This window comes from Macaca nemestrina, chromosome 6 (genome assembly GCF_043159975.1).
Source record: "Macaca nemestrina isolate mMacNem1 chromosome 6, mMacNem.hap1, whole genome shotgun sequence".
Taxonomy (NCBI): Eukaryota; Metazoa; Chordata; class Mammalia; order Primates; family Cercopithecidae; genus Macaca; species Macaca nemestrina.
Window position 1 is genome coordinate 134,569,049 of NC_092130.1, and position 72,089 is coordinate 134,641,137.

The following is a 72,089-nucleotide window of genomic DNA, read 5'->3' on the forward strand; positions in this document are numbered from 1 at the left end:
GAAAGCTGTAACTCTGTGAGATGAATTGACAGATCACATAGAAGGTTCTCAGAAATCTTCTTTCCAGTTTTTATTTGAGGATATTTTCTTTTTCACCATAGCCCTCTATGGGCTTCCAAATATCTCTTTGCAAATTCTACAAGAACAGTCTTAGCGAAGAGCTTCTTGTGGGGAAAGCTGTAACTCTATGATATGAATTCACAGATCACAAAGAAGTTTCTCCAAAAGCTTCATTCTCATTTTTCTCTTAGGATATTTCCTTTTTCACTATAGTCTTCAAAGTGATCTGAAATATTAGTTCTCAGATTCCACAGAATTAAGTCTAGCAAACAACTCCACGAAATACAGCTGTAACTCAGTGAGTGGGAGTCACAGATCACAAAAAAGTTTCTCAGAAAGCTTCTTTTCTGTTTTTATCTGAGGATATTTTCTTTTTCACCATAGCCCTCCATGGGTTTCCTAATATCACCTTGCAAATTCCACAAGAACAGTCTTATCGAATGGCTTCTTGAAAGGAAAGCTGGAACACTGTGAATTGAATTCACAGAACACAAAGCAGTTTTTGTGAGATGAATTCACAGTACACAATGCAGTTTCTCAGAAAGTTTCTTTCCAGTTTTTCTCGGAGGATATTTTCTTTTTCACCGTAGCCCTCCATAGGCTTTCAAATATCACTTTGCAAATTCCACAAGAAAAGTTTGATGAAAGGCTTTTTGAGGGGAGACCTGTAACTCTATGATATGAATTCACAGATCACAAAGAAGTTTCTCCAAAATCTTCTTTCTCATTTTTCTCTTAGGATATTTCCTTTGGCCGTATAGTCTTCAAAGGGATCTGAAATATTAGTTCTCAGATTCCACAGAAATAAGGCTAGTAAACAGCTCCACGAAACACTGCTGTAACTCAGTGAGTGTAAGTCACCCATCACAAAGCATTTTCTCAGAATGCTTCTTTCCAGTTTTTATTTGAGGATATTTTCTTTTTCACCATAGCCCTCTATGGGCTTCCAAATATCTCTTTGCAAATTCTACAAGAACAGTCTTAGCGAAGAGCTTCTTGTGGGGAAAGCTGTAACTCTATGATATGAATTCACAGATCACAAAGAAGTTTCTCCAAAAGCTTCATTCTCATTTTTCTCTTAGGATATTTCCTTTTTCACTATAGTCTTCAAAGTGATCTGAAATATTAGTTCTCAGATTCCACAGAATTAAGTCTAGCAAACAACTCCACGAAATACAGCTGTAACTCAGTGAGTGGGAGTCACAGATCACAAAAAAGTTTCTCAGAAAGCTTCTTTTCTGTTTTTATCTGAGGATATTTTCTTTTTCACCATAGCCCTCCATGGGTTTCCTAATATCACCTTGCAAATTCCACAAGAACAGTCTTATCGAATGGCTTCTTGAAAGGAAAGCTGGAACACTGTGAATTGAATTCACAGAACACAAAGCAGTTTTTGTGAGATGAATTCACAGTACACAATGCAGTTTCTCAGAAAGTTTCTTTCCAGTTTTTCTCGGAGGATATTTTCTTTTTCACCGTAGCCCTCCATAGGCTTTCAAATATCACTTTGCAAATTCCACAAGAAAAGTTTGATGAAAGGCTTTTTGAGGGGAGACCTGTAACTCTATGATATGAATTCACAGATCACAAAGAAGTTTCTCCAAAATCTTCTTTCTCATTTTTCTCTTAGGATATTTCCTTTGGCCGTATAGTCTTCAAAGGGATCTGAAATATTAGTTCTCAGATTCCACAGAAATAAGGCTAGTAAACAGCTCCACGAAACACTGCTGTAACTCAGTGAGTGTAAGTCACCCATCACAAAGCATTTTCTCAGAATGCTTCTTTCCAGTTTTTATCTGAGGTTATTTTCTTTTTCACCATAGCCATCCATGGGCTTCCAAATATCTCTTTGCAAATTCTACAAGAACAGTCTTAGCGAAGAGCTTCTTGTGGGGAAAGCTGTAACTCTATGATATGAATTCACAGATCACAAAGAAGTTTCTCCAAAAGCTTCATTCTCATTTTTCTCTTAGGATATTTCCTTTTTCACTATAGTCTTCAAAGTGATCTGAAATATTAGTTCTCAGATTCCACAGAATTAAGTCTAGCAAACAACTCCACGAAATACAGCTGTAACTCAGTGAGTGGGAGTCACAGATCACAAAAAAGTTTCTCAGAAAGCTTCTTTTCTGTTTTTATCTGAGGATATTTTCTTTTTCACCATAGCCCTCCATGGGTTTCCTAATATCACCTTGCAAATTCCACAAGAACAGTCTTATCGAATGGCTTCTTGAAAGGAAAGCTGGAACACTGTGAATTGAATTCACAGAACACAAAGCAGTTTTTGTGAGATGAATTCACAGTACACAATGCAGTTTCTCAGAAAGTTTCTTTCCAGTTTTTCTCGGAGGATATTTTCTTTTTCACCGTAGCCCTCCATAGGCTTTCAAATATCACTTTGCAAATTCCACAAGAAAAGTTTGATGAAAGGCTTTTTGAGGGGAGACCTGTAACTCTATGATATGAATTCACAGATCACAAAGAAGTTTCTCCAAAATCTTCTTTCTCATTTTTCTCTTAGGATATTTCCTTTGGCCGTATAGTCTTCAAAGGGATCTGAAATATTAGTTCTCAGATTCCACAGAAATAAGGCTAGTAAACAGCTCCACGAAACACTGCTGTAACTCAGTGAGTGTAAGTCACCCATCACAAAGCATTTTCTCAGAATGCTTCTTTCCAGTTTTTATCTGAGGTTATTTTCTTTTTCACCATAGCCATCCATGGGCTTCCAAATATCACTTTTTAAATTCCACAAGAACCGTCTTAGCGATCGGCTTCTGGAGGGGAAAGCTGTAAATCTGGGAAATGAATTCATAAATCACAAAGAAGTTTCTCAGAAAGCTTCTTTTTTCTCTGAGGATATTTTCTTTTTCACCATAGACCTCCATGTGATTCCAAATATCACTTTGCAAATTCCACAAGAACAGTCTTAGCGAACGGCTTCTTGAAGGGAAAGGTGTAACTCTGTGTGATGTATTCACAGAACAGAAAGAAGTTTTTCTGAAAGCTTGTTTCCAGTTTTTATCTGAGGGTAATTTCTTTTTCAGCATAGCCCTCCTTGGCCTCCCAAATATCACTTTGCAAATTCCACAAGAACGGTATTAGTGAAAGGCTTCTGGAGGAGAAAGCTGTAACTCTGTGAGATAAATTCACAGATCACAAAGGAGTTTCTCAGAAAGCTTCTATGTCATTTTTCTCGGAGGATATATCCTTTGGACCTATAGTCTTCAAAGGGATACGAAATATCAGTTCTCAGATTCCACAGAAATAAGGCTAGCAAAGAGATCCACGAAATACAGATGTAACTCTGTGAGTGGAAGTCACACATCACAAAGCAGTTTCTCAGAAAGCTTCTTTCCAGTTTTTCTCTGAGGATATTTTCTTTTTCACCATAGCCCTCTATGGGCTTCCAAATATCACTATGCGAATTCCACAAGAACAGGCTTAGCCAGCGGCTTTCTGAGGGGAAAGCTGTAACTCTGTGAGATGAATTCACAGATCACAAAGAAGTTTCTCAGAAAGCTTCTTTCTCATTTTGATCGGAGGGTATTTCCATTGGCCCTATACCCTTCAAAGGGATCCAAAATATCATTTCTCGAATTCCACAGAAATAAGGCTAGCAAACAGCTCCACAAAATTCAGCTGTAACTCACTGAGTGGACGTCACAGATCACAAAACATTTTCTCAGGAAGCTTCTTTCCAGTTTTTATCTGAGTATATTTTCTTTTTCACAATAGCCCTCTATGGGCTTCCAAATATCACCTTACTAATTCCACCAGAACAGGCTTAGCGAACGGCTTCTTGAATGGAAAGCTGTAACTCTGTGAGACGAATTAACAGAATACAAAGCAGTTTCTTGGAAAGCTTCTTTCCAGTTTTTGTCTGAGGATATTTTGTTTTTCACCATAGCCTTCCAAGGGCTTCCAAATATCACTTTGCAAATTCCACAAGAACAGTCTTAGCGAAAGACTTCTTGAGGGGAAAGCTTAAATCTTTGAGATGAATTCACAGATCACAAAGAAGTTTCTCAGAAAGCTTCTTTCTCATTTTTATCGGGGGATATTTCCTTTGACCCTGTAATCTTCAAAGGGATCCGAAACATCAGTTCTCTGATTCCACAGAAATAAAGCTAGCAAACAGCTCCAAGAAATACAGCTGTAACTCAGTGAGTGGAAATCGCACACCACAAAACAGTTTCTCAGAAAGCTTCTTTACAGTTTTTATCTGAGGATAATTTCTTTTTTTTAATTTATTTTTTATTATTATTATACTTTAAGTTCTAAGGTACACGTGCATAACATGCAGGTTTGTTACATATGTATACTTGTGCCATGTTGCTGTGCTGCACCCATCAACTCGTCAGCACCCATCCACTCATCATTTACATCAGGTATAACTCCCAATGCAATCCCTCCCCCCTCCCCCCTCCCCACGATAGGCCCCGGTGTGTGATGACCCCCTTCCTGAGTCCAAGTGATCTCGTTTTTCAGTGCCCACCTGTGAGTGAAAATATGCAGTGTTTTTGTTTTTCTCTTCTTGTGATAGTTTGCTAAAAATGATGGTTTCCCGCTGCATCCACGTCCCTACAATGGACACAGACCCATCCTTTTTTATGGTTGCATAGTATTCCATGGTGTATACGTGCCACATTTTCTTAATCCAGTCTGTCACTGATGGACATTTGGGTTGGTTCCAAGTCTTTGCTATTGTGAATAGTGCCGCAATATACATACATGTGCATGTATCTTTATAGCAGCATGATTTATAATCCTTTGGGTATATACCCAGTAATGGGATGGCTGGGTCATATGGTGCGTCTAGTTCTAGATCCTTGAGGAATCGCCATACTGTTTTCCATAATGGTTGAACTAGTTTACAATCCCAACAACAGTGTAAAAGTGTTCCTATTTCTCCACATCCTCTCCAGCACCTGCTGTTTCCTGACTTTTTGATGATCGCCATTCTAACTGTTGTGAGATGGTATCTCATTGTGGTTTTGATTTTCATTTCTCTGATGGCCAGTGATGATGGGCATTTTTTCATGTGTCAGTTGGCTGAATGAATGTCTTCTTTTGAGAACTGTCTGTTCATATCCTTTGCCCACTTTTTGATGGGGTTGTTTGTTTTTTTCTTGTAAATTTGTTTGAGTTCTTTGTAGGTTCTGGATATTAGCCCTTTGTCAGATGAGTAGTCTCTGCACCACATCGCACTTATTCAAAAATTGACCACATAATTGGAAGTAAAGCACTCCTCAGCAAATGTACAAGAACAGAAATTGTAACAAACTGTCTCTCAGACCACAGTGCAATCAAACTAGAACTCAGGCCTAAGAAACTCAATCAAAACCGCTCAACTACATGGAAACTGAACATCCTGCTCCTGAATGACTACTGGGTACATAATGAAATGAAGGCAGAAATAAAGATGTTCTTTGAAACCAATGAGAACAAAGATACAACATACCAGAATCTCTGGGACACATTTAAAGCAGTGTGTAAGGGAAATTTATAGCAATATTTTCTTTTTCACCATAGCCCTCTATGGGCTTCCAAATATCACTTTGCTAATACCACAAGAACAGGCTTAGCGAACGGCTTCTTGAAGGGAAAGCTGTAACTGGGTGAGATGAATTAACAGAACACTAAGCAGTTTCTCAGAAAGCTTCTTTCCGGTTTTTACCTGAGGATATTTCCTTTTTCACCATAGCCCTCCATGGACTTCCAAATATCACTTTGCAAATTGCACAAGAACAGTCATAGTGAAAGGCTTCTTGAAGAGAAAGCTATAACTCTGTGAGATAAATTCACAGATCACAAAGAAGATTCTCAGAAGGCTTCTTTCTCAATTTTTTCGGAGGATGTTTCCTTTCGCCTTATAGTCTTCAAAGGGATCCGAAATATTAGTTCTCAGATTCTAGAGAAATAAGGCTAGCAAACAGCTCGACAAAATACAGCTGTATCTCTGTGAGTGGAAGTCGCCTATCACAAAGCAGTTTCTCAGAAAGCTTCTTTCCAGTTTTTATCTGAGGATATTTTCCTTTTCACCATAGTCCTCTAGGGGCTTCCATATATCACTTTGTAAATTCCACAAGAACAGTCTCAGTGAACTACTTCTTAAGGGGAAAGCTGAAACTCTGTGAGATGAATTAAAGGAACACAAAGTAGTTTCTCAGAAAGCTTCTTTCCTGTATTTACTGAGGATATTTTCTTTTTCACCTTAGCCCTCCATGGGCTTCCAAATATCAATTTGCACATTCCACAAGAACAGTCTTAGCGAAAGGCTTCTTGAGGGGAAAGCTGTAACTCTGTGAGATGAATTCACAGATCACAAAGAAGTTTCTCAGAAAGCTTCATACTCATTTTTCTCAGAGGATACTTCCTTTGGCCCTATAGTCTTCAAAGGCATCAGAAATAACAGTTCTCAGATTGCACAGAAATAAAGCCAGCAAAGAGCTTTATGAAATACAGCAGTAACTCAGTGAGTGGAAGTCACACATCACAAAGCAGTTTCTCAGAATGCTTCTTTCCAGTTTTTATCTGAGGATACTTTCTTTTTCACCATAGCCCTCTATGGGCTTCCAAATATCACTTTGCAAATTCCACAAGAACAGTATTAGCGAATGATTTCTTAAGGAGAAAGCTGTAACTCGTGTCAGATGAATTAACAGAACAGAAAGCAGTTTCTCAGAAACCTGCTTTCCAGTTTTTATCTGAGAATACCTTCTTATTCAGCATAGCCCTCCGTGGGATTCCAAATATCACTTTGCAAATTCCACAAAAACAGTCTTAGTGAAAGGCTTCTTGAGAGGAAAACTGTAACTCTGTGAGATGAATTCACAGATCACAAAGAAGTTTCTCAGAATGTTTCTTTCTCATTTTAATCAGAGGATATTTCCATTGGCCCTATAGTCTTCAAAGGGATCCGAGTTATCAGTTCTCAGATTCCACAGAAATAAGGCTGGCAAACAGATCCAGGAAAATGTAGCTGTAAGTCTGTGAGTGGAAGTCACACATCACAAAGCAGTTTCTCAGAAAGCTTCTTTCCATTTTTTATGTGAGAATATTTTCTTTTTCACCATAGCCCTCTATGGGCTTCCTAATATCACCTTGTAAATTCCACAAGAACAGTCTTAGCAAATAGCTTCTTTAGGGGAAAGCTGTAACTCTGTGAGATTAATTCACAGAACACTAAGCAGTTTCTCAGAAAGCTTCCTTCCAGTTTTTATGTGAGGATATCTTCTTTTTCACCATAGCCTTCTATGGGCTAAAAAATATCACTTTGTATATTCCATAAGAACAGTCTTAGCGAACGGCTTCTAGAGGGGAAAGCTATAACTCAGTGAGATGAATTAACAGAAGACAAAGCAGTTCTCCAAAAGTTTGTTTCCAGTTATAATCTGAGGATATTTTTTTTTTCACCATAGCCCTCCTTGGGCTTCTAAATATCACTTTGAAAATTCCACAAGAACAGTCTTAGCGAAAGGCTTCTTGAGGGGAAAGCTGTAACTCTGTGGGATGAATTCACACATCACAAAGAAGTTTCTCAGAAAGCTTCTTTCTCATTTTTCTCGGGGAATATTTCCATTTGCCCTATAGTCTTCAAAGGGATCCGAATTATCAGTTCTCAGATTCCACAGAAAGAAGGCTAGCAAACAGCTCCTCGAAATACAGCTGTAACTCAGTGAGTGGTAGTCACACATCACAAAGCAGTTTCTCAGAAAACTTCTTTCCAGGTTTTATCTGAGGATATTTTCTTTTTCACCATTGCCCTCTATGGGTGTCCAAATATCACTTTGCAAATTCCACAAGAAATGCCTTAGCGAACGACTTCTTGAGGGGAAAGTTGTAATTCTGTGACATGAATTAACAGAACACAAAGCAGCTTCTCAGAAAGCTTCCTTCCAGTATTTATCTGAGGATATTTTCTTTTTCACCATAGCCCTCCATGGAATTCCAAATATCACTTTCCAAATTCCACAAGAACAGACTTAGCGAAAGGATCCTTGAGAGGAAAGCTGTAACTCTGTGAGATGAATTCACAGATCACAAAGAAGTTTCTCAGAAAGCTTCTTTCTCTTTGGTATCCGAGGATATTTCCTTTGGCCCTATAGTCTTCAAAGGGATCCGAAATATCTGTTCTCAGATTCCACAGAAATAAGGCTAGAAAACAGCTCCAAGAAATAATGCTGTAATTAAGTGAGTGGAAGTCCCACATCACACAGCAGTTTCTCAGGAAGCTTCTTTCCAGTTTTTATCTGAGGATATTTTCTTTTTCACCATAGCCCTCTATGGGCTTCCAAATATCACTTTGCAAATGACACAAGAACAGTCTTAGCGAACGGCATCTTGAGGGGAAAGCTGTAACTCTGGAAGATGAATTAACAGAACACAAAGCTGTTTGTCAGAAATGTTCCTTCCACTTTTTATCTGAGGATATTTTCTTTTTCACCATAGCCCACCATGGACTTCCAAATATCATTTGCAATTTCCATAAAGTGGAATCAGTGAAAGACTTCTTGAGGGGAAAACTGTAACTCTTTGAGATGAATTAACACATCACAAAGAAGTTTCTCAGAAAGCTTCTTTCTCTTTTTTCTCTGAGGCTATTCCCTTTGGCCCTAAAAATTTCAAAGGGATCCGAAATATCAGTTGTCTGATTCCACAGAAATAATGTTAGCAAACAGCTTCATGAAATACAGCTGTAACTCAGTGAGTGGAACTCACACATCACAAAGCAGTTTCTCAAAAAGCCTCTTTCCAGTTTTTATCTGAGGATATATTCTTTTTCAACATAGCCTTCCATGGGCTTCCAAATATCACTTTGCAAATTCCACAAGAACAGTCTTAGTGAAAGGCTTCTTGAAGGGAAAGCTGTAACACTGTGCGAAGAATTCTCAGATCACAAAGAAGTTTCTCAGATAGCTTCTTTCTCATTTTTATCGAAGTATGTTTCCTTTGGCCCTATGGTATTCAAAGGGATCCGAAATATCAGTTCTCAGATTCCGCAGAAACAAGGCTAGCAAACAGATCCATGAAATACAGCTGTAACTCAGTGAGTGGAAGTCACAAATAACAAAGTATTTTCTCAGAAAGCTTCTTTAAAATTTTAATCTGAGGATATTTTCTTTTTCACCATAGCCCTCTATGGGCATCCAAGTATCACTTTGCAAATTCCACAAGAACAGTCTTAGCGAACGGCTTCTTGAGGGGAAAACTGGAAATCCATGAGGTGAATTAAGAGAACACAAAGCAGTTTCTCAGAAAGTTTCTTTCCAGTTTTTATCTGAGTATATTTTCTTTTTCTCCATAGCCCAACATGGGCTTCTAAATATCACTTTGCAAATTCCACAAGAACAGTCTTAGCAAACGGCTTCTTGAAGGGAAAGCTGTAACTCTGTGAGATGAATTCACAGATCACAAAGAAGTTTCTCAGAAAACGCCTTTCTCTTTTTTATCAGAGGATATTTCCTTATTCAATATAGTCTTCATTGGTATCCGAATTATCTGTTCTCAGATTCCACAGGAATAAGGCTAGCAAACAGCTCCACGAAATTCAGCTGTAACTCAGTGAGTGGAAGTCACACATCACGAAGTAGTTTTTCAGAAAGCTTCTTTCCAGTTTTTCTCTGGGGATATTTTCTTTTTCACCATAGCCCTCTATGGCTTCCAAATATCACTTTGCAAATTGCACAAGAACAGTCTTAGCCAACGACTTCTTGAGGGGAAAGCTGTAACTCTGTGAGATGAATTAACGGAATACAAAGCAGTTCCTTAGAAAGCTTCTTTCAACTTTTTATCTGAGGATATTTTCTTTTTCGCCATAGCCCTCTTTGGGCTTCCAAATATCACATTGAAAATTGCACAACAACAGTCTTAGCGAACGATTTCTTGAGGGGAAAGATGAAACTCTGTGAGACTAATTAACAGAACACAAAGTAGTTTCTCAGAAATCTTCTTTCCAGTTTTTATCTGAGGATATTATCTTTTTCACCATAGCGCTCCATGGGCTTCCAAATGCCACTTTCCGAATTCCACAAGAACAATCTCAGCGAAAGGCTTCTTGAGGGGAAAGCTGGAACTCTGTGAGATGAATTCACAGATCACAAGGAAGTGTCTCAAAAGGCTTCTTTCTCATTTTTATCGGAAGGTATTTCCTTTGGCCCTATAGTCTTTAAATGGAACCGAAATATCAGTTCTCAGATTGCACAGAAATAAGGCTAGCAAACAGTTCCACGAAATAAAGCTGTAACTCAATGTGTGGAAGTCATACATCACAAAGCAGTTTCTCATAAATCTTCTTTCCAGTTTTTTTCTGAGGATATTTTCTTTTTCACCAAAGCCCTCTATGGGCTTCCTAGTATCACTGTGAAATTCCACAAGAACAGTCTTAGTGAAAGACTTCTTGAGGGGAAAGCTGTCACTCTGTGTGATGAATTCACAGATCACATGGAAGTTTCTCAGGAAGCTTCTTTCTCATTTTTAGCGGAGGATGTTTCCTATGCCCCTGTAGTCTTCAAAGGGATCCGAAATATCAGTTCTCAGATTCCACAGAAATAAGGCTAGCAAACAGCCCCACGAAATTAAACTGTAACTCAGTGAGTGGAAGTCACACATTACAAAGCAGTTTCTCAGAAAGCTTCTTTCCAGTTTTTATCTGAGTACATTTTCTTTTTCACGATAGCCCTCTGTTAGCTTCCAAATTTCACTTTTCAAATTCCACAAGAACCGCCTTAGTGAACGGCTTCTTGAGGGGAAAGCAGTAACACTGTGAGATGAATTAACATAACACAAACTAGTTTCTCAGAAAACTTCTTTCCAGTTTTTATCTGAGGATATTTTGTTTTTCACCATAGCCCTCCATGGGCTTCTAAATATCACTTTGCAAATTCCACAGGAAGAGTTTTAGCGAAAGGCTTCTTGAGGTGAAAGCTGTAACTCTGTGAAAAGCTTCTTTCTCATTTTTATTGGAGCATATTTCCTTTGGCCCTATACTCTTCAATGGGATCCGAAATATCAGTTCTTAGATTCCACAAAATAAGGCTAGCCAACAGCTGCACGAAATACTCTTGTAATCAGTGAGTGGAAGTCATACATCACAAAGCAGTTTTTGGGAAAACTTCTTTCCAGTTTTTACCAGAGGATATTTTCTTTTTCAACATAGCCCACCATGGGCTTCCAAATATCTCTTTGCAAATTCCAGAAGAACAGTCTTAGCAAAAGGCTTTTTGAGGGGTAAGCTGTAATTCTGGGAGATGAATTCACAGATCACAGACAAGTTTCTCAGAATGCTTATTTCCAGTTATTATCTGAGGATATTTTCTTTTTTACCACAGCCCTCGATGGGCTTCCAAATATCACTTTGCAAATTCCACAAAGTGAAATTAGCGAAAGCCTTCTTGAGGGGGAAACTGTCACTATTTGAGATGAATTCACACATCACAAAGAAGTTTCTCAGAGAGCTTCTTTCTCTTTTTTATCGGAGGATATCTCCTTTGTCCCTAAAAATTTCAAAGAGATCGGAAATATCAGTTCCCAGATTCCACAGAAATAATATAGCAAACAGCACCACGAAATACAGCTGTAACTCAGTGAGTGGAATTCACACATCACAAAGCAGTTTCTCAAAAAGCGTCTTTCCAGTTTTTATCAGAGTATATATTTTTTTTCACCATAGCCTTCTATGGGCTTCCAAATATCACTTTGCAAATTCCTCAAGAACAGTCTTAGCGCAACACTTCATGAGGGGAAATCTGTAACTCTGTGAGATGAATTAACAGACACAAAGATGTTTCTCAGTAAATTTCTTTCTCATTTTTAGCAGAGGATGTTTCCTTTGGCCCTATAGTCTTCAAAGGTATCCGAAATATCAGTTCTTAGATTGCACAGAAACAATGCTAGCAAACAGCTCCACGAAATACAGCTGTAAATCAGTGAGTGGAAGCCACATATCACAAAGCAGTTTCTCAGAAATCTTCTTTCCATTTTATATCTGAGGATAATTTCTTTTTCACAGTAGTCCTCTATTGGCTTCTAAATATCACTTTGTAAATTCCACAAGAACATTCTTAGCGAACGGCTTCTTGAGTGGAAAGCTGTAACTCTGTGAGACGAATTAATAGAGCACAAAGTAGTTTCTCAGAAAACTTGTTTCCAGTTTTTATCTGATGATATTTTCTGTTTCACCATAGCCCTCCATGGGCTTCCAAATATCACTTTGCAAATTCCACAAGAACATTCTTAGCGAACGGCTTCTTGGGAGGAAAGCTGTAAATCTGTGAGACGAATTAATAGATCTCAAAGTAGTTTCTCAGAAAACTTGTTTCCAGTTTTTATCTGATGATATTTTCTTTTTCAAAATTGCCCACCTTGGCCTTCCAAGTATCACTAGGAAAATTCTACAAGAACAGTCTTACCGAACGGCTTCTTGAGGGGAAAACTGTAACTCCATGAGATCAATTTATGGAACACAAAGCAGTTTCTCAGAAAGCTTCTTTCCAATTTTAATCTGAGGATTTTTTCTTTTTCACCCTAGCTCTCCATGAGCTTCGAAGTCTCACTTTGCAAATGCCACAAGAACAGTCTTAGTGAAAGGCTTCCTGAATGGAAAGCTGTAACTCTGTGAGATGAATTAACAGAAAACAAAACAGTTTATTAGAAAGCTTCTTTCCAGTTTTTATCCAAGGATATTTTCTTTTTCAACGTAGCCCACCATGGATTTCCAAATATCATTTGCAATTTCCATAAAGTGGAATCAGTGAAAGGCTTCTTGAGGGGAAAACTGTAACTCTTTGAGATGAATTAACACAACACAAAGAAGTTTCTCAGAAAGCTTCTTTCTCTTTTTTCTCTGAGGCTAATCCCTTTGGTCCTAAAAATTTCAAAGGGATCCGAAATATCAGTTCTCTGATTCCACAGAAATAATGTTGGCAAACAGCTCCATGAAATACAGCTGTAACTCAGTGAGTGGAACTCACACATCACAAAGCAGTTTCTCAAGAATCCTCTTTCCAGTTTTTATCTGAGGATACATTCTTTTTCTCCATAGCCTTCTATGGGCTTCCAAATATCACTTTGCAAATTCCACAAGAACAGTCTTAGTGAAAGGCTTCTTGAGGGGAAAGCTGTAACTCTGTGTGATGAATTCTCAGATCACAAAGAAGTTTCTCAGGTAACTACTTTCTCATTTTTATCGAAGGATATTTCCTTTGGCCATATAGTGTTCAAAAGGATCCGAAATATCAGTTCTCAGATTCCGCAGAAATAAGGCTAGCAAACAGCTCCATGAAATACAGCTGTAACTCAGTGAGTGGAAGTTACAAATAACAAAGTATTTTCTCAGAAAGCTTCTTTAAAGTTTTAATCTGATGATATTTTCTTTTTCACCATAGCCCTCTATGGGCATCCAAGTATCACTTTGCAAATTCCACAAGAACAGTCTTAGCGAACGATTTCTTGAGGGGAAAGCTGGAACTCCGTGAGGTGAATTAACAGAACACAAAGCAGTTTCTCAGAAAGCTTCTTTCCAGTTTTTATCTGAGCATATTTTCTTTTTCTCCATAGCCCAACATGGGCTTCTAAATATCACTTAGCAAATTCCACAAGAACAGTCTTAGTGAACGGCTTCTTGAAGGGAAAGCTGTAACTCTGTGAGATGAATTCACAGATCACAAAGAAGTTTCTCAGAAAGCGCCTTTCTCTTTTTTATTGGAGGTTATTTCCTTTGGCCCTATAGTCTTCAAAGGGATCCGAAATATCTGTTCTCAGATTCCACAGAAATAAGGCTAGCAAACAGCTCCACGAAATACAGCTGTAACTCAGTGAGTGGAAGTCACACATCAGTAAGTAGTTTTTCAGAAAGCTTCTTTCCAGTTTTTATCCGAGGATATTTTCTTTTTCACCATAGCCCTCTATGGGCTTCCAAATATCACTTTGCAAATTGCACAAGAACAGTCTTAGCCAACGACTTCTTGAGGGGAAAGCTGTAACTCTGTGAGATGAATTAACAGAATACAAAGCAGTTCCTTAGAAAGCTTCTTTCAACTTTTTATCTGAGGATATTTTCTTTTTCGCCATAGCCCTCTTTGGGCTTCCAAATATCATATTGCAAATTCCACAAGAACAGTCTTAGCGAACGACTTCTTGAGGGGAAAGATGCAACTCTGTGAGATGAATTAACAGAACACAAAGCAGTTTCTCAGATAGCTTCTTTCCAGTTTTTATCTGAGGATATTATCTTTTTCACCATAGCGCTCCATGGGCTTCCAAATACCACTTTCCAAATTCCACAAGAACAGTCTCATCGAAAGGCTTCTTGAGGGGAAAGCTGTAACTCTCTGTGATGTATTCACAGATCACAAGGAAGTTTCTCAAAAGGCTTCTTTCTCATTTTTATCAGAGGGTATTTCCTTTGGCACTATAGTCTTCAAATGGAACCGAAATATCAGTTCTCAGATTCCACAGAAATAAGGCTAGCAAACAGGTCTATGAAATACAGCTGTTACTCAGTGAGTGGAAGTCACACATCACAAAGCAGTTTCTCAGAAAGCTTCTTTCTAGTTTTTCTCTGAGAATATTTTCTTTTCCACCATCGCCCTCAATGGGCTTCCATGTATCACTTTGCAAATTCCTCAAGAGCAGTCTTAGCGAACGGCTTCTTAAGGGGAAGCTGTAACTCTGAGATGAATTCACAGATCACAAAGAAGTTTCTCTGAAAGCTTCTTTCTCATTTTTTTTCGAAGATATTTCCCTTGGCCCTGTAGTCTTCAAGGGATCTGAAATATTAGCTCTCAGATTTCACAGATGTAAGGCTAGCAAACAGATGCAAGAAATACATCTGTAATTCAGTGAGAAGCAGTAACACATCAGATAGCAGTTTCTCAGAAAGCTTCCTTCCAGTTTTCATCTGAGGATATATTTTTTTTCACCATAACCCTCCATGGGCTTCGAAATATCACTTTGCACATTCTACTAGAACAGTCTTAAAGATCGGCTTCTAGGGTGAAAGCTGTATCTCTGTGAGATGAATTCACAGATCACAAAGAAGTTTCTCAGTAACCTTCTTTCTCATTTTTATCGAAGGATATTTCCTTTGGCCCTATAGTCTTCTAAGGAATTCTTAATATCAGTTCCCATATTCCAAGGTAATAAGGCTAGCAAACAGCTCCACGAAATATATCTGTAACTCAGTGTGTGGACGTCACACATGACAAAGCAGTTTCTCAAGAAAGTTCTTTCCAGTTTTTCTCTGAGGATATTTTCTTTTTCACCATAGCCGTCCATGGGCTTCCAAATATCATTATGAAAATTCAACAAGAACAATCTTAGCGAACGGCTTCCTGAGGGGAAAACTGTAACTCTGCGTTATGAATTCACCAATCACAAAGAAGTTTCTCAGAAAGCTTCTTTCTCATTTTTATCGGAGGATATTTCCTTTGGCCTTATAGTATTCAAGAATGCGAAATATCAGTTTTTAGACACCTCAGAAACAGAGCTAGCAAACATATCCACGAAATACACGTGTAACTCAGTGAGTGGAAGCCACACATCACAAAGCAGTTTCTCAGAAAGCTTCTTTCCAGTTTTTATCTGAAGATATTTTCTTTTTCACCATAGCCATCCATGGGCTTCCAAATATCACTTTGCAAATTCCACAAGAACAGTCTTAGCCAAAGGCTTCTTGAGGGGAAAGCTATAACTCTGTGAGATGTTTTCACAGAATACAAAGAACTTTCTCAGAAAGCTTCTTTCTCTTTGTTATCGGAGGATATTTCCTTTGGCGCTGTAGCCTTCAAAGGGTTCCAAAATATCTGTTCTCAGTTTCCACAGAGATAAGGCTAGCAAAGAGATCCACGAAATACAGATGTAACTCTGTGAGTGGAAGTGACACATCACAAAGCAGTGTTTCAGAAAGCTTCTTTTCAGTTTTTCTCTAGGGATATTTCCTTTTTCACCATAGCCCTCTAAGGCTTGCAAATATCACTTTGCGAATTCCATAAGAACATTCTTATAAAACGGCTTCTTGAGGGGAAAGCTGTAACTCTGTGTGATGAATTCATAGATCACAAAGAAGTTTCTCATAAAGTTTCTTTCTCATTTCATCGGAGGATATTTTCTTTGTACCTATACTCTTCAAGGGATCCAAAATATCAGTTCTCAGAATCTACAGAAACAGGGCTAGCAAACGGCTCTAGGAAATACAGCAGTAACTCAGTGAGTGGAAGTCACACATCACAAAGCAGTTTCTCAGAAAGCTTTTTTCCAGTTTTTCTCCGAGGATATTTTCTTTTTCACCATAACCCTCCATGGGCTTCCAAATATCATATTGCAAATTGAACAAGAACAGGCTTAGCGAAAAGCTTCTTGAGGGGAAAGCTGCAACTCTGTGAGATGAATTCTCATATCACAAACATATTTCTCAGAAAGGTTCCTTCACTTTTTATTGGAAGATATTTCCTTTGGTCCTGTACTATACAAAGGAATCCGAAATTTTAGTTCTGAGATTCCACAGAAACAGGGCTAGCAAACGGGTCCACGAAATACAGCTGTAACTCAGTGAGTGGAAGTCATACACTGGAGAATGGTTTCTCAGACAGCTTCCTTCCAGTTTTTATCTGAGGATATTTTCTTTTTCACCAAAGCCCTACATGGGCTTCTAAATATCACTTTGCAAATTCCACAAGAACAGTCTTAGCAATCGGTTCTTTAGGGGAAAGCTGTAACTCTGTGTGATGAATTCACATATCACAAAGAAGTTTCTTAGAAAACTTGTTTCTCATTTCTATCGGAAGATATGTGCTATGGCCCTATAGTCTTCCAAGGGATCCGAAATATCAGTTCTCAGATTCCACAGAAACAGGGCTAGCAACAGTTTCCATGAAATACAGCTGTAACTCAGTGAGTGGAAGTCACACATCACAAAGCAGTTTGAAAATTCCAGAAGAACACTCTTAGCAAACGGCTTCTTGAGGGGAAAGCTGTAACTCTGTGTGATGAATTCATGGATCACAAAGAAGTTTCTCAGAAACGTTTTTTCTCGTTTTCATTGGAGGATATTTCCTTTGTCCCTATGCTCTTCAAGGGATCCGAAATATCAGTTCTCAGATTCTACAGAAACAGCGCTAGCAAACATCTCCACGATATTCAGCTGTAACTAGGTGAGTGGAAATCACACATCACAAAGCAGTTTCTCAGAAAACTTCTTTCCAATTTTTATCTGAGGATATTTTCTTTTTCACCCTAGGCCTCCATGGACTTCTAAATATCACTTTGCAAATTCCACAGGAAAAGTCTTAGCGAACGCCTTCTTGAGAGGAAAGCGGTAACTCTGTGTGATGAATTCACAGTTCTCAAAGAAGTTTCTCAGAAAGCTTCCTTCACTTTTTTATCGGAGGATATTTCCATTGCTCCTATGCTCTTCAATGGAATCCGAAATATCAGTTCTGAGCTTTCATAGAAACAGGACTCTTCTTGAAGAGAAAGCTGTAACTCTGTGAGATGAATTCACAGACCACAAAGAAGATTCTCAGAAGGCTTCTTTCTCTTTTTTATCGGAGAATATTTCCTTTGGCCCTATAGTCTTCCAAGGGATCTGAAATATCAGTTCTCAGATTCCAGAGAAATAAGGCTAGCAAACAGCTCCACGAAATACAGCTGGAACTCAGTGAGTGGAAGTCAAATATCGCAAAGCAATTTCCATTTTTTATCTGAGGATATTTTCTTTTTCACCATAGCCTTCCATGGGCTTAAAAATACCACTTTGCAAATTCCACATGAACTGACTTAGGGAACAGCTTCTTGAGGGGAAAGCTGTAACTCTGTGTGATGAATTCACAGATCACAAAGAAGTTTCTCAGAAAACTTCCTTCTCTTTTTTTCGGAGGATATTTCTTTTGGCCCTATAGTCTTCAAAGGGATCCGGAATATCAGTTCTCATATTCCACAGAAACAGGGCTAGCAAACAGCTCTATGAAATATCGCTGTAACTCAGTGAGTGGAAGTCACACATCACAAAGCAGTTTCTCAGAAAGCTTCATTCCAGTTTTTATCTGACGATTTTTTCTTTTTCACGATATCCCTCCATGGGCTTCCAAACATCACTTTGGAAATTCCACAGGAACAGTCTTAGTGCACGGCTGCTTGAGAGGAAAGCTGTATCTCTGTGAGATGAATTCACATTTTACAGAGATGTTTCTCAGAAAGCTTCTTTCTCATTTTTATCAGAGGATATTTCTTTGACCCTATAGACTTCAAAGGAAACCAAAATATCAGTTCTCAGATTCCACAGCAGCAGGGCTAGCAAATGGCTCCATGAAATACAGTGTAACGCAGTGAGTGGAAGTCATATTCACAAAACTGTTTCTCCGAAAGCTTCTTTCCAGTTTTTATCGATTTATTTTCTTATTCACCAATGCCCTCCATTGTCTTCCAAATATCACTTTGAAAATTCCACAAGAACAGTCTTAGCAAACTGCTCCTTGAGCAGAATGCTGAATTCCACAAGAACAGTCTTACCAAAAGACTTCTTTAGGGGAAAGATGTAACTCTGTGAGATGAATTCATAGATCACAAAGAAGTATCTCAGAAGGCTTCTTTACATTTTTATCAGAGGATATTTCCTATGGCCCTGTAGTCTTCAAAGGGATCCGAAATATCAGTTCTGAGATTCCACAGAAACATGTCTAGGAAACGGCTCCATGAAATACAGCTGTAACTCAGTGAGTGGAAGTCACACATCCCAAAGCAGGTTCTCACAAATCTTCTTCACCGTTTTTATCTGAGTATATTTAGTTTTTCACTATAGCCCTCAATGAGCTCCCAAATATCACTTTTCATAATCCCCAAATCACTGTTAGCAAACTGCTTCAAGAAGACAAAGTTGTAACTCGGTGAGATGAATTCACATATCACAAAGATGTTTCTCACAAAGCTCTTTCTTGTTTTTATTTGAGGATATTTCCTTTGTCACCGTAAGCTTCATTGCGCTATGAAATATCCGAATGCAGATTTCATGAACACAGTGTTAGCTAACGGATCAATGAAAAGGAAAGTGTAACTCTATGAGTTGCAATCACAGGTCACAATATAGTTTCTCAGAACGCTTCTTTCAAGTTTTTATCTGAGGATATTTTCCTTTTCACCATAGCCCTCCATGGGCTTCCAAATATCACTTTGCAAATTCCACAAAAACAGTCTTAGCGAACGGCTTCTTGAGTGGAAAGCTGTAACTCTGCAAGATGAATTCACAGATCACAAAGAAGTTTCTAAGAAAGCTTCTTTCTCATATTGATTGGAGGATATTTCCTTGGACCCTATAGTTTTCAAAGGGATCCTAAATATCAGTTCTCAGATTCCACAGAAACAGGGCTAGCAAAAGGCTCCAGAAAAACATCTGTAAATCTGTGAGTGGAAGTCACACGTCACAAAGCAGTTTCTTCGAAAGCTTCTTTCCCGTTTTTATCTGAGTATATTTTCTTTTTCACCATAGGCCTCGTTGGGCTTCCACATATCACTTTGCAAATTCCACAAAAACAGTATTAGCAATTGGCTTCCTGAAGGGAAAGATGTATCTCAGTGAGATGAATTCACAGATCACAAAGAAGTTTCTCAGAAAGATTTTTTCTCATTTTTATTCAGAGGATATTTCCTTTCACCCTATGGTCTTCAAAGGGATCTGAAATATCAGTTCTCAGATTCCACAGAAACAGGGCTAGCAAACGACTCCATGAAATACAGTTGTAAATCTGTGAGTGGAAGTCACACATCTCAAAGCAGTTTCTCAGAAATCTTCCTTCCAGTTTTTATGTGAGGATATTTTCTTTTTCATCATAGCCCTCCATGGGCTTCCAAATATCACTTTGCAAATTCCATAAAAACAGTCGTAGCGCATGGCTTCTTGAGGGGAAAGCTGTATCTCTGTGAGATGAGTTCACAGATCACAAAGATGTTTCTCAGAAAGCTTCTTTCTCATTTATATTGGAGGATATTTCCTTTGGCCTTATAGACTTCAAAGGGATCTGAACTATCAGTTTTCAGATTCCACAGAAACAGGGCTAGCAAACAGCTCCAGGAAATACAGCTGTAACTCAGTGAGTAGAAGTCACACATCACGAAGCAGTTTCTCAGAAAGCCTATTTCCAGTTTTTATCTGAGGATAATTTCTTTTTCAGAATAGCCCTTTATTGGCTCCCAAATATCGCTTTGCAAAGTCTACAAGAACAATCTTAGCGAAAGGCTTCTTGAGGGGAAATATGTAACTCTCTGAGATGAATTCACAGATCACAAAGAAGTTTCTCAGAAAACTTCTTTCTCATATTTATCAGAGGATATTTCCTTTGGCCCTATAGTCTTCAAAGAGATCTGAAATATCAGTTCTCAGATTCCCCAGAAACAGGACTAGCAAACAACTCCACGAAATACAGCTGTAACTCAGGGAGTTGAATTCACACATCGCAAAGCAGTTTCTCAGAAAGCTTTTTTCTACTTTTTACCTGAAGATATTTTCCTTGTCACCGAAAGCTTTTTTGGGCAAGGAAATATCACAGTACAGATTTGAAGATAACTGTGTTAGCAAACTGATGAATGAACAGAAAAGTGTAACTCTGTGGGTTGCATTCACCCCTTACAATGTAGTTTCTCAGAATGCCTCTTTTCAGTTTTTATCTGAAGATATTTCCTTTTTCACTGTAGCCATCAAAGGACATCCAATAGCTGATTCCACGAGAAGTGTGTGAGCAAAGAGCTATATGAACATAAAGGTGGAACTCTGTGAGATGAACTCAGAGATGAGAAAGACATTTCTCAGAAATCTTCTTTCTCGTTTTTATCTGGCGATATTTCCTTTGGCTGTATACTCCGCCAAGCGATCAGAAATATCGGTTCTCAGATTCAACAAAAACTAGTCTAACAAACAGCTCCATGAAATACAGCTGTAACTCAGTGCGTTGAATTCACACATCACAAAGCAGTTTCTCAGAAAGCTTCTTTCTACTTTTTATCTGAAGATATTTTCTTTATCACTGTAAGCTTCATTGGGCGAAGATATATCCCACTGCATATTTCAAGAAAACTGTGTTAGCAAACTGATCAATGAACAGAAAATGGTACCTCTGTGAGTTACATTCACAGGTATCAATTCTGTTTCTCAGAACGCTTCTTTTCAGTTTTTTCTGAAGATATATCTTTTTTCACTGCAGCCGTCAATGTGTTCAAAATATCACTTAGCAGACTCTACCAGAAGAGTGTTAGCAAACAGCTACATGAACAGAAACATGGACTTTTGTGAAATGAACTCAGAGATCAGAAAGGCATTTCTCAGAAATTTTCATTCTCGTTTTTATCTGGGGATATTTCTTTTGGCTGTATACTCCTCCAAGCGATCCGAAATATCGGTTTTCAGATTCAACAAAAACTGTTCTAGCAATCAGCTCCATGAAATACAGCTGTAACTTAGTGAGTTGAATTCACACTTCATAAAGCAGTTTCTCAGAAAGCCTCTTTCTAGTGTGTACCTGAAGATATTTCCTTTGTCACCATAAGCTTCATAGGGCAAGGAAATATCCTACTGCAGATTTCAAGAAAACTGTGTTAGCAAACTGATCAATTAACAGAATAGTGTAACTCTATGAGTTGCCTTCACACGTCACAATGTAGTTTCTCAGAATGCTTCTTTTCAGTTTTTATCTGAAGATATTTCCTTTTTCACTGTAGCCCTCAATACACTCCCAAATTTCACTTAGCAGATTCCACGAGGAGAGTGTTAGCAAACAGCTATGTGAACAGAAATGTTGAACTCCGTGAGGTGAACTCAGAGTTCAGAGAGTCATTTCTCAGATATCTTCTTTCTTGTTTTGATCTGGTGACATTTCCTTTGGCTGTATACTCCTCCAAGCAATCCGAAATATCGATTCTCAGATTCATCAAAACCTGGACTACGAGACAGCTCCACGTAATACAGCTGTAACAGAGTGAGTTGAATTCACACATCAAAAAGCAGTTTCTCAGAAAGCTTCTTTGTACTTTTTATCTGAAGATATTTCCTTTGTCACCGTTAGCTTCATTGGGCAAAGAAATATCCTGCTGCAGATTTCAAGGAAACTGTGTTAGCAAACTGATCAATGAACGGAAAATTGCAACTCTGTGTGTTGCATTCACATGTCACAATGCAGTTTCTCCGAACGCTTCTTTTCAGTTTTTATCTGAAGATATTACCTTTTTCACTGTAGGGGTCAATGCACTCCCAAATATAACTTAGCAGATTCCAAGAGAAGACTGCGAGCAAAGAGCTACATGAACAGAAAGGTGGAACTCTGTGAGATGAACTGAGAGATCAGAAAGTAATTTCTCAGAAATCTTCTTTTTCGTTTTTATCTGGTGATATTTCCTTTGGCTGTATACTCCTCCAAGTGATCCGAAATATTGGTTTTTGGATTCAACAAAAACCGGACTAGCAAACACCTCCAGGAAATACAGCTTTAACCCAGTGAGTTGAATTCACACATCAGAAAGCAGTTTCTCAAAAAGCCTCTATGTAAATTTTATCTGAAGATATTTCCTTCTTCACTGTAAGATATTTCCTTCTTCACTGTAAGATATTCCCTTCTTCATTGGGCAAAGAAATATCCCAAAGCAGATTTCAAGAAAACTGTGTTAGCAAACTGATGAATGAAAAGAAATGTGTAACTCTGGAAGTTGCATTCACATGTCACATTGCAGTTTCTCAGAATGCTTCTTTTCAGTTTTTATCTGAAGATATTTCCTTTTTCACTGTAGCCCTCAATGCGCTCCCAAATATCACTTAGCAGATACAACGTGAAAAGTGTTAGTAAACAGCTACACAGACAGAAAGGTGGAACTCTGTGAGATGAATTCACAAGTCACACATAAGTTTCTCAGAATGCTTCTTTTCAGTTTTTATCTTAAGATATTTCCTTTTTCTCTGTAACCCTCAGTGCGGTCCCAAATATCACTTTGCAGATTCCACGAGAAGAGTGTTAGCAAACAGCTACAAGAACTGAAAACTGGAACTCTGTGAGATGAACTCAGAGATCAGAAAGTCATTTCTCAGAAATCTTCTTTCTCGTTTTTATCTGGGGATTTTTCCTTTGGCTGTATACTCCTCCTAGCGATCCGAAATATCAGTTCTCAGATTCAACAAAGACTGGACTAGGCAGGACCAGATAAAATACAGCTGTAACTCAGTGAGTTGAATTCACACATCACAAAGCAGTTTCTTAGAAAGCTTCTTTCTACTTTTTATCTGAAGATATTTCCCTTGTCACCATAATCTTCAAGAAAACTGTGTTAGCAAAGTGATCAATGAACAGAAAACTGTAACTCTGTGAGTTGCATTCACACGTCATAATGCAGTTTCTCAGAACGCTTCTTTTCACTTTTTATCTGAAGATATTTCCTTTTTCACTGTAGCCATCAATGTGCTCCCAAATATTACTTAGCAGATTCCACGAGAAGAGTGTTATTAAACAGCTACGTGAACAGAAAGGTGAAAATCTGTGAGATGAACTCAGAGATCAGAAAGACATTTCTCAGAAATCTTCTTTCTCGTTTTTATCTGGGGATATTTCCTTTGGCTGTATACTCCTCCTAGCGATCCGAAATATCAGTTCTCAGATTCAACAAAAACTGGACTAGCAAACATCTCCATGAAATACAGCTGTAACTCAGTGAGTTGAATTCACACATCACAAAGCAGTTTCTCAGAAAGCTTCTTTCTACTTTTCATCTGAAGATATTTCCTTTGTCACTGTAAGCTTCATTGGGCAAAGAAATATCCCAAAGCAGATTTCAAGAAAACTGTATTAGTAAACTGATCAATGAACAGAAAAGTGTAACACTGGATGTTGCATTCACACGTAACAACGAAGTTTCTCAGAACGCTTCTTTTCAGTTTTTATCTGAGGATATTTCCTTTTTTACTGAAGCCCTCAATGCACTCCCCAATATCACTTAGCAGATAACACGAGAAGAGTGTTAGCAAACAGCTACATGAACAGAAAGGTGGAACTCTGTGAGATGAATGCACAGGTCACATAGAAGTTTCTCAGGATGCCTCCTTTCAGTTTTTATCTGAAGATATTTCCTTTTTCACTGTAAACCTCATTGCGTCCCAAAATATCACTTTGCAGATTCCACGAGAAGAGTGTTAGCAAACAGCTACATGAACAGAAAGGTGGAACTCTGTGAGATGAAGTCAGAGATCAGAAAGTCATTTCTCAGAAACCTTCTTTCTCGTTTTTATCTGGGATATTTCCTTTGGCTGTATACTCCTCCAAGCGATCCGAAATATCGTTTCTCAGATTCAACAAAAACTGGACTAGCAAACAGCTCAATGAAATATATCTGTAACTCACATAGTTGAATTCACACATCACAAAGCAGTTTCTCAGAAAGCTTCTTTCTACTTTTTATCTGAAGATATTTCCTTTGTCACTGTAAGTTTCATTGGGCAAAGTAATATCCCACTGCAGATTTCAAGAAAACTGTGTTAGCAAACGATCAATGAACAGAAAAGTGTAACTGTGGAAGATGCATTCACACTTCACAATGGTGTTTCTCAGAAAGCTTCTTTTCACTTTTTATCTGAAGATATTTCCATTTTCACTGTAGCCATCAATGAGCACCCAAATATCACTTAGCAGATTCCATGAGAAGAATGTTAGCAAACAGCTACATGAACAGAAATGTGGAACTTTGTGAGATAAATGCGCAGGTCCCATAGAAGTTTCTCAAAATGCTTCCTTTCAGTTTTTATCTGAAGATATTTCCTTTTTCACTATAACCCTAAATGCTCTCCAAAATATCACTTTGCATATTCTACGAGAAGACTGTTAGCAAACAGCTACATGAACCCAAAGGTGGAGTTCTGTGGGATGAACTCAAAGATCAGAAAGTCATTTATCAGAGGTCTTCTTTCTCATTGTTATCTGGGGATATTTCCTTTGTCTGTGTACTCCTCCAAGCGATCCGATATATCGGTTCTCAGATTCAACAAACAGTGAACTAGCAAACAGCTCCATGAAATACAGCTGTAACTCAGTGAGATTAATTCACACATCACAAAGCAGTTTCTCAGAAAGATTCTTTCTACTTTTTATCTGAAGATATTTCCTTTGTCACTGTAAGCTTCATTGGGCAAAGAAATATCCCACTGCAGATTTCAAGAAAACCTAGTTCGCAAACTGATCAATGAACCGAAAAGTGTAACACATGAGTGTGGCATTCACATGTCACATTGCAGTTTCTCAGAATGCCCCTTTTCACTTTTTATCTGAAGATATTTCCTTTTTCACTGTAGCCCTCTATGTGCTCCCAAATATCACTTAGCAGATACCACGAGAAAAGTGTTAGCAATCAGCTATATGTACAGAAAGGTGGAACTCTGTGAGATGAATGCACAGGTCACATAGAAGTTTCTCAGAATGCTTCCTTTCACTTTTTATCTGAAGATATTTCCTTTTTCTCTGTAACCCTCAAACCGTCGAAATATCACTTTGCAGATTCCACGAGAAGAGTGTTAGCAAACAGCTACATGAACAGAAAGGTGGAACTCTGTGAGATGAATTCAGAGATCAGAAAGTGATTACTCAGAAATCTCCTTTCTCGTTTTTATCTGGGGATATTTCCTTTGGCTGTATACTCCTCCAACTGATCTGAAATATCGGTTCTCAGATTCAACAAAAATTGGACTAGCAAACAGCTCCAAGATATACAGCTGTAACTCAGTGAGTTGAATTCTCACTTCACAAAGCAGTTTCTCAGAAAGTTTCTTTCTACTTTCTATCTAAAGATATTTCCTTTGTCACCATAAGCTTCACTGGGCAAAGAAATATCCCACTGCAGATTTCAAGAAAACTGTGTTAGCAAACTGATCAATGAACAGAAAAGTGTGACTCTGGAAGTGGCATTCACACGTCATAATGCAGTTTCTCAGAATGCTTCTTTTCACTTTTTATCTGAAGTTATTTCCTTTTTCACTGTAGCCCTCTATGTGCTACCAAATATCAGTGAGCAAATACCACGAGAAAAGTGTTAGCACATAGTTACATGAACAGAAAGGTGGAACTCTGTGAGATGAATGCACGTGTCACATAGAAGTTTGTCAGAATGCTTCCTTACAGTTCTTTTCTGAAGATATTTCCTTTTTCACTGTAGCCCTCAATGCATTCCCAAATATCACTTTGCAGATTCCACGAGAAGAGTGTTAGCAAACAGCTACATGACAGATAGGTGGAACTCTGTGAGATAAACTCAGAGATCAGAAAGACATTTCTCAGAAATCTTCTTTCTCGTTTTTATCTGGCGATATTTCCTTTGGCTGTATACTCCTCCAAGTGATCCGAAATATCGGTTTTCAGATTCAACAAAAACTGGAATAGCAAACAGCTCCATGAAATACAGCTATAACTCAGTGAGTTGAATTCACACATCACAAAGCAGTTTCTCAGAAATCCTCTTTCTACTTTTTATATGAAGATATTTCCTTTGTCACTGTAAGCTTCATTGGGCAAAGAAATATCGCACTGCAGATTTCAAAAAAACTGTGTTAGCAAACTGATCAATGAACAGAAAAGGGCAACTCTGTGAGGTGCATTCACATGTCACAAATCAGTTTTTCAGAACGCTTCTTTTCTGTTTTTATCTGAAGATATTTCCTTTTTCACTGTATCCCTCAGTACGCTCCCAAATATCACTTAGTAGATTCCACGAGAAGAGTGTTACCAAACAGCTACATGAGCAGAAAGGTGGAAGTCTGTAACATGAATGCACAGGTCACACAGAAGTTTCTCAGAATGCTTCCTTTCACATTTTATCTGAAGATATTTCCTTTTTCTCTGTAACCCTCCATGTGGTCCCAAATATCACTTTGCAGATTCCACGAGAAGAGTGTTCGCAAACAGCTACGTGAACAGAAAGGTGGAACTCTGTGAGATGAATTCAGAGATCAGAAAGATATTTGTCACAAATCTACTTTCTCGTTTTTATCTGGGGATATTTCCTTTGGCTGTATACTCCTCCAAGCGATCTGAAATATTGGTTCTCAGATTCAACAAAAAGTGGACTAGCAAACAGCTCCATGAAATACTGCTGTACTCAGTGAGTTGAATTCACACATCACAAAGCAGTTTCTCAGAAAGCTTCTTTCTACTTTTTATCTGAAGATATTTCCTTTGTCACCATTAGCTTCATTGGGCAAAGTAATATCCCACTGAAGATTTCAAAAGAACTGTGTTAGCAAACTAATCAATGAACAGAAAAGCACAACTCTCTGAGTTGCATTCACACGTCACAATGCAGTTTCTCAGAATGCTTCTTTTCACTTTTTATCTGAAGATATTTCCGTTTTCACTGTAGCCGTCAATGCGCTCCCAAATATCACTTAGCAGATTCCACGAGAAGAGTTTAGCAAACAGCTACATGAACAGAAAGGTGGAACTCTGTGAAATGAATGTACAGGTCATATAGACGTTTCTCAGAACACTTCCTTTCAGTTTTTATCTAAAGATATTTCCATTTTCACTGTATCCTTCAAAGTGCTCCCAAATATCACTTTGCAGATTCCACTAGAAAAGTGTTAGCAAATAGCTACATGAAAAAAAAAGGTGGAAATCTGTGAGATGAACTCAGAGATCAAAAAGACATTTTCTCAGAAATTTTCTTTCTCGTTTTTATCTGGGGATATTTCCTTTGCCTCTATACTCCTCCAGGCTATCCGAAATATCGGTTCTCAGATTCAACAAAAACTGGACTAGAAAAAACAGCTCCATGAAATACTACTGTAACTCAGTGAGTTGAATTCACACATCACAAAGCAGTTTCTCAGAAAGCTTCTTTCTACTTTTTATCTGAAGATAATTCCTTTGACACCGTTAGCTTCATTGGGCAAAGAAATATCCCAAAGCAGATCAAGAAAACTGTGTTAGTAAACTGATCAATGAACAGAAAATTGCAACTCTGTGTGTTGTATTCACATGTCACAATGCAGTTTCTCAGAACGCTTGTTTCCAGTTTTTATCTGCAGATATTTCCTTTTTCACTGCAGCCGTCAATGCGCTCCCAAATATCACTTAGCAGATTCCACGATAAGAGTTTTATGAAACAGCCACATGAACAGACAGGTGGAACTCTGTGAGATGAATGATCAGGTCACATAGAAGTTTCTGAGAATGCTTCCTTTCAGTTTTTTTCTGAAGATATTTCCTTTTTCACTGTATCCCTCAATGCGCTCCCAAATATCACTTTGCAGATTCCACGAGAAGAGTGTTAACAAACAGCTATATGAACAGAAAGATGGAACTCTGTGAGATGAACTCAGAGATCAGAAAGACATTTCTCAGAAATTTTCTTTCTCGTTTTTATCTGGGGATATTTCCTCTGGCTGTATACTCCTCCAAGCGATCTGAAATATCGGTTCTCAGATTCAACAAAAACTGGACTAGCAAACAGCTCCAGGAAATACAGCTGTAACTCAGTGAGTTGAATTCACACATCACAAAGCAGTTTCTCAGAGAGCTTCTTTCTACTTTTTATCTGAGGATATTTCCTTTGTCACCATAAGCTTCATTGGGCAAAGAAATATCCCAAAGCAGATTTCAAGAAAACTGTGTAACAAACTGATCAATGAAGAGAAAAGTGCAACTTTGTGTGTTACATTCACTTGTCACAATGCAGTTTCTCAGAATGCTTCTTTCCAGTTTTTATCTGAATATATTTAATTTTTCACTATAGCCATCAATGCGCTCCCAAATATCACTTAGCAGATTCCACGTGAAGAGTGTTATCAAACAGCTACATGAACAGAAAGGTGGAACTCTGTGAGATGAATGCACAGGTCACATAGAAGTTTCTCAGAACGCTTCCTTTCATTTTTTATCTAAAGATATTTTCTTTTTCACTGCATCCCTCAATGCGCTCCCAAATATCACTTTGCAGATTCCACGAGAAGAGTGGGTTTTTTTTGTTTGTTTTTTTGTTTCTTTGTGAGATGGAGTGTTGTTCTGTCACCCAGGCTGGAGTGCAGTGGCACGAATCAGCTCACTGCAAGCTCCACTTCCCGTGTTCCTGCCATTCTCCTTCCTCAGTCTCCCGAGTAGCTGGGACTATAGGCTCCCCCCACCTCGCCCGGCTAATTTTTTGTATTTTTAGTAGAGACGGGGTTTCACTGCATTACCTAGTATGGTCTCGATCTCCTGACCTCGTGATCCGCCCACCTCGGCCTCCCAAAGTGCTGGGATTACAGGCTTGAGCCACCGTGCCCGGCTGAGAAGAATGTTAACAAACACCTACACGAACAGAAAGGTGGATCTCTGTGAGATGAATGCACAGGTCACAGAGAAGTTTCTCTCAACCCTTCCTTTCAGTTTTTAACTGAAGATATTTCCTTTTTCACTGTAGCCCTCAATGTGCTCAAAAATATCACTTAGCAGATACCACGAGAAAACTTTTAGTGAACAGCTACATGAATCGAAAGTTGGAACTCTGTGAGATGAATGCAGAGGTCACATAGAATTTTTTCAGAATGCTTCCTATCAGTTTTTATCTGAAGATATTTCCTTTTTCACTGTCACCCTCAACGTGCTCCCAAATATCACTTTGTCGATTCCACAAGAAGACTGTTAGCAAACAAGTACATGAACCGAAATGTGGAACTCTGTGAGATGAACTCAGAGATCAGAAAGTAATTTCTCAGAAATCTTCTTTCTCATTTTTTTCTGGGGATATGTCCTTTGGCTGTATTCTCCTCTAAGTCATCTGAAATATCAGTTCTCAGATTCAACAAACAGTGGACTAGCAATCAGCTCCATGAAATACAGCTGTAACTCAGTGAGTTGAATTCACACATCACAAAGCAGTTTCTCAGAAAGCTTCTTTCTACTTTTTATCTGAAGATATTTCCTTTGTCACCGTAAGCTTCATTGGGCAAAGAAATATCCCACTGCAGATTTCAAGAAAACTGTGTTAGCAAATTGATCAATGAACCAAAAGGTGTAACTCTGTGATTTGCATTCACACGTCACAATGCATTTTCTCAGAACGCTCCTTTTCAGTTTTTATGTGAGATAATTCCTTTTTCACTGTAGTTGTCGATGCGCTCCCGAATATCACTTAGCAGATTCCATGAGAAGAGTGTTAGCAAACAGCTACATGAACAGAAAGGTGGAACACTGTGAGACGAATGCACAGGTCATTTAGAAGTTTCTCAGAACACTTCCTTTCAGTTTTTATCTGAAGATTATTTCCTTTTTCATTGTATCCCTCAATGCGCTCCCAAATATCACTTTGCAAATTCCACGGGAAGAGTTTTAGCAAACCGCTACATGAACAGAAAAGTGAAACTCTGTGCGATGAACTCAGAGATCAGAAAGACATTTCTCAGAAATCTTCTTTCTCGTTTTTTTCTGGGGATAACTTCTTCGGCTGTATAGTCCTCCAAGCGATCTGAAATATCGACTCTCAGATTCAAGAAAAACTGGACTAGCAAACAGCTCCTGAAATACAGCTGTAACTCAGTGAGTTAAATTCACACATCACAAAGCAGTTTCTCAGAAAGGTTTTTTTCTACTTTTTATCTGAAGATATTTCCTTTGTCACCGTAAGCTTCATTGCTCTAAGAAATATCCCACTGCAGATTTCAAGAAAACTGTGTTAGCAAAATGATCAATGAACAGAAAAGTGTAACTCTGTGTGTTGCAATCACACGTCACAATGCAGTTTCTCAGAAAGCTTCCTTTCAGTTGTTATCTGAATATATTTCCTTTTTCACTGTAACCGTCAATGCACTCCCAAATATCACTTAGTGGATTCCTCGAGAAGAGTGTTAGCAAATAGCTACATGAACAGAAAGGTGGAACTCTGTGAGTTGAACTCAGAGATCAGAAAGACATTTCTCAGAAATCTTCTTTCTCGTTTTTTTCTGAGGATATTTCCTTTTGCTGTATACTCCTCCAAGCGATTCAAAATATCAGCTCTCAGATTAAAAAAAAAAAACTGGACTAGCAAACATCTCTATGAAATACAGCTATAACTCAGTGAATTGAATTCACACATCAAAAAGCAGTTTCTCAGAAAGCTTCTTTCTACTTTTTATCTGAAGATATATCCATTGTCACCATAAGTTTCACGGGGCAAAGAAATATCCCACTGCAGATTTCAAGTAAACTGTGTTAGCAAACTGATCAGTGAACAGAAAAGTGTAACTCTGGAAGTTGCATTCACACGTCACAATGCAGCTTCTCAGAATGCTTCTTTTCAATGTTTATCTGAAGATATTTCCTTTTTCACTGTAGCCGTCAATGCGCTCCCAAATATCACTTAGCAGATTCTACGAGAAGAGTATCAGCAAACAGAGCAAACAGCTACATTTACAGAAACGTGGAACTCTGTGAGATGAATGCACAGGTCACAGAGAAGTTTCTCTGAACCCTTCCTTTCAGTTTTTATCTGAAGATATTTCCTTTTTCACTGTATCCCTCAATGCGCTCCCATATATCACTTTGCAGATTCCATGAGAAGAGCGTCAGCAAACAGCTACATGAACAGAAAAATGGAACTCTGTGAGATGAACTCAGAGATCAGAAAGACATTTCTCAGAAATCTTCTTTCTTGTTTTTATCTGGGGATATTTCCTTTGGCTGTATACTCCTCCAAACAATCCGAAATATCGGTTCTCAGATTCAACAAAAACTGGACTATTAAACAGCTCCATGAAATACAGCTGTAACTCAGTGAGTTGAATTCACACATCACAAAGCAGTTTCTCAGAAAGCTTCTTTCTACTTTTTATCTGAAGATATTTCGTTTGTCTCCGTAGGCTTCATTAATCAGTTTGTTAACACAGTTTTCTTGAAATCTGCCGTCGGATACTTCTTAATGCAATGAAGCTTAGGGTGCAAAGGTAATATCCTCAGAGAAAAACTAGAAAGAAGCTTTCTGAGAAACTGCTTTGTGATGTGTGATTTCAATTCACTGAGATACACCTGTATTTCATGGAACCATTTGCTAGCTGTTTTTGTGTGTGTCTGAGAACTGATTTTTCGATACGCTTTGAAGAATATAAGGGACAAAGGAAATATCTTCAGATAAAAAGGTGAAAGAAGCTTTCTGAGAAACTTCTTTGTGATATATTAATTCATCTCACAGAGTTACAACTTATTCTTCATGAAGTAGTTTGCTCACACTGTTCTCATGGGATCTGCAAGGTGATATTTGGGAGCACATTGAGGCCTATGATGAAATAGGAAGTGTCTTCAGATAATAACTGCTAAGGAGCTTTCTGAGAACTTGCTTTCTGATGTGTGAATTCATCACACAGAGATTCACCTTTCTCTTCTTGTAGAAGTGTGCTAGCACTGTTTTCGTGAAATCTGTAAAGTGGTATATAGGAGCGCATTGAGGCCTCTGGTTAAAAAACAAATATCCACAGATATAAACTGGAAAAAAGCGTTCTGAGAAACTACATTTGATGTGTGAATGCAACTCACAGAGGTACACTTTCCTCTTCCTTGATCACTTTGCTATCAATGTTTTCTTGAAATCTGCCATCGGATACTTCTTAGTGCAACGAAGCCTATGGTGACAAAGGAAAGATCCTCAGATAAAAAGAAGAAAGAAGCTGTGTGATAAACTGCTTTGTGATGTGTGAATTCAGCTCACTGAATTACACCAGTATTTTGTAGAGCCGTTTGCTAACAATCTTTTTGTGAAATCTGAGAACTGATATTTCGGATAACTCTGAAGAGTATACAGCCATAGGAAATATCCTCAGATAAAATAGAGAAGGAAGCTTTCTAAGAAACTTCTTTGTGATGTGTGAATACATCTCACACAGTTACACCTTCCTCTTCATGAAGCCTTTTGCTAACACTGTTCTCATGGAATCTGTAAAGTGATATTTGGGAGCGTATTGAGGCCTACAGTGAAAAAGGAAATATCCACAGATAAAAACTGGAAAGAAGGCTTCTGAGAAACTGCATTGTGATGTGTGAATGCAACTCACAGAGATACATTTTCCTCTTCATTGATCAGTTTGCTAACACAGTTTTCTTGAAATCTGCCATCGGATACTTCTTAGTGCAATGAAGCTTTGAGGGGCAAAGGAAGTATCCTCAGAGAAAAAGTAGAAAGAAAGTTTCTGAGAAACTGCTTTGTGATGTGTGAATTCAACTCAGTGACTTACACCTGTATTTGGTGGAGCCGTCTGCTAGTCTTGTATTTGTGGTGTCTGAGAACTGATAGTTCGGATATCATTGAAGAGTGTAAGGACAAAGGAAATATCCTCAGATAAAAACGTGAAAGAAGCTTTCTGAGAAACTTCTTTGTGATATATGAATTCATCTCACTGAGTTACAACTTATTCTTCATTAAACATTATGCTCTCATTGTTCTCATGAAATCTGCAAAGTAATATTTGGGAGCGCGTTGAGGCCTATGGTGAAAATGGAAGTATCCTCAGATAATGGCTACAAAGAAGCTTTCTGAGAACTTGCTTTCTGATGTGTGAATTCATCACACAGAGATTCACCTTTCCCTTCTTGTAGCAGTGTGCTAGCACTGTTTCCGTTGAGTCTGTAAAGTGATATATAGGAGCGCATTGAGGCCTCTGGTGAAAAAGGAAATATCCACAGATAAAAACTGGAAAGAAGCATTCTGAGAAAGTACATTGTGATGTGTGAATGCAACTCACAGAGATGCACTTTTCTCTTCATTGATCAGTTTGCTAACATTTCTTGAAATCTGCCATTGGATACTTGTTAGCGCAATGAAGCCTATGGTGACAAATGAAAGATCCCCAGATGAAAACAAGAAAGAAGCTGTCTGATAAACTGCTTTGTGATGTGTGAATTCAGCTCACTGAATTATACCAGTATTTTGTAGAGCCGTTTTCTAGCAATGTTTTTGTGGAATCTGATAACTGACATTTCGGAACGCTTTGAAGAGTATACGGCCATAGGAAATATCCTCAGATAAAAGTGAGAAAGAAGCTTTCTAAGAAACTTCTTTGTGATGTGTGAATTCATCTCACACAGTTACATTTTCCTCTTCATGAACCCTTTTGCTAACACTGTTCTCGTGGAATCTGTAAAGTGATATTTAGGAGTGCATTGAGGCCTATGGTGAAAAAGGAAATATACACAGATAAAAAAATGAAAGAAGTGTTCTGAGAAACTGCATTGTGATGTGTGAATGCAACTCACAGAGATATATTTTCCTCTTCATTGATTAGTTGGCTAACACAGTTTTTTTGAAATCTGTAATCAGACCCTTCTTAGTGCAATGAAGCTTAAGGTGACAAAAGAAATATCCTCAGATAAAAATTAGAAAGAAGCTTTCTGAGAAAATGCTTTGTGATGTGTGATTTCAATTCACTGAGTTACACCTGTATTTCATGGAGCCGTTTGCTAGCCGTTTTTCTGTAGTATCTGAGAACTGATTTTTCAGATCGCTTTCAAGAATATAAGGACAAAGGAAATATCCAGATAAAAACGTGAAAGAAGCTTTCTGAGAAACTTCTTTGTGATTAGTGAATTCATCTCACAGAGTTCCAACTTAGTCTTCATGAAGTAGTTTGCTACCTGTTTTCGTGGAATCTGCAAAGTGATATTTGGGAGCGCATTGAGGCCTATGGTAAAAAAAAGAAGTATCCTCAGATTACAAGTAGAAAGAAGCTTTCTGAGAACTTGTTTTCAGATGTGTGAATTCATCACACAGAGATTCTCCTTTCCCTTCTCTTAGCAGTTTGCCAACACTCTTTTTGTGGAATCTGTAAGTGATATTTGGGAGCTCATTGAGGAAATATCCACAGATAAAAACTGAAAAGATGCATTTTGGGAAACTGCATTGTGATGTGTGAAGGCAACTAACAGAGATACACTTTCCTCTTCATTGATCAGTTTGCTGATAGACTTTTCTTGAAATCTGCCATCAGATACATCTTAGTGCAATGAAGCCTACGGTTACAAAGGAAAGATCCTCAGATAAAAAAAAGAAAGAAGCTCTCTGAGAAACTGCTTTGTGATGTGTGACTTCAGCTCACTGAATTACACGTGCATTTCGTGGAGCCATTTGCTAGCAATGTTTTTGTGGAATCTGAGAACTGATATTTCAGATCGCCTTGAGGAGTAAACAACCATAGGAAATATCCTCAGATAAAAACGAGAAAGAAGCTTACTATGAAACTTCTTTGTGTTGTGTGAATTCATCTCACGTAGTTACACCTTTCTCTTCATGAAGACTTTTGCTAACACTATTCTCGTGGAATCTGTAAAGTGATATTTGGGAGCGCATTGAGACCTACGGTGAAAAAAGAAGTATTCTCAGATTAGAACTAGAAAAAAGCTTTCTGAGAACTGATTTTTGGATGTGTGAATTTATCACACAGAGATTCTCCTTTGACTTCTTTTAGCAGTTTGCCAACACTCTTTTCGTGGAATCTGTAAGTGATATTTGGGAGCTCATTGAGGCCTCTGGTGAAAAAGGAAATATCCACAGATAAAAACTTAAAAGATGTGTTCTGGGAAACTGCGTTGTGATGTGTGAAGGCAACTAACAGAGATACACTTTCCTCTTCATTGATCAGTTTGCTAATATAGTTTTCTTGAAATCTGACATCGGATACTTCTTAGTGCAATGAAGCCTATGGTGACAAAGGAAAGATCCTCAGATGAAAACAAGAAAGAAACTCTCTGAGAAACTGCTATGTGATGTGTGAATTCAGTTCACTGAATTACACCTGTATTTCGTAGAGCCATTTGCCAGCAATGTTTTTGTGGAATCTCAGAACTGATAATTCGGATTGCTTTGAGGAGTACATGGCCATAGGAAATATCCTCAGAGAAAAATGAGAAAGAAGCTTTCTAAGAAACTTCTTTGTGATGTGTGAATTCATCTCACACAGTTACACCTTTCTGTTCATGAAGCCTTTTGCTAACACTGTTCTCGTGGAATCTGTAAAGTGATATTTGGGAGCACATTGAGGCCTATGGCGAAAAAGGAAATATACACAGGTAAAAACTGGAAAGAAGCGTTCTGAGAAACTGCACTGTGATGTGTGAATGCAACTCACAGAGATACACTTTCCTCTTCATTGATTAGTTTGCTAACACAGTTTTCTTGAAATCTGCCATCGGATACTTCTTAGCGCAATGAAGCTTAGGGTGACAAAGGAAATATCCTCAGAAAAAAAGTAGAAAGAAGGTTTCTGAGAAATGGCTTTGTAATGTGTGAATTCAACTCACTGAGTTACACCTGTATTTCGTGGAGCCGTTTGCTAGCTTTGTATTTGTGATGTCTGAGAACTGATAGTTCGGATCACTTTGAAGAGTATAAGGACAAAGGAAATATTCTCAGATAAAAACGTGAAAGAAGCTTTCTGAGAACCTTCTTTGTGATATATGAATTCATCTCACAGAGTTACAACTTATTCTTCATAAAGCAGTTTGCTCACACTGTTCTCATGGAATCTGCAAAGTGATATTTGGGAACGGGTTGAGGCCTATGGTTAAAAAGGAAGTATCCTCAGATAATGACTACAAAGAACCTTTCTGAGAACTTGCTTTCTGATGTGTGAATTCATCACACAGAGATTCACCTTTCCCTTCTTGTAGCAGTGTGCTAACACTGTTTTCGTGGAATCTGTAAAGTGATATATGGGAGCGCATTGAGGCTTCTGGTGAAAAAGGAAATATCCACAGATAAAAACTGGAAAGAAGCGTTCTGAGAAACTACATTGTGATGTGTGAATTCAACTCACTGATTTACAACTGTATATTGGGGAGCTGTTTCCTAGCCTTGTATTTGTGGTGTCTGAGAACTGATAGTTCGGATCGCTTTGAGGAGTATAAGGACAAAGGAAATATCCTCAGACAAAAACGTGAAACAAGCCTTCTGGGAAACTTCTTTGTGATATTTGAATCTATGAAGTGATATATGGGAGCGCCTTGAGGTCTCTGGTGAAAAACGACATATCCACAGATAAAAACTGGAAAGAAGTGTTCTGAGAAACTACATCATGATGTGTGAATTCAACTCACTGAGTTACACCTGTATTTCGTGGAGCCGTTTGCTAGCCTTCTATTTGTGGTGTCTGAGAACTGATAGTTTGGATCGCTTTGAAGAGTATAAGGACAAAGGAAATATCCTCAGTTAAATTTCGTAAAGAGCTTCATGAACTGAAAGGTGGAACTCTGTGAGATTGTTTCAGAGAACACAAAGAAACTTATCAGAAAACTTCTTTCTCCTTTTTATCTGAGGATATTTCCTTTTTCACCTTATCCCTCAATGTACTCCCAAATATCACTTTGCGGTTTCCACCTGAACAGTGTTTGCAAAGGGCACCAAGAACAGAAAGGTGGAACTCTGTGAAATGAATTCACAGATCACAGAGAAGTTACTCAGACTACTTCTTTCTCATTTTTATCTTATTATATTTCGTTTTCTTCCATAGCCCTCAATGTGCTCCCAAATATCACTTTGCAGTTTCCACTAGGACAGTGGTAGCAAAGAGCTTCATGATCCCAAAGGAGCAATTCTGTGAGATAATTTCACAGAACACAAAGAAACGTCTCAGAAAACTTCTTTCTCGTTTTTATCTGAGGATATTTCCTTTTTCCGTATCATCTTCAAAGCCACCCCAAATATCAGTGCTCAGATTCCACAGAAACAGATCTGGCAAACAGCTCCATGAAATACAGGGGAAACTAAGTGAGTTCAATTCACACATCACAAAGCAGTTTCTCTGTAAGCTTCTTCCTACTTTTTATCTGAGGATATTTCCTTTGTCACCGTAAGTCTCCATGCACTAAGAAATATCCCTTTGCAGATTTCCAGAAAACTGTGTTAGCCAACAGATCAATGAAAAGGAAAGTGTAACTCTGTAAGTTGCATTCACACGTCATGAAGTAGTTTCTGAAAACGCTTCTTTCCAGTTTTCATCTGAGAAAATTTCCTTTTTCAACATAGCCCACAATGAGCTCCCAAATATCACTTTGCAGATTCCACGAGAACTTTGTTAGCAAACGGCTTCATGAACAGAAAAGTGGAAATCTGTGAGATAAATTCACAGATCACAAAGAAGTTTCTCAGACCGCTTCTTTCTCGTTTTTATCTTATTATATTTCGTTTTCCTTCATAGCCCTCAATGAGCTCCCAGATATCACTTTTCAGATTCTTCTAAACAGTTTTAGCAAGGAGCTTCATGAATCGAAAGGTGGAACTATGTGAGATGAATTCACAGAACACAAAGAAATTTCTCAGAAAACTTCTTTCTCGTTTTTATCTGAGGATATTTCATTTTTTCATATCGTCCTCTAAGCAATCCGAAATATCAGTTCTCAGAATCCATAATAACAGGCTAGCAAACGGCTCCACGAAATAAAGTTGGAATTCAGTGAGTTGAAATCACACATCACAAAGCAGTTTCCCAGAAAGATTCTTTCTACTTTTTATCTGAGGCTATTTCCTTTGTCACTGTAAACTTCATTGCGCTAAGAAATATTCCATTGTAGGTTTCAAGAAAACAGAGTTAGGAAGCTGATCAATGAAAAGAAAAGTGTAACTCTGTGAGTTGCATTCACACGTCATGAAGCAGTTTCTCAGAACGCTTCTTTCCAGTTTTTATCTGAGGATATTTCCTTTTTCACCATAGCCCTCAATGAGCTCCCAAGTATCACTTTGCAGATTCCACAAGAACTTTGTTAAGAAACGGCTTCATGAACAGAAAGGTGGAACTCTATGAGATAAATTCACAGATCACAAAGAAGTTTCTCAGAAAGATTCTTTCTCGTTTTTATCTGATTGTATTTCCTCTTCCACCGTAGCTGTCAATGCTCTCTAAGTACCTCTATGCAGATTCCATGAGAACAGTATTACCAAACAGCTTCATGAAGAGAAAGGTGGAACTGTGTGAGATGAATTCACAGAACAGAAAGAAATTTATCAGAAAACTTCTTTCTAGTGTTTATCTGAGGATATTTCCTTTTTCCGTATTGTCTTCAAAGCGATCCGAAATATCAGTTTTCAGATTCCACAAAAACAGGCTAGCAAACGGCTCCAGGAAATACACTTGTAACTCAGTGAGTTGAAATCACACATCACAAAGCAGTTTCTCAGAAAGCTTCTTTCTACTTTTTATCTGAGGATATTTCCTTTGTCACTGTAAGCTTCATTGCCCTAAGAAATATGCCACTGTGGATTTCAAGAAAACAGAGTTAGCCAACTGATCAATGAAAGAAAAATGTAACTCTGTGAGTTGCATTCACCGGTCATGAAGCAGTTTTTCAGAATGCTTCTTTCCAGTTTTTATCTGAGGATATTTCCTTTTTCTCCATAGCCCTCAATGCACTCCCAAATATCACTTTGCAGTTTTCATGACAAGAGTCTTAGCAAACGGCTTCAAGAAGAGAAAGGTTGCAGTCTGTGAGATGAATTCACAGATCACAGAGAAGTTTCTCAGAAAGCTAACTTCTCGTTTTTATGTGAGAATATTTTTTTTTCCTCCATAGCCCTCAATGCGCTCCCAAATGTCACTTTTCAATTTCACTAGAACGGTGTTAGTTAAGAGCTTCATGAACTGTAAGGTGGTACTCGCTGAGATGAATTCACAGAACACAAAGAAATTTCTCAGAAAACTTCTTTCTCGTTTTTATCTGAGGATATTTCCTTTTTCCGTATCGTCTTCAAAGCCATCCCAAATATCAGTGCTCAGATTCCACAGAAACAGGTCTGGCAAATGGCTCCATGAAATACAGGTGTAACTCTGTGAGTTGAATTCACACATCACAAAGCAGTTGCTCTGAAAGCTTCTTCCTACTTTTTATCTGAGGATATTTCCTTTGTCACCATAAGCTTCCATGGGCTAAGAAATATCCCTTTGCAGATTTCCAGAAAACTGTGTTAGCAAGCTGATCAATGAAAAGGAAAGTGTAACTCTGTCAGTTGCATTTACACATCACGAAGCAGTTTCTGAGAACATTTCCTTCCAGCTTTTATCTGAGGATATTTCCTTTTTCACCCTAGCCCTCAATGCGATCCCAAATATCACTTTGCAGATTCCACGAGAAATTTGTTAGCAAATGGCTTCAAGAAGAGGAAGGTGGAACTCTGTGAGATAAATTCACAGATCGCAAAGAAGTTTCTCAGACCGCTTCTTTCTCGTTTTTACCTTATTATATTTCATTTTCCTCCATAGCCCTCAATGCACTCCCAAATATCACTTTTCAGATTCCCTTGAACAGTTTTAGCAAAGAGCTTCATGAACCAAAAGGTGGAACTCTGGGAGATGAATTCACAGAACACAAAGAAATTTCTCAGAAAACTTCTTTCTAGCTTTTATCTGAGGATATTTCATTTTTTCATATCGTCGTCTAAGCGATCCAAAATATCAGTTCTCAAAATTCACAATAACAGGCTAGCAAACGGCTCCATGAAATAAAGTTGTAATTCAGTGAGTTGAAATCACACATCACAAAGCAGTTTCTCAGAAAGATTCTTTCTACTTTTTATCTGAGGATATTTCCTTTGTCACTGTAAGCTTCATTGCGCTAAGAAATATTCCATTGCAGATTTCAAGAAAATAGTTAGGAAGCTGATCAATGAAAAGAAAAGTGTAACTCTGTGAGTTGCATTCACACATCATGAAGCAGTTTCTCACAATGATTCTTTCCAGTTTTTATCTGAAGATATTTCCTTTTTCACCCTAGCCCTCAGTGCGCTCCCAAATATACTTTCCAGATTCCATGAGAACTTTGTTAAGAAACGGCTTCATGAACAGAAAGGTGGAACTCTGTGAGATAAATTCACAGATCACAAAGAAGTTTCTCAGAAAGATTCTTTCTCGTTTTTATCTGATTGTATTTCCTTTTCCAACGTTGCCCTCAATGCGCTCCAAGTATCTCTATGCAGATTCCACGAGAACAGTATTAGCAAACAGCTTCATGTACCGAAAGGTGGAAATCTGTGAGATGATTTCACAGAACACAAAGAAATTTCTCAGAAAACTTCTTTCTAGTGTTTACCTGAGGATATTTACTTTTTCCGTATAGTAATCAAAGTGATCAGAAATATCAGTTCTCAGATTCCACCAAACAGGACTAGCAAACGGCTTCACGAAATACAGTTGTAACTCAGTGAGCTGAATTCACACATCACAAATCAGGTTCTCAGAAAGTTTCTTTCTTTTTATCTGAGGATATTTCCTTTGTCATCATTAGCTTCACTACGCTAAGAAATATGACATTGCAGATTTCAAAAAAACAGATTTAGCAAACTGATCAATGAAAAGAAAAGTGTAACTCTCTGATTTGCATTCACACATCACGAAGCCGTTTCTCAGAACGCTTCCTTCCAGTTTTTACCTCAGGATATTTTCTTTTTCACCATAGCCCTCAATACGCGCCAAACTATCACTTTGCAGTTTTCACGAGAAGAGTGTCAGAAAATGGCTTCAAGAAGAGAAAGGTTGAACTCTATATAATCAATTCACAGATCACAAAAAAGTTTCTCAGAAAGCTAATTTCTCCTTTTTATGTGAGGATATTTTCTTTTCCTCCATAGCCCTCAATGCGCTTCCAAATACCACTTTTCAGATTTCACTGGAACAGTGTTAGCAAAGAGCTTCATGAACCAAAAGGTGGAACTCTGTGAGATGAATTCACAGAATAGAAAGAAATTTCTCAGAAAACTACTTTCTAGTGTTTATCTGAGGATATTTCCTTTTTCCGTATAGTATTCAAAGCGATCCAAAATATCAGTGCTCAGATTCCACAAAAACAGGACTGGCAAACGTCTCCACGAAATACAGGTGTAACTCAGTGAGTTGAATTCACACATCACAAAGCAGTTTCTCAGAAAGCTTCTTCTACTTTTTATATGAGGATATTTCCTCCGTCACCATTAGCTTCGCTGTGCTAAGAAATATGAAATTGCAGATTACAAGAAAAGAGATTTAGCAAACTGATCAATGAAAAGAAATGTGTAACTCTCTGATTTACATTCACACGTCATGAAGCAGTTTCTTAGAACGCTTCTTTCTAGTTTTTATCTGAGGATATTTCCTTTTTCACCATACCCCTCAATGTGCTCCGAAATATCACTTTGTGGATTCAACTAGAGCAGTGTTAGAAAAAGACTCCAAGAACAGAAAGGTGGAACTCTGTGAGATGAATTCACAGACCAAAAAAAGTTACTCTGACAGCTTCTTTCTCTTTTTTATCTTATTATATTTCATTTTCCTCCATAGCCCTCAATGCACTCCCAAATATCACTTTGCAGTTTCCACTAGGACAGTGGTAGCAAAGAGCTACAGGGACCAAAAGGTGGAACTCTGTGAGATGATTTCAGAGAACACAAAGAAACTTCTCAGAAAACTTCTTTCTCATTTTTATCTGAGGATATTTCCTTTTTCCGCATAGTCTTCAAAGCAATCCGAAATATCAGTTTTCAGATTCCACAAAACCAGGCTAGCAAACAGCTCCAGGAAATACACTTGTAACTCAGTGAGTTGAAATCACACATCACAAAGCAGTTTCTCAGAAAGCTTCTTTCTACTTTTTATCTGAGAATATTTCCTTTGTCACTGTAAGCTTCATTGCCCTAAGAAATATGCCACTGTGGATTTCAAGAAAATAGAGTTAGCAAACTGATCAATGAAAGAGATGTGTAACTATGTGAGTTGCATTCACAGGTCATGAAGCGGTATCTCAGAACGCTTCTTTCCAGTTTTTATCTGAGGAAATTTTCTTTTTCACCATAGGCCTCAATCGCTCCCAAATATCACTTTGCAGTTTTCATGAGAAGAGTGTCAACAAACGGCTTTAAGAAGAGAAAGGTGGAACTCTGTGAGATGAATTCACAGATCACAAAGAAGTTTCTCAGAAAGCTAATTTCTCCTTTTTATGTGAGGATAATTTCTTTTCCTCCATAGCCCTCAATGTGCTCCCTAATATCACTTTTCAGATTTCACTAGGACCGTGTTTGCAAAGAGCTTCATGAACCGAACGGTGGTACTCTCTGAGGTGAATTCACAGAACACAAAGAAATTTGTCAGAAAACTTCTTTCTCGTTTTTATCTGAGGATATTCTATTTTTCTGTATCATCTTCACAGCGATCTGAAATATCAGTGCTCAGATTCCACAAAAACAGTTCTGGCAAAAGGCTCCATGAAATACAGGTGTAACCCAGTGAGTTGAATTCACACATCACAATGCAGTTTCTCTGAAAGCTTCTTCCTACTTTTTATCTGAGGATATTTCCTTTGTCACCGTAAGCTTCTATGCGCTAAGAAATATCCCTTTGCAGATTTCCAGAAAACTGTGTTAAACTGATCAATGAAAAGGAAAGTGTAACTCTGTAAGTTGCATTAACACATCACAAAGCAGTTTCTGAGAACGCTTCCTTCCAGTTTTTATCTGAGGATATTTCCTTTTTCACCCTAGCCCTCAATGCACTCCCAAATATCACTTTGCAGATTCCACGAGAACTTTGTTAGCAAACGGTTTCATGAGAAGAAAGGTGGAACTCTGTGAGATAAATTAACACATCACAAAGAAGTTTCTCAGACCGCTTCTTTCTCACTTTTCTCTTATTATATTTCGTTTTCCTCCATAGCCCTCAATGCGCTCCCAAATATCACTTTGCAGATTCCACTAGAACAGTTTTAGCAAAGAGTTTCATGAACCAAAAGGTGGAACTCTGGGAGTTGATTTCACAGAACACAAAGAAATTTCTCAGAAAACTTCTTTCTAGTTTTTATCTGAGGATATTCCATTTTTTTGTATCGTCGTCTAAGCGATCTGAAATATCAGTTCTCAGAATCCACAATAACAGGCTAGCAAATGGCTCCACGAAATGAAGTTGTAATTCAGTGAGTTGAAATCACACATCTCAAAGCAGTTTCTCAGAAAGATCCTTTCTACTTTTTATCTGAGGCTCTTTCCTTTGTCACTGTAAGCTTCATTGCACTAGGAAATATTCCTTTGCAGATTTCAAGAAAACAGAGTTAGCATGCTGATCAATGAAATGAAAAGTGTAATTTTGTGTGTTGCATTCACACGTCATGAAGCAGTTTTTCAGAACGCTTCTTTCCAGTTTTTCTCTGAGGATATTTCCTTTTTCACCATAGCCCTCAAAGCGCTCCCAAATATCACTTTCAAGATTCCACGAGAACTTTGTTAAGAAACAGCTTCATGAACAGAAAGGTGGAACTCTGTGAGATAATTTCACAGATCACAAAGAAGTTTCTCAGAAAGATTCTTTCTCGTTTTTATCTGATTGTATTTCCTTTTCCAACGTTGCCCTCAATGCGCTCCAAGTATCTCTATGCAGATTCCACGAGAACAGTATTAGCAAACAGCTTCATATACCGAAAGGTGGAAATCTGTGAGATGATTTCACAGAACAGAAAAAAATTCTCAGAAAACTACTTTCTAGTATTTATCTGAGGATATTCACTTTTTCTGTATAGTATTCAAAGTGTTCCAAAATATCACTTCTCAGATTCCCCCAAAACAGGACTAGCAAACAGCTCCACGAAATACAGTTGTAACTCAGTCAGTTGAATTCACACATCACAAAGCGGTTTCTCAGAAAGCTTCTTTCTTCTTTTTATATGAGGATATTCCCTTTGTCATCATTAGCTTCATTGCGCTGAGAAATATGACATTGCAGATTTCAAAAAAACAGATTTAGCAAACTGATCAATGAAAAGAAAAGTGTAACTCTCTGATTTGCATTCACACGTCATGAAGCAGTTTTTCAGAATGCTTCTTTCCAGTTTTCCTCTGAGGATATTTCCTTTCTCACCATACCCCTCAATGTGCTCCCAAATATCACTTTGCAATTTTCACTAGAACAGTGTTAGCAAATGGCTCCAAGAACAGAAAGGTGGAACTCTGTGAGATGAATTCACAGATCAAAAAGAAGTTTCTCAGGCAGTTTCTTTCTCGTTTTTATCTTATTATATTTCGTTTTCCTCCATAGCCCTCAATGCACTCCCAAATATCACTTTGCAGTTTCCACTAGGACAGTGGTAGCAAAGAGCTACAGGAACCGAAAGGTGGAACTCTGTGAGATGATTTCAGAGAACACAAAGAAACTTCTCAGAAAACTTCTTTCTCATTTTTATCTGGGGATATTTCCTTTTTCTGTATCATCTTCAAAGCCATCCCAAATATCAGTTCTCAGATTCCACAAAACCAGGCTAGCAAACAGCTCCAGGAAATACACTTGTAACTCAGTGAGTTGAAATCACACATCACAAAGCAGTTTCTCAGAAAGCTTCTTTCTACTTTTTATCTGAGGATATTTCCTTTGTCACTGTAAGCTTCACTGCCCTAAGAAATATGCCACTGCGGATTTCAAGAAAACAGAGTTAGCAAACTGATCAATGAAAGAAAAGTGCAACTCTTTGAGTTGCATTCAAAGGTCATGAAGCAGTTTCTCAGAACGCTTCTTTCCAGTTTTTCTCTGAGGATATTTCCTTTTACACCATAGGCCTCAATGTGCTCCCAAATATCACTTTGCAGTTTTCACGAGAACTTTGTTAGCAAACGGCTTCAAGAAGAGAAAGGTGGAATTCTGTGAGATGAATTCACAGATAACAAAGAAGCTTGTCAGACCGCTTCTTTTTCGCTTTTTTCTTATTATATTACGTTTTCCTCCATAGCCCTCAATGTGCTCCCAAATATCACTTTGCAGATTCCACTAGAACAGTCTTAGCAAAGAGCTTCATGAACCGAACGGTGGTACTCTCTGAGGTGAATTCACAGAACACAAAGAAATTTCTCAGAAAACTTCTTTCTCGTTTTTATCTGAGGATATTTCATTTTTTTGTATCGTCCTCTAAGCGATCCGAAACATCAGTTCTCAGAATCCACAATAACAGGCTAGCAAACGGCTCCATGAAATGAAGATGTAATTCAGTGAGTTGAAATCACACATCACAAAGCAGTGTCTCAGAAAGCTTCTTTCTACTTTTTATCTGAGAATATTTCCTTTGTCACTGTAAGCTTCATTGCGCTAAGAAATATTCCATTGCAGATTTCAAGAAAACAGAGTTAGCAAACTGATCAATGAAAAGAAAACTGTAACTCTGTGAGTTGCATTCATATGTAACGAAGCAGTTTCTCAGAACGCTTCTTTCCAGTTTTTATCTGAGGATATTTCCTTTTTCACCATAGCCCTCAGTGCGCTCTCAAGTATCACTTTCCAGATTCCACGAGAACTTTGTTAAGAAACGGCTTCATGAACAGAAAGGTGGAACTCTGTGAGACAAATTCACAGATCACAAAGAAGTTTCTCAGAAAGATTCTTTCTCGTTTTTATCTGATTGTATTTCCTGTTCCACCGTAGCCCTCGATGCGCTCCAAGTATCTCTATGCAGATTCCACGAGAACAGTGTTAGCAAACAGCTTCATGAATCAAAAGGTGAAACTCTGTGAGATGAATTCACAGAACACAAAGAAATTTCTCAGAAAACTTCTTTCTAATATTTACCTGTGCATATTTACTTTTTCCGTATAGTATTCAAAGCGATCCAAAACATCAGTTCTCAGATTCCACAAAAACAGGACTAGCAAATGACTCCATGAAATACAGTTGTAACTCAGTGAGTTGAAGTCACACATCACAAATCACTTTCTCAGAAAGCTTCTTTCTTCTTTTTATCTGAGGATATTTTCTTTGTCACCATTATCTTCACTGCGCTAAGAAATATGAAATTGCAGATTTCAAGAAAACAGATTTAGCAAACTGATCAATGAAAAGAAAAGTGTAACTCTCTGATTTGCATTCACACGTCATGAGGCAGTTTCTCAGAATCTTCTTTCCAGTTTTTCTCTGAGGATATTTCCTTTTTCACCATACCCCTCAAAGTGCTCCCAAATATCACTTTGCGGTTTCCACTAGAACAGTGTTAGCAAATGGCTCCAAGAACAGAAAGGTGGAACTCTGTGAGATGAATTCACAGATCAAAAGAAGTTTCTCAGGCAGCTTCTTTCTCGTTTTTGTCTTTTTACATTTCGTTTTCCTCCGTAGCCCTCAATGTGCTCCCAAATATCACTTTGCAGTTTCCACTAGGACAGTGGTAGCAAAGAGCTTCATAAACAGAAAGGTGGAAATTTGTGAGATGAATTCAGAGAACACAAAGAAACTTCTCAGAAAACTTCTTCTCGTTTTTATCTGAGGATATTTCCTTTTTCCGTATCGTCTTCAAAGCGATCTGAAATATCAGATCTCAGATTGCACAAAAACAGGTTTGCAAAAGACTCCAGGAAATACACTTGTAACTCAGTGATGTGAAACTACACATCACAAAACAATTTCTGAGAAACCTTCTTTCTACTTTTTATCTGAGGATATTTCCTTTGTCACTGTAAGCTTCATTGCCCTCAGAAATATGCCACTGCGGATTTCAAGAAAACAGAGTTAATAAACTGATCAATGAAAGAAAAGTGTTACTCTCTGAGTTGCATTCACAAGTCACAAAGCAGTGTCTCAGAATGCTTCTTTCCAGTTTTTATATGAGGATATTTCCGTTTTCACCATAGCTCTCAATGTGCTCCCAAATATCACTGTGTAGTTTTCACGAGAAGACTGTCAAAAAACGGCTTCAAGAAGAGAAAGGTGGAACTCTGTGAGATGAATTCACAGATCACAAAGAAGTTTCTCAGAAAGCTAATTTCCCGTTTTTGTGTGAGGATATTTATTTTCCTCCATAGACCTCAATGTGCTCCCAAATATCACTTTTCAGATTTCATAGAACAGTGTTAGCAAAGAGCTTCATGAACCGTAAGGTGGTACTCTCTGAGATGAATTCACAGAACACAAAGAAATTTCTCAGAAAACTTCTTTCTCGTTTTTATCTGAGGATATTTCCTTTTTCCGTATCGTCTTCAAAACCATCCCAAATATCAGTGCTCAGATTCCACAGAAACAGATCTGGCAAATGGCTCCACGAAATAAAGGTGTAAGTCAGTGAGTTGAATTCACACATCACAAAGCAGTTTCTCCGAAAGCTTTTTTCTACTTTTTATCTAAAGATATTTCCTTTGTCAAGGTAAGCTTCATTGGGCAAAGAAACATCCCACTGCAGATTTCAAGAAAACTGTGTTAGCAAACTGATCAATTAACAGAAAAGTGTAACTCTGTGAGTTGTATTCACACGTCACAATGCAGTTTCTCAGAACATTTCTTTTCAGTTACTATCTGAAGATCTTTCCCTTTTCACTGTAGCCCTCAATGTGCTCCCAAATATCACCTAGCAGATTTCACGAGAAGAGTGTTAACAAACAGCTACATGAACAGAAAGGTGGAACCCTGTGAGATGAACTCAGAGATCAGAAAGACATTTCTCAGAAATCTTCTTTCTCATTTTTATCTGGGGATATTTCCTTTGGCTATATACTCCTCCAAATGATCCGAAATATCGCTTCTCAGATTCAGCAAAAACTGCACTAGCAAACAGCACCATGACATTTGGAAGTAACTCAATGAGTTGAATTCACACATCACAAAGCAGTTTTTCAGAAAGCTTCTTTCTGCTTTTTATCTGAAGATACTGTCTTTGTCACGATAGATATTTTCTTTATCACCATATCATTGGGCAAAAAAATATCCCACTGCTGATTCCAAGAAAACTGTGTTAGCAAACTGATCAATGAACAGAAAAGTGAAACTCTGTGAGTTGCATTCACACGTCACAATGCATTATCTGAGAACGCTTCTTTTCAGTTTTTATCTGAAGATATTTCCTTTTTGACAGTAGCCGTCAATGTGCTCCCAAATATCACTTAGCACATTCCACGAGAAGAGTGTTAGCAAACAGCTACATGAACAGAAACGTGGCACTCTGTGAGATGAATGCACAGGTCACATAGAGGTTTCTCAGAACGCTTCCTTTCAGTTTTTATCTGAAGATAATTTCTTTTTCACTGTATTCCTCAATGCGCTTCCAAATATCACTTTGCAGATTCCACGAGAAGAGTGTTAGCAAACAGCTACATGAACAGAAATGTGGAACTCTGTGACTTGAACTCAGAGATCATAAAGACACTTCTCAGAAATCTTCTTTCTCATTTTTATCTGGGGATATTTCCTTTGGCTGTATACTCCTCCAAGCGATCTGAAATATCGGTTCTCAGATTCAACAAAACCTGGACTAGCAAACAGCTTCATGAAATGCAGCTGTAACTCTGTGAGTTGAATTCACACATCACAAAGCAGTTTCTCTGAAAGCTTTTTTCTACTTTTTATCTGAAGATATTTCCTTTGTCAAGGTAAGGTTCATTGGGTAAACAAATATCGCACTGCAGATTTGAAGAAAACTGTGTTAGCAAACTGATCAACGAACAGAAAAGTGTAACTCTGTGAGTTGTATTCACACGTCACAATGCAGTTTCTCAGAATGCTTCTTTTCAATTTTTATCTGAAGATATTTCCTTGTTCACTGTAGCCGTCAATGCGCTCCCAAATAGCACTTAGCAGATTCTACGAGAAGATTGTTATCAAACAGCTACATGAACAGAAAGGTGGAACTCTGTGAGATGCACTCAGAGATCAGAAAGTCATTTCTCAGAAATCTTCTTTCTCGTTTTTATCTGGGGATATTTCCTTTAGCTGTATAATCCTCCAAGCGATCCGAAATATCATTTCTCATGTTCAACAAAAAGTGATCTAGCGAAGAGCTCCATGAAATACTGCTGTAACTCAGTGAGTTGAATTCACACATCACAAAGCAGTTTCTCAGAAAGCTTCTTTCTACTTTTATTTGAAGATATTTCCTTTCTCACCATAAGTTTCATTGGGCAAAGAAATATGCCACTGCAGATTTGAAAAAAACTGTGTTAGCAAACTGATCAACGAACAGAAAAGTGTACTCCGTGGGTTGCATTCACACGACAAAATGCAGTTTCTCAGAACGCTTGTCTTCACTTTTTATATGCAGATATTTCCTTTTCACTGTATCCCTCAATGCGCTCCCAAATATCACTTTGCAGATTCCACGAGAAGAGTGTTAGCAAGCAACTACATGAACAAAAAGGTGGAACTCTATGAGATGAAGGCACTGGTTACATAGAAGTTTCTCAGAACGCTTCCTTTCAGTTTCTCTCTGAAGATATTTTCTTTTTCACTGTATTCTTCAATGCGCTCCCAAATATCACTTTGCAGACTCCACGAGAAGAGTGTTAGCAAACAGTTACATTAACAGAAAGGTGGAACTCTGTGAGATGAACTCAGAGATCAGAAAGACATTTCTCAGAAATCTTCTTTCTCGTTTTTATCTGGGAATATTTCCTTTGGCTGTATACTTCTCCAACAATCTGAAATATCAGTTCTCAGATTCAACAAAAACTGGACTAGCAAACAGCTCCATGAAATACAGCTGTAACTCAGTGAGTTGAATTCACACATCAGAAACCGGTTTCACAGAAAGCATCTTTCTACTTTTTATCTGAAGATATTTCCTTTATCACCATAAGTTTTATTTTGCAAGGAAATATCCCACTGCAGATTTCAAGAAAACTGTTTTATCAAACTGATCAAAGAACAGAAAAGTGTAACTCAGTGAGTTGGATTCACATGTCACAAGGCAGTTTCTCAGAATGCTTCTTTTCAGTTTTTATCTGAAGATATTTCCTTTTTCACTGTAGCCGTCAATGCACTCCAAATATCACTTTGCAGATTCCGCGAGAAGAATCTTAGCAAAAAGCTACATGAACAGAAGGGTGGAACTCTGTGAGATAAACTCAGCAATCCGAAAGACATTTCTCAGAAATCTTCTTTCTCGTTTTAATCTGAAGATATATTCTTTGGTTCTATCTATACTCCTCCAAGTGATCCGAAATATCGATTCTCAGATTCAACAAAAACTGGACTAGCAAACAGCTCCATGAAATACAACTGTAATTCAGTGAGTTGAATTCACACATCAGAAAGCAGTTTCTCAGAAAGCTTCTTTCTACTTTTTATCTGAAGATATTTCCTTTGTCACCTTAAGCTTCATTTAGCAAAGAAATATCCCAATGCAGAATTCAAGAAAACTGTGTTACCAAACTGATCACTGAACACAAAAGTGTAACTCTGTGAGTTGCATTCACACGTCACAATGCAGTTTCTCAGAACGCTTCTTTTCAGTTTTTATCTGAAGATATTTCCTTTTTCACTGTATCCCTCTATGCGCACCCAAATATCACTTAGCAGATTCTACGAGAACAGTGTTAGCAAACAGCTACATGAACAGAAAGGTGGAACTCTGTGAGATGATCCTAGAGGTCAGAAAGGCATTTCTTACAAATCTTCTTTCTCGTTTTTATCTGGGGATATTTCCTTTGCCTCTATATTCCTCCAAGCGATCTGAAATATCGTTTCTCAGATTCAACAAAAACTGGACTAGCAAACAGGTCCATGAAATACAGCTGTAACTCAGTGAGTTGAATTCACACATCACAAAGCAGTTTCTCAGAAAGCTTCTTTCTACTTTTTATCTGAAGATATTTCCCTTGTCACCATAAGCTTAATTGGGCAAAGAACTATCCCACTGCAGATTTGAAGAAAACTGTGTTAGACAACTGATCAATGAACAGAAAAGTGTAACTCTGTGAGTTGTATTCACACGTCACATTGCAGTTTCTCAGAATGCTTCTTTTCAGTTTTTATCTGAAGATATTTCCTTTTTCACTGTAACCGTCAATGCACTCCCAAATATCACTTAGCAGATTCCACGAGAAGAGTGTTAGCAAACAGTTACATGAACAGAAATGTGGAACTTTGTGAGATGAATGCACAGGTCACATAGAATTTTCTCAGAACGCTTCCTTTCACTTTCTTTCTGCAGATATTTCCTTTTTCACCATAGTCGTCAAGGTGCTCCCAAATATCACTTAGCAGAATCCACAAGAAGAGTGTTGGCACACCACTACTTGAACAAAAAGGTGGAACTCTTTGAGATGAATGCACAGGTCACGTAGAAGTTTCTCAGAACCCTTCCTTTCAGTTTATATCTGAAGATACATCCTTTTTCACTGTTATCCCTCCATGCGCTCCCAAATATCACTTTGCAGATTCCACGAGAAGAGTGTTAGCAAACAGCTACCTGAAAAGAAAGGTGGAACTCTGTGAGATGGACTCAGAGATTGGAAAGATATTTCTCAGAATTCTTCTTTTTCGTTTTTATCAGGGGATATTTCCTTTAGCTGTATACTCCTCCAAGCGATCCAAAATATTGATTCTCATATTCAACAAAAACTGGACTAGCCAATAGCTCCATGAAATACAGCTGTAACTCAGTGAGTTGAATTCACACATCACAAAGCAGTTTCTCAGAAAGCTTCTTTCTACTATTTATCGGAATATATTTCCCTTGTCACCGTAAGCTTCACTGGACAAAGAAATATCCCACTGCAGATTTCAAGAAAACTATGTTAGCCAACTGACCAATGAACAGAAAAGTGTGACTCTTGAGTTGCATTACATGTCACAATGCAGTTTCTGAGAACGCTTCTTTTCAGTTTTTATCTAAAGATATTTCCTTTTTCACTGTGACCGTCAATACTCTCCCAAATATCACTTAGCAGATTCCACGAGAAGGGTGTTAGCAAACAGCTACATGAACGGAAAGGTGGAACTCTGTGAGATGAATGCACAGGTCACATAGAAGTTTCTCAGAACACTTCCTTTCAGTTTTTATCTGAAGATATTTCCTTTTTCACTGTTTCCCTCCATGCGCTCCCAAATATCACTTTACAGATTCCACGAGAACAGTGTTAGCAAAGATACATGGACAGAAAGGTGGAGCTCTTTGGGTGAACTCAGAGATCAGAAAGACAATTCTCAGAAATCTTTCTCGTTCTTATCTGGTGATATTTCCTTTGGCTGTACACTCCTCCAAGCAATCGGAATTATCGATTCTCAGATTCAACAAAAACTGGACTAGCAAACAGCTCCATGAAACACAGCTCTAACTCAGTGAGTTGAATTCACATGTCACAAAGCAGTTTCTCAGTAAGCTTCTTTCTACTTTTTATCTCAGGACATTTCCTTTGTCACCATCAGCTTCACTGGGCAAAGAAATGTCCCACTGCAGATTTGAAGAAAACTGTGTTAGCAAGCTGATCGATGAACAGAAAAGTGTAACTCTGTGAGTTGCATTCACACGTCACAATGCAATTTCTCAGAACGCTTCTTTTCAGTTTTTATCTGAAGATATTTCCTTTTTCACTGTAGTCAACATTGCGCTCCCAAATATCACTTAGCAGGTTCCACGAGAAAAGTGTTAGGAAACAGCTCATTGAACAGAAATGTGGAACTCTGTGAGATGAACTCAGAGATCAGAAAGACATTTCTCAGAAATCTTCTTTCTCGTTTTTATCTGGGGATATTTCCTTTTGCTGTATACTCCTCCAAGCAATCCAAAATATCGGTTCTCAGATTCAACAAAAACTGGACTAGAAAAAACAGCTCCATGAAATACTACTGTAACTCAGTGAGTTGAATTCACACATCACAAAGCAGTTTCTCAGAAAGCTTCTTTCTACTTTTTATCTGAAGATATTTCCTTTGTCACCATAAGCTAAATTGGGCAAAAAATATCCCACTGCAGATTTCAAGAAAACTGTGTTAGCAAACTGATCAATGAACAGAAAAGTGTAATTCTGTGTGTTGCATTCTCACGTCACAATGAAGTTTCTCAGAACGCTTCTTTTCAGTTTTTATCTGAGGATATTTCCTTTTTTACTGAAGCCCTCAATGCACTCCCAAATATCACTTAGCAGATTCCACGAGAAGAGTGTTAGCAAACAGCTACATGAACAGAAAGGTGGAACTTTCTGAGGTGAACTCAGAGATCAGAAAGACATTTCTCAGAAATCTTTTTTCTCATCTTTATCTGGGGATATTTCCATTGGCTATATACTTCTCCAAGCGATCTGAAGTATCGGTTCTCAGATTCAACAGAAACTGGACCAGCAAACAGCTCCATGAAATACAGCTGTAACTCAGTGAGTTGAATTCACACATCACAAAACAGTTTCTCTGAAAGCTTATTTCTACTTTTTATCTGAAGATATTTTCTTTGTCACCGTAAGTTTCATTGGGCAAAGAAATATCCCACTGCTGATTTCAAGAAAACTGTGTTAGCAAACTGATCAATGAACAGAAAAGTGTAACTCTGTGAGTTGCATTCACACTTCACAATGCAATTTCTCAGAACGCTTCTTTTCAGTTTTTATCTGAAGATATTTCCTTTTTCACTGTAACCGTCTATGCACTCCCAAATATCACTTAGCAGATCCATGAGAAGAGTGTTAGCAAACAGTTACTTGAACAGAGAGGTGGAACTCTGTGAGATGAATGCAAAGGTCACATAGAAGTTTCTCAGAACGCTTTCTTTCAGTTTTTATCTGAAGATATTTCCTTTTATGGGGGGCCAAGCAAGATGGCCAAATAGGAATAGGTCCAGTCTCCAACTCCCAGCGTGAGCAACACAGAAGACAGGTGATTTCTGCATTTTCAACTGAGGTACTGGGTTTATCTCACTAGGGAGTGCCCGACAATCAGTGCTGGTCAGCTGCTGCAGCCGGGCCAGGGAGGGCTGAAGCAGGGCGAGGCATCCCCTCCCCTGGGAAGCACAAGGGGGAAGGGAATCTCTTTTCTTAGCCAGGGGAACTGAGACACACAACACCTGGAAAATCAGGTAACTCCCACCCCAATACTGCACTCTACCAAGGATCTTAGCAAACAGGCCTACCAGGAGACTATATCCCACACCTGGCCGAGAGTGTCCCACACCCACAGAGCCTCCCTCATTGCTAGCACAGCAGTCTGCCATCTCGTGGCAAGGCAGCAGCGAGGCTTGGGGAGGTGTGCCCGCCATTTTTGAGGCTTAAGTAAATAAACAAAGAAGCTGGGAAGCTCAAACTGGGTGGAGTTCACAGCAGCTCAAGGAGTCCTGCCTGTCTCTGTAGACTCCACCTCTGGGGACAGGGCACAGTTAAACAACAACAGCAACAACAACAAAAAGAAGCTGAAACATATGCGGATGAAAAGGACTCTGTCTGACAGCTTTGAAGAGAGCAGTGGATCTCCCAACACAGAGGTTGAGATCTGAGAAGGGACAGACTGCCTGCTCAAGTGGATCCCCGTCCCCTGAGTAGCCTAACTGGGAGACATCCCCCACTAGGGGCAGACCAACACCCCACATCTCACACGGTGGAGTACACCCCTGAGAGGAAGCTTCCAAAGCAAGTATCAGACAGGTACCCTCGCTGTTCAGCAGTATTCTATATTCTGCAGCCTCTGCTGCTGACACCCAGGCAAACAGAGTCTGGAGTGGACCTCAAGCAATCTCCAACAGACCTACAGCTGATGGTCCTGAATGTTAGAAGGAAAACTAACAAACAGGAAGGACACCCACAACAAAACCCATCAGTACGTCACCATCATCAAAGACAAAAGGCAGATAAAACCACAAAGATGGGGAAAAAGCACGGCAGAAAAGATGGAAATTCAAAAAATAAGAGCACATCGCCCCCTGCAAAGGAACACAGCTCATCACTAACAACGGATCAAAGCTGGATGGAGAATGACTTTGGTGAGATGAGAAAAGAAGGCTCCAGTCCATCAAACTTCTCAGAGCTAAAGGAGGAATTACGTACCCAGCACAAAGGAACTAAAAATCTTGAAAAAAGAGTGGAAGAATTGATAACTAGAATGATTAATGCAGAGAAGGTCATAAACGAATGGACAGAGATGAAAACCATGACACGAGAAATACGTGACAAATGCACAAGCTTCAGTAACCGACTCGATCAACTGGAAGAAAGAGTATCAGTGATTGAGGATCAAATGAATGAAATGAGGCGAGAAGAGAAACCTAAAGAAAAAAGAAGAAAAAGAAATGAACAAAGCCTGCAAGAAGTATGAGATTATGTAAAAAGACCAAATCTACGTCTGATTGGGGTGTCTGAAAGTGAGGGGGAAAATGGAACCAAGTTGGAAAACACTCTGCAGGATATCATCCAGGAGAAATTCCCCAACCTAGTAGGGCAGGCCAACATTCAAATTCAGGAAATACAGTGAACGCCACAAAGATACTCCTTGAGAAGAGCAACTCCAAGACACATAATTGCCAGATTGACCAAAGTTGACATGAACGAAAAAATCTTAAGGGCAGCCAGAGAGAAAGGTCGGGTTACCCACAAAGGGAAGCCCATCAGACTAACAGCAGATCTCTCAGCAGAAACTCTACAAGCCAGAAGAGAGTGGGTGCCAATATTCAACATTCTTAAAGAAAAGAATTTTAAACCCAGAATTTCATATCCAGCCAAACTAAGTTTCATAAGTGAAGGAGAAATAAAATCCTTTACAGATAAGCAAATGCTTAGAGATTTTGTCACCACCAGGCCTGCCTTACAAGAGACACTGAAGAAAGCACTAAACATGAAAAGGAACAACTGGCACCAGCCATTGCAAAAACATGCCAAAATGTAAAGACCATTTAGGCTAGGAAGAAACTGCATCAACGAATGAGCAAAATAACCAGTTAATATCATAATGGCAGGATCAAGTTCACACATAACATTATTAACCTTAAATGTAAATGGACTAAATGCTCCAATTAAAAGACACAGACTGGCAAACTGGATAAAGAGTCAAGACCCATCAGTCTGCTGTATTCAGGAGACCCATCTCACATGCAGAGACATACATAGGCTCAAAATAAAGGGATGGAGGAAGATTTACCAAGCAAATGGAGAACAAAAAAAAGCAGGGGTTGCAATCCTAGTCTCTGATAAAACAGACATTAAACCATCAAAGATCAAAAGAGACAAAGAAGGCCATTACATAATGGTAAAGGGATCAATTCAACAGGAAGGCCTAACTATCCTAAATATATATGCACCCAATACAGGAGCACTCAGATTCATAAAGTCCTTAAAGACTTAAAGAGAGACTTAGACTCCCATACAATAATAATGGGAGACTTCAACACCCCACTGTCAATATTGACAGATCAATGAGACAGAAAGTTAACAAGGATATCCAGGAATTGAACTCTTCTCTGCAGCAAGCAGACTTAACAGACATCTACAGAACTCTCCACCCCAAATCAACAGAATATACATTATACTCAGCACCACATCAGACTTATTCCAAAATTGACCACATAATTGGAAGTAAAGCACTCCTCAGCAAATGTACAAGAACAGAAATTATAACAAACTGTCTCTCAGACCACAGTGCAATCAAACTAGAACTCAGGACTAAGAAAATCAATCAAAACCCTTCAACTACATGGAAACTGAACAACCTGCTCCTGAATGACTACTGGCTATATAATGAAATGAAGGCAGAAATAAAGATGTTCTTTGAAACCAATGAGAACAAAGATACAACATACCAGAATCTCTGGGACACATTTAAAGCAGTGTGTAGAGGGAAATTTATAGCACTAAATGCCCACAAGAGAAAGCTGGAAAGATCTAAAATTGACACTCTAACATCACAATTAAAAGAACTAGAGAAGCAAGAGCAAACATATTCAAAAGCTAGCAGAAGGCAAGAAATAACTAAGATCAGAGCAGAACTGAAGGAGATAGAGACACAAAAATTCCTCCAAAAAATCAATGAATCTAGGAGTTGGTTTTTTGAAAAGATGAACAAAATTGATAGACTGCTAGCAAGACTAATAAAGAAGAAAAGAGAGAAGAATCAAATAGACGCAATAAAAATGATAAAGGGGAAATCACCACCGACCCCACAGAAATACAAACTACCATCAGAGAATACTACAAACACCTCTATGCAAATAAACTAGAAAATCTAGAAGAAATGGATAATTTCCTGGACACTTACACTCTCCCAAGACTAAACCAGGAAGAAGCTGAATTCCTGAATAGCCCAATAGCAGGCTCTGAAATTGAGGCAATAATTAATAGCCTACCAACCAAAAAAAGTCCAGGACCAGATGGATTCACAGCTGAATTCTACCAGAGGTACAAGGAGGAGCTGGTACCATTCCTTCTGAAACTGTTCCAATCAATAGAAAAAGAAGGAATCCTCCCTAACTCATTTTATGAGGACAACCTCATCCCGATACCAAAGCCTGGCAGAGACACAACAAAAAAAGAGAATTTTAGACCAATATCCCTGATGAACATCGATGCAAAAATCCTCAATCAAATACTGGCAAACCGGATCCAGCAGCACATCAAAAAGTTTATCCACCGTGATCAAGTGGGATCCATCCCTGGGATGCAAGGCTGGTTCAACATATGCAAATCAATAAACATAATCCATCATAGAAACAGAACCAAAGACAAAAACCGCATGATTATCTCAATAGATGCAGAAAAGGCTTTTGACAAAATTCAACAGCCCTTCATGCTAAAATCTCTCAATAAATTCGGTATTGATAGAATGTATCTCAAAATAATAAGAGCTATTTATGACAAAGCCACAGCCAATATCATACTGAATGGACAAAAACTGGAAAAATTCCCTTTGAAAACTGGCACAAGACAGGGATGCCCTCTCTCACCACTCCTATTCAACATAGTGTTGGAAGTTCTGGCTAGGGCAATCAGGCAAGAGAAAGAAATCAAGGGTATTCAGTTAGGAAAAGAAGAAGTCAAATTGTCCCTGTTTGCAGATGACATGATTATATATTTAGAAAACCCCATTGTCTCAGCCCAATATCTCCTTAAGCTGATAAGAAATTTCAGCGAAGTCTCAGGATACAAAATTAATGTGCAAAAATCACAAGCATTCTTATACACCAGTAACAGACAAACAGACAGCCAAATCATGAATGAACTTCCATTCACAATTGCTTCAAAGAGAATAAAATAACTAGGAATCCAACTTACTAGGGATATAAAGGACCTCTTCAAGGAGAACTACAAACCACTGCTCAGTGAAATAAAAGAGGACACAAACAAATGGAAGAACATACCATGTTCATGGAGACGAAGAATCAATATTGTGAAAATGGCCATACTGCCCAAGGTAATTTATAGATACAATGCCATCCCCATCAAGCTACCAATGACTTTCTTCACAGAATTGGAAAAAACTGCTTTAAAGTTCATATGGAACCAAAAAAGAGCCAGCATTGCCAAGACAATCCTAAGTCAAAAGAACAAAGCTGGAGGAAACACGCTACCTGACTTCAAAATATACTACAAGGCTACAGTAACCAAAACAGCTTGGTACTGGTACCAAAACAGAGATATAGACCAATGGAACAGAACAGAGTCCTCAGAAATAATACCACACATCTTCAGCCATCTGATCTTTGACAGACCTCAGAAAAACAAGAAATGGGGAAAGGATTCCCTATTTAATAAATGGTGCTGGGAAAATTGGCTAGCCAAAAGTAGAAAGCTGAAACGGGATCCTTTCCTTACTCCTTACACAAAAATTAATTCAAGATGGATTAGAAACTTAAATGTTAGACCTAATACCATAAAAACCCTAGAAGAAAACCTAGGTAATACCATTCTGGACATAGGCATGGGCAAAGACTTCATGTCTAAAACACCACAAGCAATGACAACAAAAGCCAAAATTGACAAATGGGATCTCATTAAACTAAAGAGCTTCTCCACAGCAAAAGAAACTACCATAAGAGTGAACAGGCAACCTACAGAATGGGAGAAAAATTTTGCAATCTACTCATCTGACAAAGGGCTAATATCCAGAAACTACAAAGAACTCAAACAAATTTATAATAAAAAAACAAACAACCCCATCAAAAAGTGGGCAAAGGATATGAACAGACAGTTCTCAAAAGAAGACATTCATACAGCCAACAGACACATGAAAAAATGCTCATCATCACTAGCCATCAGAGAAATGCAAATCAAAACCACAATGAGATACCATCACACACCAGTTAGAATGGCAATCATTAAAATGTCAGGAAACAACAGGTGCTGGAGAGGATGTGGAGAAATAGGAACACTTTTACACTGTTGATGGCATTGTAAACTAGTTCAACCATTATGGAAAACAGTATGGTGATTCCTCAAGGATCTAGAACTAGAAGTACCATATGAACCAGCCATCCCATTACTGGGTATATACCCAAAGGATTATAAATCATGCTGCTATAAAAACACATGCACATGTATGTATATTGCGGCACTATTCACAATAGCAAAGACTTGGAATCAACCCAAATGTCCATCAGTGACAGACTGGATTAAGAAAATGTGGCACATATACACCATGGAATGCTATGCAGCCATAAAAAAGGATGAGTTTGAGTCCTTTGTAGGGACATGGATGCAGCTGGAAACCATCATTCTCAGCAAACTATCGCAAGAAGAGAAAACCAATCACCGCCTGTTCTCACTCATAGGTGGGAAATGAACAATGAGAGCAGTTGGACGCGGGAAGGGGAACATCATACACTGGGGCCTACCATGGGGAGAGGGTAGGGGGAAGGGATTGCATTGGGAGTTATACCTGATGTAAATGACGAGTTGATGGGTGCAGCAGGCCAATATGGCACAAGTATACATATGTAACAAACCTACACGTTATCCACATGTACCCTAGAACTAAAGTATAATAATAATAATAAAAAAAGATATTTCCTTTTTCACGGTATCCCTCAATGTACTCCCAAATATCCATTTGCAGATTCCACGAGAGGAGTGTCAGCAAACAGCTACATGAAGACAAAGGTGGAACTCTGTGAGATGAGCTCAGAGATCAGAAAGACATTTCTCAGAAATCTTCTTTCTCGTTTTCATCTGGGGATATTTCCTTTGGTTGTATACTGCTCCAAGCAATCCGAAATATTGGTTCTCAGATTCAACAAAAAGTGGACTAGCAAACAGCTCCATGAAATACTGCTGTACTCAGTGAGTTGAATTCACACATCACAAAGCATTTTCTCAGAAAGATACTTTCTACTTTTTATGTGAAGATATTTCCTTTCACGGTAAGCTTCATTGGGCCAAGAAATATCGCACTGCAGATTTGGAGAAAACTGTGTTAGCAAACTGATCAATGAACAGAAAAGTGTAACTCTGTGAGTTGCATTCACACTTCACAATGCAGTTTCTCAGAGCGCATCTTTTCAGTTTTTATCTGAGGATTTTTCCTTTTTCACTGTAACCATCAATGCTCTCCCAAATATCACTTAGTAGATTCCATGAGAAGAGTGTTAGCAAGCAGCTACATGAACAGAAAGGTGGAACTATGTGAGATGAATTCAAAAGTCACATAGCAGTTTCTCAGAACGCTTCCTTTCAGTTTTTATCTGAAGATATTTCCTTTTCCACTATATCCCTCAATGTGCTCCCAAATATCACTTTGCAGATTCCATGAGAAGAGTGTTAGCAAACAGCTACATGAACCGAAAGGTGGAACTCTGTGAGATGAACTGAGAGATCAGAAAGACATTTCTCAGAAATCTTCTTTCTCGTTTTTATCTGAGGATATTTCCTTTGGCTGTATACTCCTGCAAGGGATCCGAAATATCTGCTCTCAGATTCAACAAAAACTGGACTAGCAAACAGCTCCATGAAATACAGCTGTAACGCAGTGAGTTGAATTCACACATCACAAAGCAGTTTCTCAGAAACTTCTTTCTAGTTTTTTTCTGAGGATAATTCCTTTGTCACCATAGGCTTCAATGTGATCCAAACTATCCCTTCTCAGATTCCCCAAAAACAGTGTGATCAAACTGCTCGATGAGAAGAATTGTGAAACTCTTTGAGATTAATTCAAAATTCACAAAGCAGTTTCTCAGAAAGCTTCTTTCTAGTTTTTATCTGTGGGTATTTCCTTTGTCACCATAGGCTTCAATGCGTTCCAAAATATCCCTTCTTAGATACCCCAAAGACAGTGCTACCAAACTCCTCCATGAAATGAATCATATAACTCAGTGAAATGAATTACCACCTCACAAAGGAGTTTCTCAGAAAGCTTCTTTCTAGTTTTTATCTGAGGGTATTTCCTTTGTCACCATAGGCTTCAATGCGATACAAAATATCCCTTCTCAGATTCCCCAAAAACAGTGCCACCAAACTCCTCCATGAATTGAATCATATAACTCAGTGAAATGAATTACTGCATCACACAGCAGTTTCTCAGAAAACTTCTCTCTAGTTTTTATATGAGATTTCCTTTTCACCATATTCCTCAATGCGCTCCCAGATATCCCTTTGCAGATTACACGAAAACAGTGCTAGCACACTGCTCCATGCAAACAAATGTGTAACTCTGTGACATGAATTTACACATCACAAAAGCCTTTCTCAGAAAGCTTCTTTCTATTTATTATCTGAGGATAATTTCTTTCTCACCCTAGGCTTCAATGCTATCCAAAATATTCCTAGTCAGGTACCGCAAAAACCGTGCTACCAAACTTATCCATGAAAAGAATCATGTAACTCCATGAGAGGCATTAAGCATCATAAAGCGATTTCTCAGAAATGTTCTTTCTAGCTTTTATATGAGGATATTTCCTTTGTCACCATAAGCTTCAATGCAAACCGAAATATCCCTTTACAGATTCCTAGAAAAGAGTGTTAGCAAACTGCACAATGAAATAAACAGTGTAACTGTGAGATGAATTCACACATCATAAATCAGTTCCTCAGAAAGCTTCATTCTAGTTTTATCTGAGGATATTTACGTATTCACTATAGGCCTCAATGTGATGGAAAATTTCCCATTGCAGATTCAAGAAAAGAGTATTAGTAAACTGCTCAATGAAAAGAACAATGTGACTCTCCAGATGAATTAACACATCAAAAAGCAGTTTCTCAGAAAGCTTCTTTCTAGTTTTTATCTGAGCATATTTCCTTTTTCACAATAGGCCTCAATGAGCTCCCAAATACCCCTTTTCAGATTCCACAAAAACAGTGTTAGCAAACCACTTCATGAAAAGAAAGGTGTAATTCTGTGAGATGATTCACACATCACAAAGAACTCTTCCAGAAAGCATCTTTCTAGTTTTAATCTGAGGATAATTGCTTCCCCACCATAAGCTTCAATGCACTCCAAAATATCTCATTGCAGATTCCAAGAAAATATTGTTAGCATACTGCTCCATGAAAAGAAAGGTGTAAATCTGTGAGATGAATTCACACATCACCAAGCAGTTTCTCAGACAGGTTCTTTTTGGTTTTTATCTGAGAATAGGTCCTTTGTCACCAAAAGCTTCAATGCCCTCCAAAATATCCTACTGCAGATTGCAAAAAAACAGTGTTAGCAAACTGCTCAGTGCAAAGGACAGTGTAACCCTGTGAGATGAATTCACACGTCACAACGCAGTTTCTCAGAAAGCTTCCTTATGGTTTTTATCTGAGCATATTTCTTTTGTCATCATAGGCTTCACTGCTCTCCCAAATATCCTATTGCAGAATCCATGAAAACTGGTTATCAAACTGCTCAATGAAAAGAATGGTGTATCTCTTTGAGATGAATTCACACATCACAAAGCAGTTTCTCAGAAAGTTTCTTTCTAGTTTTTATCTGAGGATATTTCTTTTTTCACCATAGGCCTTAATGTGCTCCTAAATATCCCTTTGCAGATTCCACACAAACAGTGTTACCAAACTGCTCCATGAAATGAAAGGTGTAACTCTGTGACATGAATTCAAACATCAAAAAGAACTTTCTCAGAAAGCTTCATTATAGTTTTTATCTGAGGATATTTCCTTTCTCACCAAAGGTTTCAATGTGATCCGAAATATCCCTTATCAGATTCCCTAAAAACAGTGCTACTAATCTGGTCCATGAAAAGAATTGTATAACTCTGTGAGATGAATTCACAAATCACGAAACAGTTTCTCAGAAAGTATCTTTCTAGTTTTTGTCTGAGGATATTTCCCTTTTCACAATAAGTTTTAATGCTCTCCGATATATATCATTACAGATTCCAAGAAAACAGTGTTAACAAAGTACTCCATGAAAAGAACAGGGTAAGTATGTGAGTTGAATTCACACACCACAAAGCAGTTTCCCAGAAAGCTTCTTGTTGATATTTCTCTGAGCATATTTTCTCTGTCATCATAGTCTTCAAAGAGCTCCCAAATATCCTGTTGCAGATACCATGAAAACAGTGTTATCAAACTGCTCAATGAAAAGTACGGTGTAACTCTGTGAGATGAATTCACACAACACAAATCAGTTTATCAGAAAGCTTCTTTTTGGTTTTTCTATGAGGATGTTTCCTTTTTCACTCTAGGCCTCAATGCGCTCCGAAATATCCCTTTGTAGATTCCACGAAAACTGTGTTAGCAAACTACTGTTTGAAAACCTAGTTGTAACTCTGTGAGATGAATTCACACAATATAAAAAACTTTCTCAGAATGCTTCTTGTTACTTTTTATCTAAGGATGTTTCCTAAGCAACCATAGGCTTCAATGTCATCCAAAATATCCCTTCTCAGATTCCCCCAAAACAGTGCTAGCAAACTGATCCATGAAAGGGATCGTTTAACTCTGTGAGATGACTTAACACATCCAAAAGTGGTTTCTCAGAAAGCTTCTTTCTAGTTTTCATATGAGGATATTTCCTTTGTCACCACAAGCTACAATGCACTCCAAAATATCCCATTGCAGACTCCAAGAAAACAGTGTTAACAAACTGCTCAATGAAAAGAACATTGTATCTCTGTGAGATGAATTCACACATCACAAAGCAGTTTCTCAGAAAACTTATTTTTAGTTTTCATCTTAGGATATTTCCTTTATCAACATAGACCTCAATGCACTCTGAAATATCCCTTTGCAGATTCCATGAAAACAGTGTTAGCAGAATCCCCCATGAAAAGTAGGGTGTAACCCTGTGAGATGAATTCACACGTCACAAATAACTTTGTCCAAAAGCTTCCTTCTTGTTTTTATCTGGGGATATTTCCATTTTCACCAGAGGACTTAGTGCACTCCCAAATATCCCTTTGCAGATTCCACAAAAACAGTGTTAGCAAACTGCTCCATGAAAAGAAAGGTATAACACTGTGAGATAAATTCATACGTCACAAAGCAGTTTCTCAGAAAGTTTCCTTCTACTTTTAATCTCAGGATATTTCCTTTGCCAAAATGGGCTGCATTGCGATCTTAAATATCCTTTCTCATATTTCCTAAAAACAGTGCTACCAAACTGTTCCATGAAAAGTACAGTGTATATCTGTGAAATGAATTCACACAACATAAAGAAGTTTCTCAGAAAGCTTTCTTATGGCTTTTATCTGCAGATATTTCCTTTATCACCATAGGCTTCAAAGCACTCCCAAATACCCTACTGCAGATTCCACGAAAACAGTGTTATCAAACTGCTCAATGAAAATCATGTTGTATATCTGTCAGATGAAACCACACATCACAGTTTCTCAGAATGCTTCTTTCTAGTTTTTATCTCAGGATATTTCCATTTTACTATATGCCTCAATGTGCTCCCAAATATCCCTGTGCAGATTCCACAAAAACAGTGTTAGCAATCTACTCTGTGAAAACACAGGTGCAACTCAGTGAGATAAATTAACACAATACAAAGCAGTTTCTCTCAAAGCTTCTATCCAGTTTTTATATGATTATATTTCCTTTGTCAACATAGGGTTCAATGTAATCTAAAATATTCTTTCCCAGATTCCCCAAAAACATTGCTAACAGACTGATCCACGAAAAGAATCATGTAGCTATGTGAGATGAATTAAGACATAACAAAACCATTTCTCAGAAAGCTTCTTTCTTGTTTTTATATGAAGATATTTCCTTTTTCACAATAAGCTTCAATGCGCTCCGAAATGTACCATTGTAGATTCCAAGAAAATACTGTTAGCAAACTTGCCAATGAAAATAACAGTGTAACTCTGTGAGATGAATTCACACATCAGAAAGAAGTTTTTCAGAAAGCTTCTTTTTGGTTTTTATCTCTGGATATTTCCTTTGTCACCATTGGCTTCAATGTGTTGCCAAATATCCTATTGGAGATTCTGCAAAAACAGTGTTAGCAAACTGCTCAATGAAAAGAATGACGTAGCTCTGTGAGATGAATTCACACATCACAAATCAGTTTCTCAGAAAGCTTCCTTTTAGTTTTTATCTGAGGATATATTTTTTTCACTGTAGTCCTCAATGTGCTCCCAAATATCCCTTTGCAGATTCCACAAAAACAGTGTTAGCAAACCACTCCATGAAAAAAAATGGTGTAACTCTGTGAGATGAATTCCCACCTCAGAAAGAACTTTCCAGAAACCTCTTTCTCGTTCTTATCTAAGGATACATCGTTTGTCATATTAGGCTTCAATGCAATCCAAATATTCATTCTCCGATTTCCCAAAAATTGTGCTACCAAACTAATCCATGTAAAGAATCGTGTAGCTCTGTGAGATGAATTAACACATCACAAACTGGTTCCTCAAAAAGCTTCTTTCTAGTTTTTGTCTGAGGATAGTTCCTTTTTCACAATAGGCCTCAATGGGCTCATGAATATCCCTTTGCAGATTCCACAAAAACAGTGTTAACAAACTGCTCCATGAAAAGAAAGGTGTAACTCTGAAGAGAATTCACGTTTCAGAAAACAGTTTCTCAGAAGGCTTCTTTCTGGTTGTTGTCTGGGGATATTTCCTTTGTCACCATATTCTTCAAAGCACTCCCAAATATCCTATTGTAGATTCCATGAAAACAGTGTTATCAATCTCATTAATGAAAACAACATGTTTTTCTGTGAGTTGAATTCAAACACCCAAAAGTAGTTTCTCAGAAATCGTCTTTCTAGTTTTTATCTGAGGATATTTCTTTTTTCACCATAGGCCTCAATGTGCTCTCATATATCACTTTGCAGATTCCACAAAAGCAGGATTTGCAAACTGCTCCATGAAAAGAAAAGTGTAACCCTGTGAGATGAATTCACATATCATAAAGCAGTTTCTCAGAAAGCTACTTTCTAATTTTCACATGAGTATATATTTTTTCCACTATAGGCCTCAATGTACTCCCAAATATCCCTCTGCAGATTCCAAGAAAAGAGTGTTAGCAAACTGTTCCATGAAAAGAAAGTGGTAGCTCTGTGGGATTAATTCATACATCACAAAGGACTTTGTCAGAAAGTTTCCTTCTAGTTCTTATCTGAGAATATTTCATTTGTCGCCATATTCATCAAAGCAATCAAAAATATCCCTTCTCAGCCAGGCACGGTGGCTCAAGCCTGTAATCGCAGCTCCTGGGAGGCTGAGTCAGGTGGATCACAAGGTCAGGAGATCGAGATGATCCTGACTAACACGGTGAAACCCTGTTTCTACTAAAAAATACAAAAAACTAGCCAGGCAAGGTGGCAGGCACCTGTAGTCCCAGTTACTCGGGAGGCTGAGGCAGGAGAATGACATAAACCCAGGAGGCAGAGCTTGCAGTTAGCTGAGATCTGGCCACTGCACTCCTCCCTGGGCGACAGAGCGAGGCTCCATGTGGAAAAAAAAAAATCACTTCTTCCTTCTCAGATACCCCAAAACAGTGCTACTAAACTGATCCATGAAAAGAATCCTGTAACTCTGTGAGATGAATTAACACATCACAAAACAGTTTCTCAGAAATCTTCTTTCTAGTTTTTATATGAGGATATTCCCTTTGTCACCCTAAGCTTCAATGAGCTCTAAAATATCAGATTGCAGATCCCAAGAAAACAGTGGTAGCAAACTGCTTAATGAAAATTACAGTGTAAATCTGTGAGATGAATTCACACATCTCAAAGAGGTTTCTCAGTAAGCTTCTCTTTGGTTTTTGTCTGAGGATATTTCCTATTTTACAATCGGCCTCAACTCGCTCCCAAATATCCCTTTGCAGATTTCATGAAAACAGTGGTAGCAAACTGCTCCATGAAAAGAAAGATGTAACACTGCGAGATGAATTCACACATCACAAAGAGCTTTCTCATAAAGCTTCTTTCTAGTTTTTATCTGAGGATATTTCGTTTGTCACCATAGGCTTCAAAGAGATCCAAATTTTCCCCTCTCAGACTGCCCAAAAACAGTGCTACCAAACTGATCCATGAAAAGAATCATGTAACTCTGTGAGATGAGTTAACACTTCAGAAAGAAGTACTCAGAATGTTTTTTCTAGTTTTTATCTAATGATATTTCCTTTGTCACCATAGGCTTCAATATGACTGAAAATATTCCTTCTCAGATTCCCCAAATACAGGGCTACCATACTGCTCCATGAAAAGAATTGTGTAAAACTTTAGATGAATTCACAAATCACAAAGCAGTTTCTCAGAAATCTTCTTTCTAGTTTTTTTGGGGGGATAGTTCCTATTTCACTATAGGCCTCAAAGAGCTCACGAATATCCCTCTGCAGATTCCATGAAGACAGTGTTAGCAAACTGCTCCATGAAAAGAAAAGGTGTATCTCTGTGAGATGAATTCACATATCACTAAACAGTTTCTTACAAAGCTTCTTTCTGGTTTTTCTCTGGGGATATTTCCCTTGTCACTATATTCTTCAATGCACTCCTAAATATGCTTTTGCAGATTCCACAAAAAAAAATGTTATCAAACTCCTCAATGAAAACAACTGTGTATCTCTGTGAGTTGAATTCACACATCCAAAAGTAGTTTCTCAGAAATCTTCTTTCTAGTTTTTTTCTGAGGATATTTCCTTTTTCACAATAGGCCTCTATGCACTCCCATATATCACTTTGCAGATTCTAAAAAAATAGGATTTGCAATCTGCTAATGAAAATAAATGTGTAACTCTGGGAGATGAATTCACACATCACAAATAGCTTCCTCAGAAAGCTTCTGTCTAGTTTGTATCTGAGGATATTTCCTTTGTCACCACAGGCATCCATGTGATCCAAAATATCCCTTCTCAGATTCCCAAAAACAGTACTACCAATCTTCTCCATGAAAAGTACAGTGTAACTCTGTGAGATGAATTCAAACATCACACAGCTCTTTCTCAGAAATCTTTCTAGTTTTTGTCTGAATATATTTCCTTTTTCATCATTTGCCTCATGCACTTGCAAATATCCCTTTGCAGATTCCATGAAAACAGTGCTTGCAAACTGCTCCATGAAAAGAAAGATGTAAGTCTCTGAGTTGAATTCCCACATGACAAAGAAGTTTATCAGAAAACTTATTTTTGTTTTTTTTCTTAGGACATTTCCTTTGTCACCATAGGCTTCAATACACTCCCAAATATCCTATTGCAGATTCCACAAAAACAGTATTATCATACTGCTCAATGAAAAAAACAGTGTATCTCTGTGAGATGAATTCACACATCCAAAAGTTGTTTCTTAGAAAGCTCCTTTCCAGATTTTATCTGAGGATATTGACTTTTGACCATAGGCTTCAATGAGAAATGTAATGAACCATCACAGATTCCACAAAAAAAGGATAAGCACACTTCTCAATGAAAAGAATGGTGTTACTCTGTGAAGTTAATTCACACATCACAAGGAAGTTTCTCAGAATGTTTCCTTCTAGTTTTTATCTGAGGATATATCCTTTGTCACTGTAGGCTTCAATGCGATCCGAAATATCCCTACTCAAACTCCCCAAAAACAGTGCAATCAAACTGCTCCATGAAAAGTTTTGTGTAAATCAATGAGATGAATTCAGGAATCACAAAGTACTTTCTCAGACAGCTTATTTCTAGTTTTTGTCTGAGGCTATATCCTTTGTCACCATAAACTTTAATGCACTCTGAAATATCCCATTGCAGATTCCAAGAAAACAGTGTTAGCTAACTGCTCAATGAACAGAACAGTGAAACTCTGTCGGATGAATTCACACATCACAAAGAAGTCGCTAAAAGTTTCTTTCTAGTATTTATCTAAGGATATTTACTTTTTCACCATAGGCCTCGATGCACTCCCAAATATCCCTCTGCAGATTCCACAACAACAGTGTTAGCAAAGTGCTCCATGAAAAGGAAAGGTGTCACTCTGTGAGACGAATTCAAACATCACAAAGAACTTTCTCAGAAATCTTCTTTGTGGTTTTTATCTGAAGATATTTACTTTGTCACCATAGGCTTTAATGAGATCCAAAATATCCCCTATCAGATTAACCAAAAACAGTGCCACCAAACTGCTCCATGAAAAGCATGGTGTAATTCTGTGAGATGAATTAACACATCACAAAGCTGTTTCTCGGATAGTATCTTCTGGTTTTTGTATGAGGATATTTCCTTTGTCACCACAAGCTTCAAAGGGCTCCAAAATATCATATTGCATATTGAAAGAAAACAGTGTTAGCAAACTGCTCAATGAAAAGAACAGTTTAACTTTGTGAGGTGAATTTACACATCACAAAGCAGTTTCACAGAAAGCTTATTTCTAGTTTTTATCTGAGAATATTTGCTTTTTCACCATAGGCCTCAATGCGATCCACAACATCCCTTCTCAGATTCCCAAAAAAAGTGCTACCAATCTGCTCCATAAATACAATGGTGTAAATCTGTGAGATTAATTCACATACCACAAAACTGTTTATCAGAAATCTTCTTTCTAGTTTTTAACTGAGGATATTTCCTTTTTCATCATATTCCTCAATGTGCTCCCAAAAATCCCATTGCAGAGTCCATGAAAAAAAGTGTTAGCAATGCTCTCAATAAAAAGAGAGGTGTGCCTTTGTGAGATGAATTCACACGTCACAAAGAAGTTTCTCAGAAAGTTGTTTTATGGTTTTTATCTGGGGATATTTCCTTTTTCACCATAGGCCTCAAGGCTCTCCAAAATAACCCTTTGCAGATTCCATGAAAACAGTGTTAGCAAGTTGTTCCATTAAAAGAAAGGTGTATTTCCTTCATCACTATAGGCTTCAATGTGATCCAATACATCCCTTCTCAGATTCCCCAAAAAGCAGTGCAACCAAACTGCTCCATGAAAAGAATCGTGTAACTCTGAGAGATGAATTAACAAATCAAAATGCAGTTTCTCAGAAAGCTTCTTTCTAGTTTTTGTATGAGGATATTACCATTTTCACTATAGGCCTCAATGCACTTGTGAATATCCCCTGGCATATTTCACGAAAATAGTGTTAGCAAACTGCTCCATGAAAAGAAATGTGTAAATCTGTGAGATGAATTCACACATCACAAGGCAGTTTCTCAGAAAACTTTTTTTTGATTTTTATTTGAGGATATTTCCTTTGTCAACATAGGTTTCAGTGCACTCCCAAATATCCTTTGTAGATTCCTCGACAACAGTGTTAGTAAATGGCTCCAAGAAAGAATCGTTTAACTCTGTGAGATGAATTCACAAATTGCAAAGCAATTTCTCAGAAAGCTTCTTTCCAGTTTTTATCTGAGGATATTTCCTTTTTCACCACAGGCTTCAATGCGATCCAAAATATCCTTTTCAGATTCCCCAAAAACAATGCTACCAAACAGATCCATGAAAAGGATTGTATAACTCTGTGAGATGAGTTAACACATCACAAAGTGGTTTCTCAGAAATCTTCTATCTAATTTTTATTTGAGGATATTTCCTTTCTCACCCTAAGCTTCAATGCACTCTGAAATATCAGATTGAAGATTCCAGGAAAACTGTTAGCAAACTGCTCAATGAAAAGAACAGTGTAACTCCATGAGATGAATTGACACAGCACAAAGCAGTTTTTCAGAAGACTTCTTTTTGATTTTCATTTGATTATATTTACTATGTCACCATAAGCTTCAATGTGCTCCAAAATATCCCATTGCAGATTCCAAGAAAAGAGTGTGAACAAACTGCTCAATGAAAACAACAGTATAACTCTGTGAGATGAATTCACACGTCACAAAGCAGTTTCTCAGAAAGATTCTTTGTAGTTTTTAACTGAGAATATGCCCTATTTCAACATAAGCCTCGATGCACTCCCAAATATCCCTTTGCAGATTCCACAAAAAGAGCATTAGCAAACTCCTCCATGAAAAGAAAGTTGTAACTCTGTGAGATGACTTCTCACATTATGAAGAACTTTCTCAGAAAACTTCTTGGTACTTTTAATCTTAGGATATTCCCTTAGTCACCATATTCTTCAATGTGATAAAAAAAAAATCCCTTCTCAGTTTACCCAAAA